This window comes from Lolium perenne, chromosome 7 (assembly GCF_019359855.2).
Source record: "Lolium perenne isolate Kyuss_39 chromosome 7, Kyuss_2.0, whole genome shotgun sequence".
Taxonomy (NCBI): Eukaryota; Viridiplantae; Streptophyta; class Magnoliopsida; order Poales; family Poaceae; genus Lolium; species Lolium perenne.
The window spans coordinates 9,717,417-9,788,184 of NC_067250.2; the positions used below are offsets into that span (position 1 = coordinate 9,717,417).

A 70,768-nucleotide genomic window follows, 5' to 3' on the forward strand; every position below is an offset into this window, starting at 1 on the left:
TTTTTGTCGGCTTGAAAGCCGATGCGCCAAGCTGGCTGCTCATTCCTGCTAAGTTTAGTTGGGAGGATTGAGCCAGCGCAACAGCGGTTTGGATTCTTTTCTTTTCCTCCGCTATCACCAGCGATTCGGCCAGATTTGATCCGGCGGACGCGGTTTCAAGCGACACTTTGTAGTTTCTGACCACAGTTAAGGGTCCTTTGGGTGCCGGCATCTTCATCTTGAGATACGCGGTATGAGTTGAGGCCATGAATTTTGCCTGTGCCGGTCTCCCCAGCAGTGCATGGTAGGGGATGTCGAGATCAACCACCTCGAAGAGAACATTTTCATTGCGACAATTGTCACGCCCTCTGAACAGCACATCGACTCGGACCTTGCCCATTGGCGAACAGGACAATCCCGGAACGATGCCATGGAAAGTGGTGTGTGTTGGCTCCAGCATGTTTAGTGTTATGCCAAGCGTTTGCATGGTGTGCCGGTACATGATGTTTATGTTGCTCCCATTGTCCACCAGCACCTTGCTGACCCAGACCCGCGACGATGGCCCATGCACGATCGGGTCCACCACCAGAGAATATCCTCCCGGGTTCGGCATCACTTTCGGATGATCTTTAAACGACCAAGTCATTTCTTGATCTGACCACAGCATGTACTTTCGTACTTCCGGTATCACCGCGTTCACTTCCATGGAACGGCGATGCACACTTTGCCGGTCCATCGGCTCTGTTACGAACAAAACACATCACAAATCTGGGTCGTGGTAAACATTCCGGCCCAAAGGTGCCGGTGGTGGAACTTGGTTATTGCCCTGCGCCACCTGGTGCACTTCTTGCTGCTGCAGCCGGTTTGGCTCCGCGTAAACCGGTTGCGCGTTTGCACCGGTAAGCGGTGGTGGTGGCGGCAGCTTTTCGAAACCTTGGTCTCTCGCGCCTTTCATCATGCCCATCCACATCAACCTCTTGGTCCAAGAGCAATCTTTTGTCAGGTGGTTTGCCGGCCTTGCCGGATTCGGCGTGTGCCAACGACACAGTTGGTCCATAGCGGATTCCGTGGTGTATTTGTCATGATCTTGCCACGGTTTCTTCTCAACCCATTGTTTCTTCGGACCCGCCCAAGGCTGCGATCCGGTTTTCTGTCTTTGGCTTCCGCCGGCGCCGGAATTATCCTGCACCGCGGCCACTTGTTGCATCCCATACCTCCGATCCGGAAAGTCTTCCCTCCTTTTGTTGTGGTGGTTGTTCCGGTACTGATCCTGGCGTGGCTGGCTCCTTTGCACCGGTTCAGCCTGGACCGCCGGTTGCATTGGATCTCCCAATGCGTAGCTCTCTGCCACTCGAATCATTTCTGCCAAAGTGGTTGGCATGTTTTTCTGTAGCTTTTGCCATAGCGGCGAGCCTCTCCGGCATCCATTGCAGAACCAGGCAATAGCTTGCACTTCTATCACTCCTTCGCAAGAGTTTCGGGTGGAGTTCCACCGGGTTAGATAATCCCGGTCCATTTCGTTTTCGCGCTGCTGGCACAAGGTGAGCTGCTGCGGCATCCAGTACGTGCTGCTGAAGTTACTCACGAAAGCTTCCTCAAAGTCAAGCCAACCATTTATGCTCCCCTTTGGCAAATTGTTAAGCCAAATACGTGCCGGTCCTACCAGGAAGGACGGTATGATTCTCACGGCCCAACGCCGGTTTCCTCCGCCAGTTGCGATTCCTCCACCTCCAGCGACGTATACCGCTGTCACATAGTCCACGAGCCAGTCTTCCAGCTTCGTGGTGCCGTCGTATATTTTTGTGTCATGTGGCGACTGAAAGTTGCGCACCGGTGGTTCTTCTCTCATGATCCGCGGGCCAAAGCATTTTGGACCCGGAGGACCCTCGGCCTCGATCATTTTGGAAAGATATACTCTGTCCAGTCTGTGTCTCGCATCCCAGTCTGGTAGGTACCTTTCTCCAACATGTTCCCCCAACGGGTTCCGGTAAGCTCTTTCCATTATGGAATCGGCTTCGTCGTATCGTTCCGGTACCACGGCTTTTCCTGGCCGGTACTTTGGCGGAGGCATTTCCTCCTCAGCATAAGCTGCTCTTACCGCTCGATAATTTTGCCCGGTTTCTCCTTTACTGGCATAAGCGTTTCCGGCGTAGCCATTTCCGGCATAGCCACGACCTGACCCTTGGATTTTTCTACCGGCATCGTGTTGCCCGGCTTGTTGTTTTCTGGCCAAAACCGGATCATACACAGTCATCTGCTGCGCGTTCTCATATTTTTCTCTTCTGTCAGGATGGGGGGACGATGCCTGCCCATGCAACTTGCTTCCGGCGTTTCTTGCCGAGCGAACCGATTTTGACGCTGCAGCTGCTTTGTTAACACGAGCAAGCTCAGCGTTTTGTGCCTCGATCATACCAAGTAACTCTCTTACTCGCTCTTGCTGTTTAGCCAAAGCCTCGCCTGAAAGCGATTCACACACTGTACTGCAGCCCTAGCAGCTTTTGTCGTTTTATCCGAACTGCTATATTTAGGTTTCTCTACGATGCTCAAAGATACCGACGCGCTCTTACCGGAAAGTACTTCCCGGCGCAAGTCCTGCTCTAGATTGCGACCCTTAAGCCGGTTTCCCGCTACTCTAGCAGGGTTCGCGCTAACAGAAGCAAAGCCATGGGCAGCGTTATACTCACGTAGGGTTATGTTGAGCTCTTGCTGGGCCTTGACGATGTTCGCTGCGCCGGAGAGCAGCTTCTGTCGCTGCGCCTCCAGTTCGGCTTGAGCTGCGGCGGGGTCGATGTTCTGCGCGATGGGGGTAGCCAACACGCTCATGGCCGCTTGGAGCGGGGTCGCTTCTGGTGGTGCAGTAGATGTTCCGGCGACTATCGCGTCGCGCTCGGTCGACGGTTTGGCCGTGCGCGTGGACTTGGTCTGCGCAGCGCCCTCCACAGCAGCTTCTTTGCCGGCGCCTCCTGCGCTAGCCATCAGCACCTCCACGCGGTTGAAGACCTTGGCGGATCCGGCGCTACCAGCACCGGCGAGGGGTACTGGAGCTCCCTCATGGTGACGAGGTAGATGTGGTGGCTGCCGAACTCCATGATGCGGCCGTTCTGCGGGTAGCGGCCGCCGTTGGCAAAGCAACCCGCGTTATTGTCGCTGAAGTCCAGCGAGCCGAGGCGATAGACGAGGCCAGAGACCACGCGCTCGCCGGAGACGGTGAGAAGGCCCGCCCGGATATGAACTCCAGCAAGCGCAGCTGCTGACCCCATGGTGGGCGCCAACTGTCATCGTGGTGCAACAACAGATGCCATAGGATGGCTTAAGTTGGGGCGAATGTGCGCTAGAGGATCCGAGGGAGGGTTTGGTTAACGGGGAAAAGAGATGGAAAGAAACCGGTATGTATTCCTTAACTTGACCCTTGGCCAAAGATAGAAGATGTACAGTACACGATCTCTAAGCAGTTGATCTCGTAATGGAACCTCCCGCGCAGGGGTGTGTCCCCCTCTCCTTATATAAGGGAGATGGTGGCTTACAAAGGAAGAAACCCTAATGGAATCTAGGATGAGCTAAGCTACTTTGGCCCAGCTGGCACCGGTTATGACTTTAATCAAGGAGCGATGACCTCCGCCGGTATCTTTTACGTCATCATCTGCTTTGGCGCCAGGGCTTCGTTTAAAGCTGATGTGCTTCGCTCATCCTTGTCTTCTAGCTTTTGAAGGAATCTTTGACCAAAGTGCCGACATGCTACAGTGACTTCTGGTATCGGCTTTCCGGTACCCCTTCTCCTGAGCTCCGGTATCTTCGTACTTAGCCACACAACCTCTTGGAGCTGGTACTTTGGTATACCCCTCTCGGGATACCGGTTTGTACCAACTCCGGTTAGCTGAACTTAACTTTAGATTCTAGATCACTCTGTGATCCGGTTTACCACTGCCATATTATGGCGAACTTGCCATACTCTTGGCCTACCGGGGCCATCCCCCCGACAAATTTGGAATGGAGAGAGTACAATAATTTATCTTATCAATGTCATGTAAAATTATTGCCGAGTTGTAGAAAGGAAACAAAAAAATCTTCTCTTGACTAAGAGATAATCTATTAGTAAGAAAGATAAGACTTTTTTATCTGCTCTATGAGATGTTTTATCTTAGTTATATATATATGCCCTTAATCACACAATAATTTTAGGAGCATCCAAACGCTTAATTGCTAGAATTTACACTGATAATTTCTTGTATAACATGTTCTCTTGTATCCTCTAAACTCTAAGATAACAGTTGTACATGACATAAAACTAACAAAAAAAATATAGTTATACATGTCAATGTAAGATTTTCTCTACCTACTTCTTAGTTTTCACGCGAAATCAGCCAAGACCTCTTTGATTCGAAAAGGACTATCTTAAAGTTTCATCTTCCTGCTTCTAGAAATCTTTTATGCCCTAGCTAAAGTGGTACACCACGAGTGTGTGCTCCTAGACATTTAAAAAAAATGCACATGACATTGTTCAATTTCCTTTATAGGAGCTTGGCTAAGAGTTCTTTCGAGAGTTTGGGAGGATTGACATTGTTATGAATGTTTAACGTTTGCTTAGATTTCCTTTCCAATGACTCCTTTGCATTGAATTTTTTTTTACTCCAAGCTCTCGAAATAATTCTTTGTTTTCATTGCCATTGTGGCACATATAAAAAAAACTTTCATACACATTTAGTCCAAAGGATTTGAGTAGGCATGACAATGTGATCCTATATACTCTTACAATTACGAGAATTCAAGGACGGCTCTAAGTTTTCTGTCTTATCTATGTGTTTATTTTCTTTATTATGTGCTTGCAATTTTTTTAAATAAAAAACTAGTTTAATTCCTTAGCACCGGTGTGGGGACATCTATATAGGAAAAATCTACTTATTATAAGACACAATATAGACAGTGGTAACTCTACACTCCTTCCGTCCTTTTAGATTTTCGGAAACCAGTTTTAGAGACAAACATAAATTTAGTTAGAGCCGGTATCTTTTAGATTTGACTGGTGGTTTCTTCTCTATAGTTTGTTGAACTTAGTGGTTAACAATCACCACCATCATCCTAGTTAAGGACACAATGACCACCATCCCATTCCATTCCAAGACAAGCCTGGTTGATCGATCTGATGAGGCATGCAACATTCATGTACCTAGCTAGCTCCATTCCACCACGCCTAATCTCTCTCTCGCTACCTTGACCGACCGACAGAGCGTACAGCGCGCGGCCGGTTCGTCGCCGGTCGAGGTCTGGTGTAGGCCGGGTGACCACCACGCACGCCACCGACGCCGTCACGGCCCGCGCATGAGGGCATCTCCAGCGGGCCGACACATTTCGGACGTCCGAAATGTCCGTTTGCGTCGGCCCGCGGACGCGTTGTGGGCTAGGGCGATCATTTGCGTCGGGGTTAGCTCCAGCGGTGCGGACGCATATTTTATCCCGGGACAGCGTCAAGGTCGCTAATGGCGTTTTACGTCCCATCGAGGACTGCCGCCGGCGATTAACTGTTCCCGTGCGGCGACGATCGTTCCCGCGCGCGCCCAATACATTGGCAAGTTTCGCCGGCGGTTCGCGCGCGCGGGAAACGCCCTGCGCGCCAACGCCGTTTCCCGCCCCCACCGTGGCTATATATGGTGGACACCGGCGGGGGCGACGGGCACACCTCAAACTACCATCCATCCATGGCCGACCACATGAATTGGGAGCACGTTGTTCACATGTGCCGCCAGCTCCACCCGGGGGAGGAGGAAGACGAGGTAGCCGCCGCCGGCGTTGAGGCGCAGCAGCTGGACCTGGAGGTGGTGGCGGCGGAGGCGGAGGTCGCGGAGGCGGAGGCGGAGGCGGCAGAGCGCGCGGAAGGGCGCCTCGCGGCGACCAGGGCGGAGATCGCCAACGCCATGGCCGAGCTCGCCGACGCCGTGGCCGAGCTCGCGGAGCGCGCGGCGGCCATCGCGGCCCTCCGGCCGACGCCGTCATCCACGACATCGCGGACGACGACGTCCCCGTGCCCATGCGCTTCGAGTGCGCCGGTGACCAGTGGTTACGCTCGCGTCCTTCGAGACCCTGCGGGGACGCCCGGCGCCGTCGAGCTTGGTCAAGGAGGAGGAAGCCAACGACTATGCGATGGCCATGGTCGGGGTTAATGTGCTCCGACCTGGACTCGCTCCAACAGAGGGCCCTTCTCCCGCGCGGTCGAGCAGAGAACCGGGAGTCGGAGGTCGCCATCGCCGCCAGGGACGAAGCTATGGCGGCGGCGGCTAGGCGCGCGCTCGTCGCCGACGTGGCGGCGATCCAGCGGCGGTCCAGCAGAGGAGGACGCGGCGGCGGCGACGGTCCAGCGGAGGCGGCGGCGGCGGTCCAGCGGCGACGGAGGAGGAGGCCCGGCGGCGGCGGCGGTCAGCGGCAGAGGAGGAGAGGAGGCCCGGCGACGGCGGGGCGGCGGCTACCAAGTTGGCCGTTGCGACGGTAACGGCCCTGTGGGACAGCTCCCTGGCCGAGGCCCTCGAACGCCGCAGGCGGCAGGACGAGATGTCCGTTCGCTGGCGTGCACGGCGCGCGGAGTGCAAGAAGCGCTCCCGCTTCGACGACGGCGCCGGCCCATCCGGCGGCGAGTAGTAGGGCGCGCGACTGCGAGTAACCGAGGCCGGTGTAGGCCGCGCGACGGCGAGTAGGTACGGCCGTTGTAGTTTTAGGTTAACTCGACTAACCATCTCTGTAAAGATGGTCCTTTTGGCCAATCAATAGTAATGAAAAAATCTTTTGCTTACCTAGTCACTGCCGATCGGGCCCGGATGTACCCAACGCGGATATTTTCCGCGACCACCGAGCGTCCGCCGCGACGCAAATCTGGCGCATATTTGGGCCAGGTTTGCGTCTCCGCGGACGGCCCGGTCACTTTGCGTCGCGGCGCTGGAACCCCAGACGCATTTCCGATCACGGCGGACGAAAACGGTCGCTGAGGGAGATGCCGTGACCCCGTCCGGTCCTATCCCTCCGTACGCTCAAACGTGTCCGGGCCCACCCGCCGCCCGCCGCCTCGCCGGCGGCGGCCACACCGCCGTACCCAGAGATCGCGCGAACCAGTAACCACCTCTCAAACCTCTCCTTAAACCCCGACACTCGCTAATCGCCCATCTACCGGCGGACCCAGCTGCCATTGCCACGGTAAAACGCCGCGCGTTTCGAAAGGGCAATGGAGATCCACGGCGGACCCCACGAACACGTCGCCGCCGGCCCCGCCGCGCCAGCCTTAACCCCTCTCTCTCCTGGCAGTGGCGCCACCACCACCTCGCACCTCTGCTTCGCTCTGCAGCGCTGCGCAGCGGCTGCCCCCCGAAAGCAACGACAGTCACGTCGCTATCGCCTATAGCCTCCACCGCGGCCACGACAAATACATTGCCAGCCCCCCTCCCTCCCTCCCCCCATCTACAACTGCCTGCTTGCCCATCAGACATGGAGAGGGGAGCGGCGGCGTCGTAGCTTCCTCACTCAGCCCGGGTCGGTTCTTGTTTCGGTAGCCAGCGCGGAGGTGGTGGCGGCAGGAGGAAAGTGGTCGCTTTTGCTGCTGCGCGCGGCCTCTCGGAATGGCGGCGAGGGCGCCGCCCTCCTCGTGGCGGCGGCGGTGGGCGACGGGGTTCATGATGGTGGTGGTTCTTGGTTCGGCGGCGGCGCCGCAAGGGGTTGAAGCAGGAGGCGACGGGGAGGCGCTGATGGCGCTCAAGGCCGGCTTCGGCAACGCCGCCAACGCGCTCGCCGACTGGGACGGCGGGCGCGACCACTGCGCCTGGCGGGGCGTCGCCTGCGACAACGCCTCCTTCGCCGTCTTCGCCCTGTGCGTTCTTCTTCCTCCTCCTCTTCTGCTGCTTCTTCTTTACTGCTCTGTTTTCTTGCCGTGCTCCTCGGGCATTGCGACGCGAATGGAAGGATTCTGCTTTGCTTTCTTTTCACTGCACCCTCTGTCCTTCCATGTTTTTCTCAACAAGCTTTTCGATCGAGCAGCGGCAGCACACTTCTTGTTACAGTTCTTGCTCCTTCCCTCCTCCCTTGCCGTGAATGCCTGCGCTTGAAAACATGTCGCCTGCTCAGTAAATGTGCTTTCTTGGGGGATCCTATGGTGTTCCTTGCATAGTAAAGAATCATCTGCTACCCTCTTTGTTTTGCTAGATGATTATTACTACTACTGACAAGCGTTCTTCTGTCGGATTAAATAAAAAAACAGGAACCTGTCAAATCTCAACCTGGGAGGGGAGATCTCGCCGGCGATAGGGGAGCTCAAGACCCTACAGTTCGTGTAAGTACTGCCGACCACTAGCGTACTACCGCTCCCCTTCCTTCGCATCCGCTGCTTGAGATTTTGTGCACTTGACGAGACATGAATCTTCCTCTCTTCTTTATAATATCCATCTGATTTGACCCTTCATACCATGATGTGACGCACTTCTTTACTATTTTACTTTCATTAACCCTATAGTAGTATATACTACTCCCCTGGATTGGATTTGCTTGCTTGCCGTAGTAGTTTATCTCCGCGCGCCCTAATGATTGATTTGCTTTGCTCTGTTCCAGGGATCTCAAGGGGAACAAGCTCACAGGCCAAATCCCGGATGAGATTGGGGACTGCGTCTCCTTAAAATATCTGTACGTCACCTAATCTGGGTCTTCTTTTATTCTTCCGCTCCAACCTTTTTGCTGTAGATACATGGTTCTTGTTTATATTTTATAATTGACCTATGCCTCTTCTTGTGCACTGCAGAGATTTGTCCTTCAACTCGCTGTATGGAGACATCCCCTTCTCCATCTCCAAGCTCAAGCAACTTGAGGATTTGTAAGCACTGCTTTATTGTTTGTTTCTCTTGCGTACCTTTTTAGCAGAGATATATGTCGATCACTTTTCCACCCATCTTTGGGATGTTTTTGGGTTATACCGAGGAATGAGACTCTACTTGACATTTATCTCTTTTTAGGATGTTTTGGCAGAAATGAAACAATTTTTGACTCTCTATAATTTATGGATTGCTGTCAAGTTCTTATGGTTTAGAGAATGCTTGAGTTATGATGCTTCTTCTTCTCTCTATTCTGGCTGCAGGATTTTGAAGAACAACCAGCTCACTGGACCCATCCCTTCTACATTGTCCCAAATTCCAAATCTCAAAACCTTGTGAGTTTGCTTTCTCCGTGACTCTACTTATTTTGGCATTCTTCCACAAACATGGTGATCTGCCTTCCTTTTTGTACCAACCTTTTTGTCTTGCGGTTAGCATACTACAGGAAAAATGTCTATTTTCGTGGCATTTCTCTGTCATGCTTCATGTAGTAGTATTTTTTGTAATGAAATGTGCAAATACTTTCTTGGAATAGGGATTTGGCGCAGAACCAGCTGACAGGCGACATCCCAAGGCTCATCTACTGGAATGAAGTTCTCCAATACCTGTAAGAACTAGACTATACCATGTTTGCTTACTCATTCACTCAGTAATAAAAAGTACTACCTCAGTAGTCTTATATCTGGGAATGGAGTGAGTAGATTACTAACATTTTTTGCTCTCTTGATCTTCAGAGGCTTGAGGGGTAATTCACTGACTGGAACCTTGTCACCTGACATGTGCCAGCTGACTGGCCTGTGGTATTTGTAAGTTCTATGCTTACATGGAGATGCAATGCCTCATATCATGCAAACTGATCTAAATCGACACTGATCTTTTGCTTCCGATTCTGCAGTGATGTAAGGGGCAACAATCTCACAGGAACAATTCCAGAGAATATTGGGAACTGCACTAGCTTTGAGATTCTGTATGTTTCTTCTTAAGACTTTATTGATACATGATTGGTGCTCATTTGTCTAGTTTTTTTTATGTGAACTTCATTTATGGAATACAGGGACATTTCGTATAACCAAATCTCTGGAGAAATACCTTACAATATAGGTTTCCTTCAAGTAGCCACACTGTAAGCCTTCCTGACTAAATCCAAGCAAATCATCTGTACTTTAGCTTATTTGTACTCCTGCGATATACTGTTCTATTCACGTCTGGACTTATGCTTAATGTTTCATTATTGTTCCATAGGTCACTTCAAGGAAATAGACTGACTGGGAAAATTCCAGAAGTGATTGGCCTCATGCAAGCTCTTGCTGTTCTGTGAGTAAACCGCAACACTTCACACCCTATAGTCTGTTAGCTCATGTAATATTGAATAATGACTTACCGTGTCCAATTCTTCTTTCTTAGTGATCTGAGCGAAAATGAACTAGTAGGGCCCATTCCTCCGATACTTGGCAACCTATCATACACTGGCAAACTGTTAGTATCATCAGCAAGACCTGTTCTTTCATCGAAACAACATTGTTTTCTTCTGTTAATATTTTCTGCCACCTTTTATCTTCAGATATTTACATGGCAATAAACTTACTGGAGAAGTACCACCAGAACTTGGGAACATGACTAAACTAAGCTACCTGTAAGTGATTTTTCTAATGTGGATAATAGTGTAATTCAGTTGGTCTGAAACTATATGAGATTCAGAACTTGTTCCATACAGGCAACTGGATGATAATGAATTAGTGGGCACAATTCCTGCTGAGCTTGGGAAACTGGAAGAGCTATTTGAATTGTAAGGATGGTTCTGTTTTACTGATTAATGTATGTTTCGATCTATGTAATTCTTGACGAATTGTATTTTTTTCTAGGAACCTTGCCAACAACAATCTTGAGGGCCCTATTCCTACGAACATCAGTTCATGCACTGCTCTAAACAAATTGTAAGTTAGCAAGCAAGTATCTATCTTGGTACTCAACTGGAGAGTTTTGCGCTTTGTGCTTAATTGTGTTTGTATCATCTTCAGCAATGTTTACGGCAATAGATTGAACGGCTCTATCCCTGCTGGTTTCCAAAATTTGGAGAGTTTGACTTACTTGTGAGTACCTGAACTTGTAGCGTTTTGCTTACATTTGTTTTACTTAATTCATGTTGCAGTATAATTCTGTTTGAGAAGAATCTCAAATGTTATTCTTCTTTTGAATATATAAATTGCAGGAATTTATCCTCGAACAATTTCAAAGGCCAGATCCCATCTGAACTTGGCCATATCGTCAACTTGGACACACTGTAAGGAGACTCATGCATCTATATTTCGTTACGTACTGCCATGAATTCTCTGATACTTGTCACGTTGTATCCACTTTATTTTGATGACTTTAATCTTGTTCCTTCATTTTGGCTTAGGGATCTTTCCTACAATGGATTTTCTGGACCAGTTCCTGCTACTATTGGTGATCTTGAGCATCTTCTTGAGTTGTATGCTCAGAACCAGCCTCTTATAATTCATGTTTCATCGCATATGATCATATTTCCTAATGTTCTAAATTCTGAATATAGGAATTTGAGCAAAAACCATCTTAGTGGATCTGTGCCTGCTGAGTTCGGGAACTTGAGAAGTGTCCAAGTAATGTAAGTGAACCCCCTTGTCATTTGTGTATTTGCGTTCTGTTGGTGGTAATCTTGTGATTATAATTTTCTGACCTAATTTTAACATTGATAGTGATATATCCAACAACGCCATGTCTGGTTATCTCCCTGAAGAACTAGGCCAACTTCAGAACCTTGATAGTCTGTGAGTTCTCTTTCGCCGTGCTATTATCATGAACTATGAACTTCGAAATCCCAAACCCAAGTATTTACCGTGCTTTGTTTTTATCATATGAAGGATTCTTAACAACAATAGTTTGGCTGGGGAGATACCTGCTCAGTTGGCTAACTGCTTCAGCTTAAATACCTTGTAAGTTTTAGCTCTGCCATGTAGTATTGGTGATTACTTAGCCTGCATTTAGTTTATGGATACTATAATTTTTCAGGAACTTGTCATACAACAACCTTTCTGGACATATCCCATCGGCTAGGAACTTCTCAAAATTTCCAATGGAAAGGTATTGAATACCCTTACTACCTTTGACGCCCTTCTGTTACTATCTTATAAATTGCTGATAGTAACCTATACCTAAATGCAGCTTCTTGGGCAATCCAATGCTGCGCATTCGCTGTAAAGACTCCAGTTGCAGCAATTCTAATGGACCAAAAGGTAGTAGTCAAGTCATAAGCTAATAGTTAGCTTTTCATTCCACTTGCTTTCAAACTCGTGTTTACATACTTCGTATTGCAGTGGTTCTTTCTCGGTGGGGGATTGCATGCATTGTCTTAGGCTTCATCGTATTACTCTGTGTTATGCTATTGGCAATATATAAAACAAATCGACCGCATCCACTTGTCAAAGCATGTGAGAAACCAGCGCAAGGTTTGTGTACATCTAAGCCAGTGAACTGTATTCTCTGCCAGAACAATATCTTTACAAATCACTAATCTCAGCTTTTCTTCACAATTTGCAGGGCCTCCAAAGATAGTACTCCTTCAAATGGACATGGCTATCCATACCTATGATGATATTATGAGGCTGACAGAGAATTTGAGTGAGAAATACATCATAGGCTATGGCGCTTCAAGTACTGTGTATAAGTGTGTGCTCAAGAGTGGCAAGGCCATTGCTGTCAAGCGGCTTTACAGTCAATATAACCATGGTGCCCGCGAGTTTGAGACAGAACTAGAGACAGTTGGTAGCATCCGGCACAGGAATCTTGTGAGCCTTCATGGCTTCTCCCTCTCTCCTCATGGAAACCTACTCTTCTATGACTACATGGAAAATGGTTCCTTGTGGGATCTTCTCCACGGTTAGGATTACTGACATCTGATTTACCCTGTTTCCTTTCATGCATTTATCGGTGTCACAAGCATTGTTCTAATGATCTATCATCTACTTCTGTTTCAGGTCCATCAAAGAAAGTGAAACTTGATTGGGACACACGTCTGAGGATCGCAGTTGGTGCTGCACAAGGCCTGGCCTATCTTCACCATGACTGCAACCCTCGCATAGTCCACAGGGATGTCAAGTCCTCTAACATCTTGCTCGATGAGCACTTTGAAGCACATCTCTCAGATTTCGGCATCGCAAAAACTGTCCCTGCTGCCAAGTCCCATGCGTCCACTTATGTGCTAGGAACCATTGGCTACATTGATCCAGAGTATGCCCGGACATCCAGGCTGAATGAGAAATCTGATGTATACAGCTTTGGTATCGTTCTTCTGGAGTTGCTCACGGGGCTGAAGGCTGTCGACAACGATTCCAACTTGCATCAGTTGGTAAGTCTCCCACAGACCCACACTGAAGTCCTCAGATCATGTTATTGTTGTCTTTTTATTGAATGATGCAAGTCACTCATAAGAATATGATGCGATTATCCTTATAGCGTACTATGAACTTTAGCATGATCTGCTGCCATGGTTTCTATGAATGACCCTCTCTGTCTACGTGTAGATACTCTCAAGAGCTGATGACAACACTGTCATGGAGGCAGTGGACTCGGAGGTGTCGGTGACATGCACGGACATGGGCCTCGTCCGGAAGGCCTTCCAGCTCGCCCTGCTGTGCACCAAGAGGCACCCCATCGACCGGCCAACCATGCACGAGGTCGCAAGGGTGCTGCTCTCGCTCATGCCAGCCCCTGCCGTGAAGCCTGTGACAGCCTCGAAAACAATCGACTACACCCGCTACCTGGCGACGACGCCCGACATGGACCATGGTGGTGCCGACATCGGCGACAACAGCTCCTCCGACGAGCAGTGGTTTGTTCGGTTCGGCGAGGTCATTTCCAAGCACACAATGTGATGACCAATCCTCGCCCCAAAATTTTCTCCTCCCCAAGGTAGAGAGAGCTGGAAGTAAGAAGCTAAGAAAGCATAGTAGCACAGTGCAGGAAAATAGGTGTAGGATCTCTGAAGTTGATGGATGTATGGACAGTGCCATTGTTCTTCACCTCCTTTTTTTTTCTTTTGCCTTTCTTCTTGGCATTGGGTGTTAGAAGTGTCTCGTCAGAACATAATCAAGATTTAGGGTTGCTGCGTGGAGGAGTTCTCGGGCATTCAAGAGTGGATCGGAATTGGTATCAGAGATGTCTCGTGATCGCCTTCATAGCCCCCAGAATTTATGTGCTGTGATGATGGCAAGAGATACAGTCAGGATCGAGATGAGTTCTTTGGATCCTGGGGGTGCATTGAATTGAACCATGCGAAGCATCATGCCCTGCTGCATCCACAGGATTGTGCAGTGTAAATGCTGCTGCCCTGATTTTTTGTTTACGGTATTTATGAGTTTGCTCCGCTGCCTCTCTACTGTGACTGTACGGTGGTGGTTGCTTTCTCTGAATCTCTGATCTGTGTAGCTGCTGATGTGTATTTATGCCTGTTCCCCTGTCCTGCTTGTTTGTCAGATACTAGCAGCTGGCAGTGCCATCATGCATATCTCCTTCTCTCCTTGAGTTGTTCCGGCGAACTTTCGCACTCAATTCGTGGAGGAGGCAATATATCCTCAAAATAGAGGAAATTATAGCTTCACCATCACTTCCTACTTTATCGGAAATTCAATTCGGCTCCCGGGTGCGTATGCTCCCTATACCAAAAAATTATATTTCGAGTTGTTGGAATTTTTTGACAAAAAATTCTACATGTACATCTCCATAATATATGTGCATTCGTCAAGTTTCACGAAAAATCAATATTTTTTGTGGTCTATGTAAAAAAGAGAAATTTTATCTTGTAAAAAGCATTATTTTTAGGACTAAGTTTTCTCTTTTTTACACACGTCACATGGCAAGTCCATTTTTTATGAAACAACTTTGTGAGCGCGTAGCACGTGAAGATACACGTGCGAATTTTTCGTTTCAATTTGTTTGAAATTCAAAATTTGTGTAAGATGAAATTCAAAATAGAGGGAGCATATGCTCCCATGTTCCAAAACACTACTCTCAAATGTGTTACACAAACCATCACTTTGACGATTTTTTTTGCAGTTTCCACTAGGTGGTGATCTAATCTATTGCAATGTGCCCCGCGTTAAAATGCTTCAACTGATGTAAAATAAATTCTACAACCTTTGAAAAATCATTAAAATGGTTTGCATCCAAATATGATTTTTTATGTATGCACACTAGGAATTTTATATGAAGCGTCAATGGTTGCTAAAAAATATCCTATGTAATTTTATAAATCAATTAGTAGTGACAAATTAAACAAATCATAGGAAAATAATTTTTCATCCAAAAGTCATGATTTTTCTATCAATTCCTTAGAGTATAACTTATGTATGAAAAAAATTATGAATAGGTAAATCACACCCTATAAAGCATCTACGAAAAAAATCATAATTTGTGTAAGTACAATTATTTTCCTACGATTTGTTTACTGGGATATAAGTATTTGTGTTAAAATATAAGTAGAAAAACGTTTTAAAGTAAAAAAAAAAAGTTGATGATACATATCGAATGTAGTCTATAACATTCTAGAGTGCATCGAAAAAAAATTTAGAATAAGTTTTTTAAGGACATTTTAAGTTATTAAAGTTTTTGTACTCCCTTTGATTCATATTATTTGACAGTAATATAGACGTATCTAGGCGCATTTTAGTTATAGATACAACCATTTTAGCATCAAGTAATATGGATCGGAGGTAGTACATTTATTCAGGCGTCGACATGCAAGGCCCAACCCGTCAACCGGGCTAATTGGTTGATTAGATGACTAAGTGGAAAACCACACAAAAAAAAGGTGCATGTGTGGAGTAGGACATGGTGGAGTCTGCAATGACTCAAATATCTCCATTTTTCTTTCATAGGAGCTCAGGATGCCTGCCATCTTCTGTAAGATGGGAGTAGTGTAAAATCTGAATAATCTGTAGAGAAAATATACTGTAACAGGTTTGCAGCAGATAGTGTGTGCACAGTAGGTTTCTGTTGCTGTGTCAATCGTTTGTGCCTTGCATACATAGCCAGCCAGGGCGTCTCTCCCTCCTTCGTCAGCTAGTCAATGGCAGCCGTGTTCTGCAGCTGAAAGCACACGTCCTCTCACGCTGCTGACGGAGACTTGCCATGCCATGGCAGCCGCTGCAGCGGCTGCTCTGGGTCTGGTGTCGAACTGAAGCATGAAAAAGCCTCTGAACGACTGTCGAAACGCTGCGTGCCGCTCCCATGCAGCTGATAGCGCGCGCACGGTAGCTGCTTGGGCACCACCACCGGCATCTTCTTCTCCCAAACACGAACAGTCGGACACTGTATGGTGTGCAGTCTCCCTCCCACCAAGGCAAGCTCGCCTGCGTAGACATCCGACGCGTGCCCGTGAGCAGCTCTCGGCCGTGCCGTCCGATCGATCGGCTCCGGTATACGAGGTATTTGGAAGCGACGACGCCATGCATGCCGCCGGCAGGCAGCTCCTGTGCCGTCAGGTACATTACGACGCTTTATTCCTGGGCTCGTGACGGGACAGACCGATGCGCGATGTGAGGTTACATGGTGTCTTCTCGTCTCCGCTCCCGGGACCCCGCCGGCCGGCCTGCTCCAACCGAGCTTGACCGCTCGCTGCCTTGAGCAAAGTACTGTGCCGGCACTGCTCGATTAAGCTCTGAAGAACCTGCAGAGATTCCTGCTGCTGCCAATTATAAGTAGCAACAAGATTCCTGTGATGAATCGGCCAAAAAAAAAGTACTATACGTATATTTTGGCTTCTTTGGAAAAAACGGAGGCAGCACATGGACATTTCCCAAACCATAATAAGAGAAAGAAGGAATGGAGACACCAAGCGAACGACTTTCCAGATGATTGCGCTGTTGTTCGTTTACAACTTCAGAACCACGGCAGATACACCACCACCAGGTCGGGTCAGCCGCTTTCCCCCCACAACACCCACTACGAGCGATGGCTGGGTTTCTCTACCCAAGCTGTACAAAATGGGATCTCCGGCACGGCCACAAGCAGATATGCAATTATGTTAAGCTGTTCATCCGACAGGCAAGACGGGGAAAATTGTCTGGTCTCAGGGATCAACCAAACTATCTGACGCCGGAGATCGCCGGGTGCCTTAATGTTAAATAATGTATGGCTTCATCTTATTTGATGAAGAAAAGGAGGATGAGCCCACCCCCTGTGAGTCCTACTGTCCAAAAGAGACGCCTAGCCTACAACAAGATGGAGAAGGACACTGTCAACAAACCAAACTGAATTGCATGTTTTCGATATCATAATGATGCAAGATCGATATACTAGCAGTACGATTAGCAATCACACTCTTGTGCTTACAAAGAAGAAATCATATTGCTGGGAATAAACTCGAAGCAGCATGCTGATCGCCAGAAGCGGTGAGGGAGAGCATACAAAGGAAAATGAGAGAAACATGGTTACCTTTGTGCAGGTGCAGAAATGAGATTCTGAATCAGCCTTTGTCAAACAGAACGGTATAAATATTCTTCTTGACTAAGTAGGTCTGAAAAGGTATAGAAAATGGTATGTTGACATGTTGTCAAGCAATTTGGTAAAATTAAATTGGGAAGCGACAATTTACTGGTTAAAATATAACTTACCAGAGCTAACAACGAATGGCACCAATCATGTTCTCTTTGCAATCCTTGCAATAAAAGGTGATATTTCAGCACTTTGAATTAACATGAAAGGGCATTGCAAACAACAAAATGAAACGGAAACGAGCGACTAACCTTGGTGGTGATGTAATTTGGACGTTCAACTGCCTGACGGTCCATGGCACGGCGGCCTTCGGCGGTTAAAGAAAGCTGCCCAAATAATTTGCGTAAATATCAGATTGAAGTAATTTGAAGGCAATTCATGTTTGTGCTATCAGTACAAACCTTGTTAAAGAGCTCAGATAATGGAGCCTGCTTGCTCTTTCGGCATGTTGACAAGTTGAATTCCTAGGATTGTCAACCATAAAACATGGATATTCTGATAAATAGATACCTCGAGAAAAAACAGAGAAAAGAATATTGCAAGAAAGCTACCTTAGGCACTGTAGGATTTCTTTTGGCATTTTGAAATAAACCAGTATCTCCTTTGCTTTGTAATATCTGTTTAAAGGAGGAAAGTAGGAGAATCATTGACTGCAGCTGTTGTCTGAACAAACTATAAAAATGCTGCAGCATCCTATATTTATTATGTATGTATCTGTCTGATAAAAATCAACTAACACCAAGAAAATGGAATTATCATCAAAATATCTGTTCAATAGCCAATACGATGCTCCAAATTAGCTCACATATGAGCATAGAGCTGTTCAGGGCAGATACCTTTTTATCCAATCGCTGAGCTTTAAATTTAAACGTGCCATCTCTGGAATCTTCTGGTTTTCTATCGATGCTGTTAACAGACAACAAAGAAACAGCAATTATTGCTTCAACAGAGCAAAAGAAATTGGCACATGACCTCATCGTAGGCAATATATATGACTTCGCAATATAATATCACATAGGTAACTGGTAATGTAACTGGAACCAAAGAAACATAAGAAGCAAGCTTACTTGTGGAGATTAATTGCACGGTTAGGCGCACACGCTGGCATGTTTGGTGGAACAGTGGCATGTTGTACATTCGCATGCTGATGGGCCCGAAATGGTTGCACGACCTGCTTGAAGAGAAGTGTTGAATGTTGAGCAGCGGCGACATATACACATATAAAGAAAGAGAGAAATACGTCATGGTGCTAATTTAGCATCCCTCCAACTTAATCTGGAAATGCACATCACACTGATTCTGCTACCAAGAGGAAATTAAGATAAGCTGAACAGCTTTAGCCACAAAAGGCTTTGTAAAATACTGAACAAGCAACAAGGACAAAAAGGCAAAGGTAAGTACATGCCATGATGTATGGCTGCACTGAATCATTGATATACCAAATTTATATACCCGGCAAATCCTTACAGTTTATCTGTTTCTGGGGGTAAAGAAACATCAGTGGAACCGCTCCTGAAGTGTTGGACTACCAGACCAGCCACAAAGGAAATGTTACTGGAAAGTATATCTCCAGTTTCCCACGAAGAGTATATTCACAGACTCATGAATTTTTTTCTTAAACTATAAGAAATAAAATGCGCTGAATTCTTCCATGATCGGGAAATTTTCTCAGGGAATATGCGGGTTCCCTGAAACCCTGAAGTGTGTCAGTACATATTACTGGCAGGATTCTGTAGTGTTTGCTACTCTTTTTGAGTGGCAACGACATATACTCATATAAAGAAAGAGACAAATACATCATGGTGCAAATTTAGCATCCCTCCACCGTAATGTGAAAGTTCCTGTTCTAATACATTACACTGATTCTACTGCCAAGAGGAAAATTAAGATAAACTGAACAGCTTTAGCCACAAAACTAGAGGCAGAATACTGAACAAGCAACAAGGACAAAAAAAAAAAAGCAAGCGTAATTACACACTATGATGTTTGCTGCACTGAATAGTTGAACATGAGTATCAGATTTATATACCCTGCAAATCGTTCCATTTTCTCTGTTTCTGGGGGTAAGAAAACATCAGAAGAACTACTCCTGAAGTGTCAGACTACTAGAAAGGAAATGTTACTGGAAAGTATGTCTCCAGTTTCCCACTAAAAGTATATTCAGACCATGATTGTTTTTCTATATAATATAAGAAATAAAATGCGTCCAATTCTCCCATAATTGGGAAATTTTCCCAAGGAATATGAGGGTCCTCTAAGACCCTTAAATGTGTCAGTACATACTAACTTGCAGAATTTTGTAGGGTTTGCTACTCTTTGTGTGAGTTTCTGACTGGTATTCTTCAGAAATATGTCACAAATTTGAATAATTCTGTGCTAATTAGATTAATATGACTGCTTAGCATGAATGCATATATATTCAATAGTTCAGAAACCCACCTTTCTGGTCAATGCTGGTTGCGTCGTAGGAGCAGGTTGCAAATCCCGTTTATTTAACTGCTTTGAGTTAGTTGGCCTGAAAATTCCAGGTAAAGGTGTGAAAATTATCATAGCAGAAGTATCTTATGTTCAAACATCAAAACAGAATAGCAAGTAAAGTGACTTTACACTGCTCTTAGAATCCTTGACCTCTCTGCTCTTAGCCTAGTTGCCAACTCAGGTTCTCTCGGCACTGTAATCTTCAGTTTAGGTAGACCAGTGGCACGATCAGAGCTACTCTTCATAACATTCTGCTGCACCAATGATAGTGACATCAAGCAAAATTTGAGGCCCACATTATTCATACCACACGGAAGTAAGTGCAGTCGTCATCTTTTTAGCATAACAGCAAAATCTTCACTGGACAGTATACAGGAGAGTGCAACAACCATTGGGCTATGGCTATTTGCACCCCATGGATTATTATATTTTCAGAAGGAAAATTAAGTAAGCTACTGAAAAGAAACAATAAAGTTGCTTGAGAGAAATAGAAACATATTACACCTAGAAAATTATCCAGGATTTACAGGATAAATGAACGGTACAAGCATGAAGCATCTTTTATACATCAACATAACTGCATGCTTTGGGGATGCTTTTACCTTTTCATGAGCCTTGTGGATTAATTCATGTTGACTTGTAGGAACAACCTGCACCAGCATTAAAAATATAGCATCAGTAAAAGAAGAGACATGGTTATGCAGCAAAAGTAATGCAAACTAACACCTCCTGTTATCAAGAACATCTCGTCTAAAGATAAAAAAGCAAAAGTTCAATTATGAAGACCAGAGGCACAATGTCTGCACATAAGCCCCCAGGCATATACTAGACAAGCTTTCCTGCTACAGACTTTAACAGCAATACTAGAGATGCCATTTATCGATAACATATGTATAAAAGGATTTTCTGTTCAAGTCATGGATTATTTTAGATTTCTTCTTTAACGATTTTTTGAAAAAAAAGTCCTGTGACTTTTGGTACTTCCAGTAACAAAGCAAACAGTGGTTCATCCTGGATTCAGCGGGGAACTTAAATGTCAGTTTCTGTTCAAGCAACCAAAAGTCTTTTCCCTGCGCCAATACTGAAGCTCCCAAGTACAGAAAAAATGACAACCACTTGCAGAGGGTAAAGACTGGGAAGAGGCTGTTGGCAAACTTAAGCTGACAGGTCAAGCAAAATGACACTGCCACTTCGTTGAGAAAACCACAGGATTGTTTGTTGTGCCAGTTACTTTATTCATGCTAAATGCATAAGAAAAAACTGCACTTGCCAATCCCGATTCGACATTAAAAGTATATTGATTCTTTACCAATAAACAAAGACTTTTTACTGTAAATACTACATATTTGATTCAAGATGGAAAATTCGTCCGCCCGGTTTTATTAATTTACAAATTCTTCCTCAGCTACTTCAAAAAATGAAATTGGCTGATATCATGACTATTAGGTGCTGAATCGAATAAGCATTCCAAACTAGTTCATACGAAATACGATCATGTTCTCTCAAAAGTAAGAAGGAACTCAAGTGTCCCCAGACTAAAACATGGGCTCGAAAGTCGAAACAAAACCCAAAATTCCCCAGAAAACATAGCAAATTCATGTTCCCCCAAAGGAAGTAGAAACGTACCTTGTTGAGATGGCCTTTTTCTAATTTCTGCCTTTTACCAGCTTGGTTAGTGCAATCGTTTGAGCTCATGGTACTTCCCTCGCTTCTCACTCCAACTGACTTTTTACTCCTGAAAACAAAGGAAATTTAAAAGTTTTCATGGTGTTCGCAACAAACAAAACATCATTTGTCTACTTTATATTCTTTAAAATGAATTAAGTATAAAGGATAAGAAAAGTAGAGGTGACAATGGTCAAGAAAAAAAAAGTGAGAAAGACAACACTAAAAAAGAGCTTGGAGCCTGAGAAGTAAGACCGCTTGTTACTGCAGCAATGTTTGAACAAACATGTTGGTATAACTGTTATGGCCAGTGGTATTAAATCAAGAATACAGTTGAATAAGAACACATGAGAAGCACAAACGTATAAATATTGCAAGTGTAACAGGATAAATTTAAAGCAAGAAACCCAGCAGATGGCCCATAGAAATAACTTTTGTAGTCAACCCCAGGAAAAGAAATCAGAATATCAGTTAGCAGAAGGCACCGCAGTACATACGGCATGACATTCTTCACTTCAAGCTGCCTGTTTTGCCTAGCTAATTGACTGGCTGTAGGCTTCATCAGTGTGGACCCCTTGGAGAAATTCCCCTTCACAATACTTCGAGTGGCAGGTTTTCTTTCATTTTTTGATATTCCATAGCATGGTATCCGTCCTATTTTGCATAAATTACACCAAGTCAATTACTTTTCATTAAAGAATGGGTCAAAAGACAGAACCATGTCAGGCTAAATTACAGAACGATGAACAACATATTGATCAGCTTACTGGACATGCAGTGCTCGCTATTGACAGTAATACATATAGAGATGAACGAAGAAATAGAAGGCAAACACTCCATCCCAATATACATAGATGTAGGTGACAACTGAATGATCAAGAAAATCAATAGATACGAGCATTTAGCTGACTAGTACCTTCATTTGGCACATGTGATTGATACATACTTTGGTCAGCTGCACCGGAACATCCTTGCGACAGCTTAGAGCAATGTGCAGCATCTATATCTGCAACTGCAATGCTTCTTAGGTTCGGCAAACCAAGATCTTCGGCCAGCATCATAGCAATTAAAGCTATTCAAACAGAAGACAAAATATTAGTGATATTATTCAGGCAATGTAACACAGTACCAAATTAGATAGAGAAGTATTGAAGAGCCAAATGTGCTCATAGTAAAGCAAGTAAATAATATTTATGTGTAGATCAACAAATATATTTAGTAGTTGCACATGTCCCATTTTTTCATAATTCGGTGAAGTCTCCCTTACCAAGCACTATCGGTAGTTTTATCCTTCTGCTCAGTTTTTCATATTAAAACTATAGAAGTAACCAAAAACATCTTCAACTTAACACGCAACGTAAAGCTTTGGACGAAGATGCATCAACTCCCACACCGCTCTTTATGCGCCACATAAATCCGAGTGGTCCACATACACGAGGAAAGCAATAGAAGAAAAATATCTCTGCCATCATATACAAGTTTTATCAAGGTGATTGCACCATAGCACAGAAACAATGGGTGCAACTTACTAAAGCTAAGTGTAGTTGCAAGCTGCAAATGTTCACCTAGATGTGGATATCTGTAGACTATACAGAACTCATAAAATGTTCACCTAGATGTGGATATCTGTAGACTATACAGAACTCATAATTCCCATTGGACATGGAACGGCAGACAACCCAATGAGCTTCAGGTAACCAACTTTTCTTCTGAGGTTATAAAACGGGAGCATAAGAGATTATACGTGATATGACCACATCTACATGCACATTATGTTTCCCTTCTCCAATATTTCACATCGTCAGGCTTGCTTGAATGAGGAGGAATCGATATCACATTTATTTTTCTCACAGAACGATATGAGGTTAATATATCGTTGTGGCTGGTAGTGTCCACATATCTTGCTACAAACATAAAAGCCATGAAAGCCATTGCTCGCTGTCAGCATACATCTGAAGTAGTAACATCGCTAACCCGAATATTTGCCATGATGCAGCATCGCAAGAGCCCTATGATTCCTAGAGTTCCAGAATGCCATAAAGCATATGCTGGTCTGAAAGTGTCATCTTATTCGCAGCATAATAATTGCCCCCGGACCCCAGCGCTCGGAAATTGACAATAAATGCCTGTCCCTAGAACAAGCATCACAGGTTTCCCGAAATGGCGACGCAAGGGAGAGCGGGGAATCCGCGGCTCCTTGAGAATTAGAGTAATCACGAAGATCCTGCGAGATGGCCCACTTTCCTAATCCACCGAATTCCTCTAGCATAGACACGCACAAAGCGTGGAGGATCGATTAGCACATTGCGAGCGCGGACGGAATTAGCGTAGACACACAAATTCCTCTACCGCTCCCGCTCGACCGGGGCCCCTTTCTCGGATGAATAATCGTCCCTCACGCGCGCGGGCGGGGAAAGGAAAACAGAATAGTAGTACAGTACGAAATTAGCAGTAATGTGGAAGCGAGGGAGGGGTGGATGGGGTGGACGGGCGGGCGGGTACGTACGGGAGGGCGGGTAGCTGGGCGCGGCGGCGAACCACATCTCGGCGGCGGCGGCCTCGACGGGCGCCTCCTCCTGCGCGAGGTCGAACCACCTGGGCGCGTCGTACTCGTAGTCCAGGTCGACCTCGAACCAGCGCACCTCCATGACCATGAGCCCGTCCCGGGCCCCCTCGTCGTACCCCGCGTCGCCGTCTCCGTCGCCGTCCTCGACGGAGTAGGCGTCGCGCATCTCCTCGTCGTCGCTGTCCATGGCGCGGGTTGCGGTCGTGCCGAGCGGGGGCCTGGCCGGCGAGGGTGGGGCCCGCGGCGGCGGGAGGGTGGATCGGGCGGCGGCGTAGCCGTTGGGCGTGTAAAGGTGGCCGGAGCGGAGGAGGATGGGGGCGAGGAAATTTGAAATGCGGGGTCCGACGGGGGAGGAGGGCCTGACCTGACCTGACCTCGGCCTCTGCCCGATTTGACCTCCTCGCGCGCGTGGTTCCCGGAGACACCCCTGCTCTTTCCAGATTTCGCTTCGTGCGAGAATGAAACGAAGCTAGCGCAGCACCGCAAGATGGCGCTGCGGCAGGGAAGTGTTTAGTGGTTTTGGTAGGGGTGTGTTTGCAAAGTTGGCAACGTTGGTCTTTGGAACTTTTGGGAGGGAGGCGGGGCCCACGTGATGAGCGCAGGCCGTGACCGTCTCCGGGCCGTGGCCGGCGGACCAGCACGGCACGGAGTCGTCGCCTCGTTGCGCGCCGCGAAGAAAGAAGAAAACAAAAGCCAGGCCATCAAATTTACTGTATTTTGCTCCAGCTCGAGACGCGACAACTGGACCAGCGTTCCGTAGCAGCGTGCACGAAGGAGGGCAGAAGCGTACTTTCCCCGGTGGCGCGTCCGTCCCGGCCTTGCCTCGGGAGCCGCGCCCGCGCGCGGAAGGCATCCGATGCGATGCGAGCAGCGCTTGTCAGGGGTTCCGCTTCCATTCCCGTTCCCGGCTCGGCTGACGGCTGTCCTCGTATCGTATCCCAGTGTGGGCAACTGCACATCGAGATACGCGTGACCGAAGAAACCAACGACAGGCAGGAAGGCAGGCACGTACGTACGTATGGGGTTCAAAATGTTGTGGGCGCTACCGAGATCACCATAGTAGTATAGGAAAGGGGACGCCGGGCTTGGACTTTGGCGACGGCCAGCCACCGGCTTTTGGCACTTGCCGGTCACGCCGGACCTGCCTTTGGCTATCAGCCAAGACGCCGTGCATGGCGGAAGCTGTGGGGAACGTGCGTGCATGGCGTATCGGGGGACTTGTAGTGTACCTAGTTTTTTTTATTGGAAAAACAGTTCAAAACAAACCTTCAACTTGTAGGCATTCCCGATCCTCCAAAATCTTGTAAGGCCCCGTTTGAATCAAACGAATTTCACGTGACGGAATTCATATACGAAAGTTTCCTAGAATAGCATTTGAAACACAGGAATTAGGCGTAGGGAAGTTTGCTATGTCCTCATTCTCACAGGAAAACCACGGGAATCAAAACATTGGCTCACAGCTCTCTTTTTTTTTCTTTCCTTTGCATCAATCGAGGTAAATGAACATTGGCTGGGCGTTGGTACCAGGCTGACAGGCTATCAGATAAGCTAACGATTGAGCATATTACTAGTTAGGTTATCTCCAACGGGGCGACGCATTTCATACGCCTAAACGGACGCGTCGCATCGCGTCTGTTTACGTCAGCTGAAATGGTCGAAATTGTCCGTGCGTCCGTTTGCGGCAGGGTGGCTACAGCGGAACGACGCATAATTTTTTTTCCATTCATAAAATCATAGTTTACATTAATTAAAATACATAAAAGGCCATAAAGGCGTGGTAAATCTAGGTACTGCCTACTAGTCGTCGTCGCTGACGAGGTCGATGAACTCCGGTGTCGGCCATGGAAACTGGTACGCCGGCGGTGGAGGAGGTAGGGCAGGCTGCGGCAACTGCGCCAGGCCGTCGCCTGCGCAGGCGCAGGAGGCTGTGGTGAAGGTGGCCAGAGATCCCAGGGCGGAGCAGCAGCCGGAGCGCGGTCAGTCGAACGCGTCAGCGTGGCCGGAGGAGTCACCGACCTACCCTGCATCAGTGTGGTCGCTGGAGCTGGATTGCGAGCCCGTCCCACAAAGCGAGCTCGTTGAGCTCGTCGAGCTCGCTGTTGGCCAGTGTCATGGCAATGGCCTCCTCCTCGGTAATATCTGGCGGCTGGGTCTCCGGATCTCACGCCGGCCCACCGTCGCCGTGGTCGTACTCTGCGCGCTCCACCTGCTCGTCCTCGCCCAAGTCCTCGTCCTCGTGATCGTTCCCATCCTCCTAGTCGTTCTCCTCTTCTTCCGCGGCGATCTCGCGGTCGAAGTACTCGACGTCCCCAAGGTAGCCAGCGCGGCAGCGCACGTCGAACTCCCACGTTCCGAACGAGATCCAGTTGTAAGAGTTGAGCGCGTACGTCGGATCTTCTTGGAGATCCGGCGGCAAGATCGCTCGGCGGCGGCGCACCTCGTCCCGGCGCTCTCGGCCCTCGCGCGGCACTGGGGGTACCGGCACACGCCTGGAGTTGAGGTACCAGCCTCTTCCAGGCAGGTTTGCGTCCGGCCATGGCACCGGCCGATTTTCCTCCGAAAGGCGGCACGCGAAGTCGATGCAGATGTACCGCCCGATCCGTGGCTTCTTGCCGGACTGCGAGCCGCTAGCCTCGTGGTCGTTCTTGGTCTTGCGGAACGGCCAGCATTTCTTCCCCATGGCGTCGGTGGGGTGAATTGTATTGGCTTTAGCAATAGTGTGGTCGGGGAAATGGGCGCCGACAGCGTCCCTTTAAGAGGCTCGGAAGCCATCTCGCCTTCAATGTCCTGCCACTGCGACGCCGCCCAGCTGCGCAAGCTCGCGGAAACCAAGGTGCGCCATTAACGTGGCCCTGGAAAGACTGCAGCGCGCGACCCGTAAGTAATGCCGCGGAAGACGAAGCAGTCGTGCCCCTGCCAGGCGGACCCGTGCGAGGGCCGGGCAGACGACCGCTGCGTCCATGCAGCGTCCGCGGAGACGCAAACCTGACGCATATTTGGGCCACCTTTGTGTCGCCGCAGACGGCCCTGTCTCTATGCGTCGCCCCACTGGAGGTGGTACCACACGCATTTCCAGGCGGAGCGGACGCAAACGGACGCTGAGCGACCGTTTGGAGATGCCCTTAGTGAAGCAAATTCTTTATACGGAAGCTCGATTCCTATGTCTTACCTTTTCCTGTGTTTCAAACAACCCACTTGAGAATATCCTTAACCCCTGAATTTGGCGACGGAGATGCCGGACACCAGCACGGCTCTACGCAGAAAACAAGGCATGGATCACCGTCCATGCCGCGGCCGCCGTCTTGCAGCCGAGGAGCTGGCTCGCGATCTCCTCGGTCATGGAGGAGAGGAGCACGCCAAGGACCTTCTGGTCCTGAGTCCACCACATAGCATATGTGGGGTTGTCAACCTGCCGAGCAGCGTCGCCGGTGCCCTCGGTGGTGGTCTTGGCTGGCGCCGCCACCGTGCCGTCGAGGTAACCATGGAGCGAGGCCCCGGAGAGGTTGGTGAGGGTGAGAACACGCCACAGAGCAAAGTTGTTGCGATCGAGACGAAGGCCGACGGTGGGAACCGTGGGAGCAGCCGTCAGGACGGGTGGAGAGACGACCAGGCCGATGACGGAGAGCTGCATCGCTGCGCCATAGGATCCCATCGGAGAGGGCGGCGGCGATGAGATCGCGTTCGGGAGAGAGAGACCCGTGCGGCGGCTGTAGGCTCTGATACCAAGATAAAAACGTAAGTTTAGGGTTTCGTGGATAGAGCAACGTGCTCCCCACCTCTTCTATTTATATACTTGACATGATTACAATACAAGGTACATACGATACAAATACACATGTATGTGGACCGATCTTTTAAGGGTGTGTTCGGTTCCAGAATCTGGAGGAATGGGATGGAACCGTTCCGCACCTGGAGCCTGTTCTCGTGTTCGGTTCGACAAAGGAACGGAACCAACTGGTTCCCCGAAAGAGAATATTCCTCAAATATGCGGAACGGCCTCGTCCGGCCGAATCGGCGGAATCGCGAGGAACGGCTCGCTAATGCCGAAACTAATCCCTCTCTCTCCTCTCTCTCTCTCCTGTGGTTCTTCTCCAAGGTCAACACCGAGCAGCGCGGCGGCCAGGACAGGGTCGGAGCAGCGCGGCGGCCGGCGGGGGGCTAGCGGCGCGGCGGTGGCCGGCGAGCGCAGGCGGTGGCGCGACGGCCATGCGAGGTGGCTCCTCTCCCACACTCCTCCAAGCGCGGCGGCCGGCGGGGCGGGGCGGCGCGGCGACGGCGTGGTGGCTAACGGCGAACGAGAAGCGGCGCGGCGGCCGACGAGCAGAGCAGGCGCGGTGGCCGACGAGCAGAGCAGGCGCGGCGGCGGCCGACGAGCAGAGCAGGCACGGCGGCGGCTGGAATCCGGCGGCAGCTCGTAGTCTCATAGAGGCGACGGCTCGAACGCACGGCGGTAGGGAATTAGGCTAGACGGCAGCTTGAATTCGGCCTCTTTTCTCCTCCGATTTTGCAAAGCGAGGTTGTCCTTCTCTGTTTAGCTGCTGTGATTTAGAGAAAACGGTCAATTAGGGGTAGAATCTAGCCAAATCTAGCCATTTCATCCCACCTTTTTATTTCCAACCGAACAGAAAATGGAACCGTTCCGTTCCTCGATTTTGTCCGAACCGAACATGGGGTCGGAACCGTCCCATGACCTCGGAATGGAACCATTCCGTTCCGTCCCCTCAGGTTCCAGAACCGAACATACCCTAAGGCCTCGTTTGGCAGCCCGGGTTCTAGGTGGATTCACGTGTATTTTACCAGCCTAGCCCGTTACCCAGAAATACTCGCTACAGCCCATTTGGCAGCCCGGTATAGAGGCGTGTAAGCCCGAGAAAACTCGCACAAACACGTCGGGTGGACGGGTTTCCAAGACGCGAGGAGGGTGACGCGTTTCTTACACGCGCGGCGGCGGCGGCTGCAGCAAAACCACTGTCGCGGCGGAGCTTCACCGACGGCGCGGTCGATCTCGCCGCCGCCAGATCTCGCCGCCGCCAGATCTCGCCACCGCTTCCTCCCGCCACCACCTCCTCGACACGAAGACCTCTTCGGTCGCCAGATCCCGCCGCCTCCTCGCCGTCGCCCCCAACGGAACCTCCAACCGCCGTATCCTCGCGCCGTCAGCTCGGCCACCAGCTGCTCCGTTGAACTGGCGTTCACTCCGGTATGTTCCCCCTCCATTACGATAGCTGTGTACTGGGTTTAACTGAATAGTTGCGTCATGGATGCACAAATCTTTGATTTGGTCCGGTTATTTAATGCCGATAGACATGCACAACGATGATGCGCCATGGACGCCATGAATTTGCAGTTGTATGCAGTAGTATTCGATGCAATACACTGTTGAAAGTAGAGATTATTCCCCAGTCTTCTGAATAAATCACAACAGCATTTCTTGGATGTTTAATATACTTCTGTAGATTACAACCGTTTCTTGGATGCTACATTATCACTATTCCAGGTTGTTGATTAGTTTCTGACGCTAAAGAAAATAGCTAGCTACTTGATCCTATAGACCTGAAACAGAAAAATGAAGTTATACTCCATAATTGTTTGCAGGTTGAGTTAGCTAGATGCGTAGATAGATTTGATAGCGGGTTAACAACGGAAGATCTTAGACAGTTCTGGGTGCTTAGGTTGTTCGATCAGGTTACAAAATATTCCTATATATGCTTGTTGATTGCTTGTGCTGTTGTGCTTGTGCGTATATACGCATACTGATTGTGCACACCGCATCCATTAACTAACTAGATCATACTCTGAAACACGATATTCCTGCTCGGTCGCTAGCTGCGGCGCTGCCGCAAGAAACTCACATATGATTCATATCCTGATTTTGAGGGGCGGATACAGTTCAAGGGCGGCAGCAGGCAGCCGGTAGCAAGAAACTCACATATGATTCATATCCTGATTATATGCCTCTGTTTAGTAACCATTTATGCCTCTGTTTATGCAGTAACATATGCAGTTTACTAACAGTTTATACCTTTTTTCAGGAACCCAAGCCTTATTGGATTTCAATCGAAGAGGAGGAGGGTCCACCAAGCTGGGACCCCGTGCCTGACCCTTGGAGCTGTTTACCTCATCCTAGCAAAGGTAAAAGCAATTCCTTGTTTCTGCATGTTTTTTTGTTGATCTTGTAGTACATGTTTTTCTTCATTGATAGAATGGATCTACAGAGCATAGAGCGTATTAGAAAGAGGAAAGCCGATGATGAAGATGAGTTGCTGTTCTTTATTATTCCAGCACTGTATGTGCATCTTAGTAATAAAGTGGAAAAAACTATACGCCATCCCTCCTTCCTATATGGCAAGCGAAAAGTCAGCGAAATCCTTAGTGGCCATATTAAGGACTGTTTGGTGGCTTTTAGAATGGAACCTCACATCTTTATATGGCTGGCAAACTATCTTAGAGATGAAGGATTGCTATCAGATACTAGGATCAAGGTTGAAGAGAAGCTTGCCTTCTTTCTTTATATGATCTCACATAATGCTTCTTACGAGGATTTACAACTAAAGTTTAAGCATAGTGGATGGTCATTCAGCAAGTACATCAAGCAATTCTTTGATATAATTCCCGTTTTGACAAGACGATTTGTGAGGCCACGGATCATTGACGAACCTCATCCAAAGATTACTATGGACACTCGTTTCTTTCCGTATTTCCAGGTTACAATTCTTTTTTGACCCATCTAGGCTCCAACTCATCTCTTATACATCTAGGTTTCAGTTTTTTTTACTTGACACTTATTCATACTTCAATGCAGAACTGTTTAGGAGCCATAGATGGTTCTCATGTGCCCATCACTATGTTTTCTAGCCGTCAAGCTCCATGGAGAAATAGGAAAGGATCCCTTAGCCAGAATGTGATGATAGGATGTGATTTTGACTTGAACGTAACAACTATTTCATGTGGCTGGGAAGGATCAGCAACAGACGCTAGAGTACTTAGCTCTGCCATACTGAAAGGATTCAATGTACCAGAAGGAAAATTTTATTTGGTTGATGGTGGATATGCGAACACCCAAAAATTTCTTGCACCCTACCGGCGTACGCGGTATCACTTGAAAGAGTTCGGACATGGTCATCGTCGCCCACAAAATTACAAAGAGCTTTTTAATCACCGCCATGCTATCCTGAGGAACCATGTAGAAAGAGACTGGGGGATTTTGAAGAAACGGTTCCCTATTCTTCATGTTGGGACCTTCCATCCAATAAGAAACCAAATAAAGATACCAGCAGCTGCTGCGGTCTTTCACAACATAATCAGAATGCATGGTGGAGATGATGCTTTGCTTGATGACCTACCTGATAACATAGATCCGGCTGACTATGTGATACTACCTAACGGTGATGAAAACCATGAAGACATCAATGAACAAGAGAACTACATCCTAGGGAATAATTTGAGAGATCAAATAGCTATGCAGATGTGGAACGATTACCAACTTGAGTAGCTAATGTTATTTGCTGTGTAGTCTTTTATCATGTAATAATGAGTACGTTTGGGATATTTTCATCATGTAATTGGTTGTGTTGTCTTTTATCATGTAATAATGAGTTTGTTTGGGATATTTTCATCACGTCATAAGGATTTTGTTTGGATCTTTCAATATATAATTATAATTCTGTTTGGTTATAGATATGTCTCCAAATGGATCTCCACTGTATCCAAAGGGTTCTCCAAAATATAACTTGCAGCATGCAAAGAAAAGTATGAAAAGGTCTGGAAAAAAGGCTTCTCCAATAGGTAAATAATTTGGTATCACTCTCAGATATTTTGGTGTTGTTTTACTGCCATTTCATGATCTTCTCTTTCGGCAAAACAATGTTATTGTTAGTTAGGCCTTCTCTCATCTTTGTGCATATATTTCTTACCATCTGTAGTCTGTAATATTTCTTGCATGCATTTTCCAATACGCAATAATGTTATTGTGTTCTGCAGTTGACAAATCGAGAGCATCATGGAATCCGGCATTGGAGAAGTCTCTTGTGGAACTGCTACATGAGCACAATACCACCTATCATAGAAGTCAAAATGGATGGACAACTGAAACTTGGAACCTGATGGTTTCAGCTTTCCATGAAAGACACCCCCATGTGAAATTCACAAAGTCTCAGGTTCAAGACAAGGAAAAGGATCTAAAGAGGGATTACAGGATTTTAAAGGAGGCTCGTAAACAGAGCGGTGTTGGCTGGAATGAAGCAAAAGGCATGCTACAAGCTGATCCTCATCTCTGGGTAAACTTGGCGACTTCTTTGGGCGACAGGATCAAGAAGTTCAAGCGCAAAGCTTTTCCTCTTTATGATTCCCTTGGGGAACTCTATAATGGTAAGTGTGATTGTGTTTCCTTCTAAAACTGCTAGTGTTTGCTTATATAGGATAACTGTTATATAGTGCAAGTGTTTGCTTATACAACTATTTACTACAGGGCAATTAGCTGAAGGCAAACTTTGCTTCACATCTACTGCCGGGCCATCGATGGAGATCGAAGATGTAGAAAGTGATGATGACTATGAGGTACATGGGGATAAATGCTACGATGAAGACTTGCAGATCATTGATGATGAGAAAATGGAGAGGAACACGCCACATGTTGCTGCTGTCGAGAGGAACAAGTCACATGTTGCTGCTGTCGAGAGGAACAAGTCACAGGTAACTGCTGTCGAGAGGAACAACTCACATGTAGCTTTTGTTGAGAGGAACAAGTCACGTGTAGCTGCTGTCGAGAGGAACATGTCACATGTAGATGCTGTCGAGAGGAACATGTCACATGTAGATGCTGTCGAGAGAAACATGTCACAAGTAGCTGCTGTCGAGAGGAACACGTCACAAGTAGCTGTTGTCGAGAGGAACAAGTCAAAAGTTGGTGGCTCGAGAGTGAATCGTAAGAATAGCCCAAAGAAGAGGAGCACAGATGGTTTAGTAGGAGTGATGGAGAGATTAGTGCAAATCAAAGAAAAGGAAGCCATAAAAGAAGTTGCACAAGAATTCACAATTACAAGATGCATGGAAGCCTTGAAAACCTTGGAAGGTGTCACACCGGATGAGAAAATTACAGCACTGGAGGTCTTTGAAAATGCTCACAACCGTGAGTTTTTTGTCAATCTCGTAGATGACAAAGATGGCACAGCTATTCTATGGTTTCGCAGACAGTTGGCTAGGTTAACTTGAGGTAAGATCATTGCTCTCGTCTCTAATTTTCTGTAACACTTCTCATCCTGAATGCTATGGTTCATAGATACATCTTTCAAATGCTATCCTACTGTGCTGAATTATTTCTCCTGTTTTCAAATGCTATGTTTTCTCATGTTTTCAAATGCTATGTTTGCGCAAACACATAAGCCCAGCAATTTTTTGGATAGGATTCAGTGCCTGTTAGTTTTGGAAAGTTGACAGTGTGCTATCTTGCCTTCTGGTTCATGATTTTGTTATTTCCTGTAGATTTTCTCTTTTACCGTCTGACATGTCCTGGGTCTGGTCTAAAAAAAGTCAGTATTTCATCGATTTTTGGCAACCTGAAATCAACCGTCACTCACAGGCTCACAATGAATTGGCTGCAATGCCGCATCAAATACTTTACAGGCTAGTTGCTACTTGATAGTTGCTACAAGCTGTGCCTAAACTATCCAGAGAGTCCATGTTGCTTTCAGTTTCAGGAAATTGAAAATGAAATCCTATTGGTCTATTGGAGTGGCTAACGGTAGGCTGTAAACAATGCGCTTGCAGCCAAAGACGTCGCTTTGCCCTAAGTATTTTTTTAACTAACTTCACAGATCTGTCACATGTTTATTAATGAATGTTCAATGTCCTTTCAGGTATTGTTCTTATCTATCCCACCTATGGAAGATTGTCTTGAGAAGGGAGAAAAATCCTCATCTATGTATCACTCTTGCTTTTGATGGGAGGAGATGTACTGTTTTTTGATGCAGTGTACTTAAAGCGGCGGAAGCTTGTTTTAACTGTTGGTCGCATGTTTAGCCTGTTTCATTGTGTTAGGGCCTTGTTGCTGGATGTACAGTTTGCACTGGTATCATGTGTTCGGGAATCTTATTTCGCAAAAATTAACTTCAGCGCTCCTGCATGCTTCAGGACACAAGTTTACAAGGGATTGTTGTTAATGTACTCTGATCAAGAAGTTGTACTCCCTTGCTTGAAGTGCTACCTAAAAACTAATGCTAGAACTTTGGTTACTTGTGCCGAGCTGTTGATGAACAAAATGGCATAAAGTTTTGCTTTTTATTACTTCACTCTGCAACGTGTCATTTGCTACAGGTTAGTTTCCAATTGCAACCAAATCAAAACCTATGTGCCAAACGATGGGGTTGGGTGGAGTGTATTGTGGTGTACAGAGTATAGGGTGGGGGAAGGGGATTTGGTGAACGGAGTGTATTCACCCAATACACTTGCAAAAACACTCTCAAAAACTCTAGGATACACTCTTGCCAAACAAGGCCTAACAGAATTAATATACTAGCAATCATACAAAGGAAAAAATCGGGGGTTCTGATACAAAGAGAAGAAAACATGAGCGAGAATCTGCTTATTTTCTCCCCAATTCGTATGGAACGCCCCATTCTATCGTAAAGTTTTACTGCAATCTTGGTTAGCAGTTCTTGTGCTCTAGATCGAAAGCGGCACTGTAGTGTACGTAGGATCCTTTTATTGTTGATCACAAAACAGTATACATGGGCGTGCGTAGGAAGAGTACAAGCACATGAGTCTCCTACGCCACGGAGTGTTCACTCCTCACGCAAAATACGCAATGGCACCAGGACGGCGGAGCTTCATTGAAACAAAACCGGGCCATGGCCCGCCCAGCTCAATTGAAAACACTGCAGAATGAGAGATAAATTAGCCCATGAAAGAAAGAAAAAATATGCTTTCCTTTAGGCTGGCTCGCCCAAGAATCTGGTCGAAGCTCCGCTACTTACTAGTAGGCACGCACGCCGCGTCCTAGCTAGCTGCGTCGTCTACGTGACACTGTTACACCCGGCGGGCAGCTAGCATACGTACGTACGTACTCGGTTAGCAGGACGCAGTATTGATTGGATTTGTATCGTTGCAGAGACCCACGGATACGCAGTTAGGGCATCTCCAGCGGCGCGACGCATTTTAATGTCCGCGAGCGTCCGTTTGTGTCGCGCTGCGGACGAAAAAATGATCGTTTATCTGTTTGCGTCTGGGGTCTGCTCCAGCGGGGCGACGCATTTAAATTTTTTTTTCCTTTCTTCCCTCTTCTCCATTTAAACATAGTTTAACATTTTAAAACATGATTTTACACAAACTAACACATAGTTAGGCACATGGTTTACACAAACTAACACATAGTTTAAACCATGGTTGACACAAATATAAAATTTAAAAAAATAGAAGCCAGTTGTGTTGATTTCCGTATGTTCGCTGCCAAGGAAGAACATTCGAGGGCACACCTGAAAGAACATCTCTTATATTATGTTTTGTGTGTTTGATGTCAATGTATGTGATACACTAATGTTTGTTTAAATGGTACAGGGATTATATAGATACTTTTGTATGCGTGTTGGATGTGGTCAGTTCTGCCAAAATGAAGCAGCAAAAAGATCGTCAGGCCGGATAATCCGGGCCGGATATTTCCAGAATATCCGGCCCCCAGTTTTTCAGCTAAGGACTTGAGGAAGAGCAGCTCAGTATAGAGGCCGGACATTTGCCCGGATTTGTCCCAAGGCCGGATTATCCGGGACGGATATTTCCAAAATATCCGGCCCCCTCGAAATAGGCTAAGGACCAGAAGAAAAGCAGCTCGGTATAGGGGCCGGACATTTGCCCGGATATTTGCCCGGATTTGTCCCAGGGCCGGATTATCCGGGCCGGATATTTCCCAAATATCCGGCCCCCTCGAAATCGGCTAAGGACCAGAAGAAAAGCAGCTCTGGACAGGGGCCGGATATTTACCCGGTTTTGTCCCTGAGGCCGGATTTTCGGGGGGGGGGGGCGGATTATCCGGCCCTTACTTAGACCGAATTATCCGGCCCCCCAGAAGGCTCAACGGTTGGATTTGGAGAGGGGTATTTATACCCCCCTTCTTCTACCTTGCTCCTTGCTCAATCATTGCACAAGAAATCTGCCAAGCCTCACCTCCATTAGAGTCACCTCAAGAACACAAGATTTGCAAGATCTCCTTCCTCCCCCAACCAAATCTCTTGATCTTTGGAGATTCGAAGGAGAAGACGCCGATCTACATCCTCACCGAAGTGTTTCTCATTTCCCCCTCTCTTGTTTGAGGGATCTCATGCTAGTGTTCTTATTTGGTTCCCTAGTTGATTTGTGTTGATGTGTTGTTGTTGATTGTTGTATTGTTACAGATTTGGGAGCCTCCAATTCAGTTGTGGATGTGTGCCCCAAGAACCTTGTAAAGGCCCGGTTTCCGCCTCGAGGAAATCCCTTAGTGGAAGTGGGCTACGCCTTCGTGGCGTTGCTCACCGGAGATCTGAGTGAAGCCTTCGTGGCTGTTGGTTTGGCTTTCGTAGCAACCACACTCCTCCAAACGTAGACGTACCTTCTTGCAAAGGAAGAGAACTAGGGAATCATCTCCGTGTCATCGCGTGCTCCACTCTCGGTTACCTCTATCATATTCTATCTCTTATATTGCTTAGCTATATCTTGGTTAGTTGATTGCCTTGTCATATAGGTAAATTCACTTAGTTGCATATCTAGAGAATTTACCTTTGTGTCAAGCCTAAATTGAAAAAGAACTAAAAATTGGTTAGCACCTATTCAACCCCCCCCCCCCCCTCTAGGTGCGGCATACGATCCTTTCAATTGGTATCAGAGCCTCGGCTCTTATTTCGGGCTTAACCGCCTAAGAGTATGCCGGACGATGGACCTACGGAAGGGGAGGCTAGGACGGTCACCATGGATGATATCAATTCGTTGAGGTCATTCATGGATGCTCAAATGGAAAGCATGAGAAAAATGATTTCCGAGCTTTTGACTCCTCCCCGTCCCGTGGCTCCCACCATAGAGGTTAATGTCACGGATGCGGTTGTAGAGGGTGATACTTCGGTATTACCCTCCGCTACCACACCCATGGATGGTGATAACTTAAACACTATCAAACCCCCCATTGCATCTCCCAAGGGAACTAGTGGAAGTGAGAGCTACAATCGAGTACCTCCACCTTTTCTATCTCCCGATATACCGGTTCCCCATCCTCATATAAACATCCGGGGCGACCCACCTAAGTTTTCCGTTAATGATTGCGATACTTGGCAATTTGAGTTTAGCTCTCATGTTCGCAGTGCCTCCAATGAGCTTTGGAGAATCATCGTGGAAGGCTTCAAGCCTTACAACCCCGACAAGTTGACTAGAAGAGAAGCGGTTGATAGTCAACTCAACAACACCGCCTTGCACATGATTCAAACTGCCGTGGGGACAAAGGAGTTGTCTCGTGTTCGGCATTTCACCACCGCCAAGGATGCTTGGGATGGTTTGGCCGCGAGTTGCATTGGAAGTGAGAGCACAAGAAGGAACAAGTATAATGCTCTTCGGAATAAAGCCGAAGGATTCATGAGGCTACCGGATGAAGATCATGAAGACATGTATGGAAGACTTCTCACCGTTGCCGGCTCCTTCCGGAATGTTGGAGCCACTCACATTAATGACTCTTGGATCAAGGAGAAGTACATTGAGTGCATGATGCCGTTTGAGCCTATTGATGTCAAGACTCTTGTCGGAAGAGAATGCTATGCCTCTCTCACCTCTCAACAAGCCGTGCACGAGATGCAAGCTCTCAAGGTGCTTGAGCAAAACTCTCATGATTCCCGCAATCGTGCCATTGGGATGACAAAAGGGTCCAACCTTGCCTTGGTGGTCAACCCCGTGCAAGAAGTGATTCCTCAAGAATCTTATAGGGCATCTTGGAGCATGACCTATCCGGAAGACTTGGAACACCACTACCATAACCACATGGCGTTCCATGCAAACACCTTTTGGATTGATCCTTCCAAGGCCAAGGAGGACAACATCAAGAGAAACAACTCAAGGGGTCCCTCAAGCTCGGGCCCAAGAACAAGATCTTGCTACAATTGCAATGACAAGCGTCATTTCATTGCCAAATGTCCCTATGAGAATAGGGAGACTCATGGTGGAAGGCTCATCCCCAAGGACAAGAGCAAAGACTCAAAGGACAAATATTCAAAGCCCCCCAACAAGAAATTCTATAACAAGAACAAGAAGGGCAAAATGCCCTCAAGGATTGTGCTAGTGGCTAATGAAGAATACTCTTCCGATGAGATTGAAAGTGCTAGTGATGATGAAGAGGAAAGCTCAAGAGAAGTGGCCGCCATTGTCACCACCAACATTCCCTCTTCCTCTCTCTTTGATTCACCCAATGAGAACACTCAACGCAAGAATGCACATTGCTTCATGGCAAGGTCCACCTTGGACACATCTATTGTGCTATCAACTCAAGAAGAGTATACCTCCGGAGATGAAGATGTTGATGATGAAGAAGATGCAACCTCAAATGGATTGGTTGCCCTTGCCTCCCTCTCTACTAACTCTTCATCAACAAGTGAATCTCCCAATGAGGTCATTCATGTGGAGGAAGAAAGTTGCCTCATGGCTAAATCTTCCGAGGTATCATCTCCCAACCCCTCTACGCCTAACATTTCTAATGATCTAGGGGTTGACCCCGCTAGTCTAAAAGTGAAACAAGAAATGCTAGAGTTTGATGATTTCATTAGTAACCTAAAAGGTAACACTAAGAAGCATGTTTCAAGTCTCATGGTTCGTATAGCTCAACTAAATGATACTCTTGAGAAAAAGTGCCAAATAGAGAGAGAAGACTCTCTAGAAATACATGCTCTTAAAAATGCTCTTGAGGAATGTCAAGAAACTATAGCATCTCTTGAAGAGAGACTAGAAAATCTTGAAGAACCTCAAGATAAACTCAACAAGCTCACTAAAGCTAGAGATCTTGCTAGAGCTAAGACTAAAGTGCTTATAAAGGAAAATGCCAAATTTGGTGTTGATCATGAGAAACTTGTGAAGGATCTAGATGAACTAGACAAGGCTCACAAAGCCTTGAAGAGTGAATACTCTCTCCTCTCCGAGTCTTATGAGCAACTTCAAATTAGGCTTGCTTCATATGACATACCTAGTACCTCTACTCCTTCATGTGATCATGCAAATATTATTGAGGAAAATGCTAGGTTGAAAGATGAACTTGCTAAGGCCTCCTCTCCCCAAAGTAAACTTTCCTTGGATGATCTTTTGAGTAAGCAAAGGTCAAACAATGGGAAGGAGGGACTTGGTTTTAATACCAAGGCTAAGAATGCTAACAAGAAAAAGGCCAAACCCGCACATGAGAAAGCTAATGGTGAAACCCGAAAGGGCAAAACCATTAATGATGATGGTGCGGGAATAGATAACCCTCACTATGTTCTTTTTAAAGATTATTATGGTGATGTTTATGCTAAATATGTTGGTCCATATGATGGTTATGTTGCTTGGTCTATTTGGGTCCCAAAGACCCTTGTTGCTAACAAAAGAGGACCCATTGAAAAATGGGTACCTAAATCCAAGAATTGATCTCATGTAGGACTATGCGTGGAGGTTCAAAATGGGTACTTGATAGTGGATGTACAAGTCATATGACCGGCGGCAAGAACCTCGTCAAGGAGTTGAGGCCCAACATAAATCATATCACCGTCTCCTTTGGCGATAATTCTACATCCGAGGTATTGGGTTTTGGCAAGGTTGTGGTTGCACACAACATTAATCTTGTGGATGTCATGCTTGTCAAAACCCTTGGTTACAATTTGCTTTCTGTTTCCGCCCTTGGCAAGATGGGTTTCGCCGTCTTTATTGATAATGATATTGTGGTCCTCTTGTGGAGCAAGACTCTAAAAGTCGCATTCGTTGGGTATCGCGAACACAACTTGTATGTGGTGGACTTTTCGGGGACCACCACGACAAGTGCGATGTGCCTATTCGGAAAGGCGGACGTGGGTTGGTTGTGGCATCGCCGCCTAGCCCATGTCAACATGAGAACTTTGCAAAGTCTTCACAAGGGGAACCATATTGTGGGACTAATGGAAAATGTGTCTTTTGCCAAAGATCGTGTGTGTAGGGCTTGTGTTGAAGGCAAAATGCATGACTCTCCGCATCCAAGCAAGACCATCATCTCTTCCAAGAGGATCTTGGAGCTCCTTCATGTGGATCTCTTTGGTCCCGTTACTCATGCAAGTCTTGGTGCGAAGAAACATTGCTTGGTGATTGTCGATGACTACTCAAGATACACTTGGGTCTACTTTCTCAAGACGAAAGATGAGACTCAACAAATATTCATTGACTTTGCTACCGAGGTGCAACGCCAACACAACCTCCTCATTATGGCAATAAGAAGTGACAACGGCTCCGAGTTCAAGAACTACACACTCAATGATTTTCTTAGTGATGAGGGGATTCGTCATCAATATTCCGCTGCTTACACCCCTCAACAAAATGGTGTTGCGGAGAGGAAGAACCGGACTCTTATGGATATGGCAAGGTCTATGATGGCGGAGTATAAATCCCGCTATAACTTTTGGGCCGAAGCCATCTCCACCGCTTGTCACTCCTCTAACCGGCTCTATCTCCGCAAGGGCTTGAACAAGACTCCATATGAAATACTCACCGGGAACAAGCCTAATATCTCATACTTCAAGGTGTTCGGGTGTAAGTGTTTCTACAAAATCAAAGGGGTTTGTTTATCTAAATTTGCTCCTAAAGCTTTGGAGGGTATATTTGTTGGTTACGGTGCCGAGTCTCACACTTATAGAATCTTTGATATAGCCTCCGGGATTATCATTGAATCTTGTAGTGTGAGGTTCGAAGAAAATGATGGCTCCCAAGTGGGGCAAGTTGATGTTTGTGCAGGTGATGAAATACCTCAAGATACCATAGTAAGAATGGGTGTGGGATTTTTCCGCCCCGTTGAGGGACACGGTGTGGCGTCTCGGGACGGACTATGCTCTACCACGGTGGAGCCCTCATCTTCTCAACATCAACAAACCCCATCAAGTGAAGCAAATGATGCACCAACCCAAGAACAAGAACAAAACTCTCCCTCTTGTGTGCAAGATCAAGGACAAGATCAAGGACAAGATCAAGGTCAAGATCAACCAAGAATTCATGATGGCTCCGACAAGTATTCATTGGATAATTGCTCCACACCAAATGATGTCCAAGATCAAGCACATGAGGTTGAGCACTCTCAAGAAATTGAAGTTGCTCAAGTTGAAGGTCAAGACGGGGACCCAAAAGATCAAGTTGATCAAGTGATACCTCCAAGGCCAAGAAGAACCAAGGAGGAGATCGAGGCCCGTCGTCTAGCAAGAAGAGAAAGGAACCTTGAGCTTCGTGATCACACTCATGATAAGGTTCTTGGTGATATAAGGGCAAAGGTTTCCACAAGAAGGCAATTGGCTAACTTTAGCAATCATCATGCTTATATCTCCTTAGTGGAACCCAAGAAAGTATTTGAAGCCCTTGAAGATTCGGATTGGTTGGAAGCTATGCACGAAGAACTCAACAACTTCAAGCGCAACAAAGTGTGGACCTTAGTAGAGAAGCCAAAGGGATGCCGCAATGTTATTGGCACCAAATGGATATTCAAGAACAAGCAAGATGAGTTTGGAAATGTTGTGAGGAACAAGGCAAGATTGGTGGCTCAAGGGTTCTCTCAAGTTGAGGGAATTGACTTTGGAGAAACCTATGCTCCCGTGGCTCGCCTTGAGTCCATCCGTATCCTTCTTGCTTATGCATCGCATCATAACTTTAAGTTACAACAAATGGATGTGAAAAGTGCATTTCTTAATGGTCCTTTGCATGAAGAGGTTTATGTTAAGCAACCCCCGGGGTTCGAGGATCTCAACTTCCCTAACCATGTCTACAAGCTTGATAAAGCTCTTTATGGTCTCAAACAAGCTCCTAGGGCTTAGTATGAGCACCTTAAAGAATTATTGGTAGACCGTGGGTTTGATGTTGGGCTAATCGATCCCACTCTTTTTACTAAGAGGGTCAATGGGGAGCTTTTCGTTTGCCAATTATATGTTGATGATATTATCTTTGGCTCTACTAACAAAGCTTTCAATGATGAATTCTCAAAGCTTATGACCAATAGGTTTGAGATGTCTATGATGGGAGAGATGAAGTTCTTCCTTGGTTTTGAGATCAAGCAACTGAGAGGAGGAACCTTCATCAACCAAGCAAAATATCTCCAAGACATGCTCAAGAGGTTCAAGATGACCGAGACGAAAGGTGTTGCCACTCCTATGGTTACCAAATGTCATCTTGCACTTGATCCCAATGGTAAAGAGGTGGATCAAAAGGTATATCGCTCCATGATTGGATCCTTGCTTTACCTTTGTGCATCTAGACCGGACATAGTGTTGAGTGTTGGTGTGTGTGCAAGGTATCAAGCTTCTCCTAAGGAGAGCCACATGATAGCTCTCAAGAGAATCTTTCGATATTTGGTTGATACCCCAAGATATGGTATTTGGTACCCCAAAGGCTCAAGTTTTATTCTCAATGGGTACACCGATGCGGATTGGGCGGGAGACAAGGATGATAGGAAATCAATCTCCGGGGCTTGCCAATTTCTTGGTAGGTCCTTGGTGTGTTGGTCATCTAAGAAGCAAAATTGTATATCTCTCTCCACCGCCAAAGCCGAATATGTTGTCGCCACAAGTGGATGCACTCAATTGTTATGGATGAGGCAAACTTTAAAGGAATACGGTGTCATTTGTGACAAAGTGCCTCTATTATGTGACAATGAAAGTGCCATCAAGATTGCTTATAATCCGGTGCAACATTCAAGAACGAAGCATATTGAGATCCGGAATCATTTCATTAGGGATCATGTTGCCCGTGGTGATATTGAGCTTATCTATGTTCCTACCAAAGATCAACTTGCCGATATATTCACGAAGCCTCTTGATGAAGCAAGGTTCACTTATTTGAGGAATGAGCTAAATATCATTGATTCAAGGAGTATAGCTTGACCATCTTGCAAACACACCTTCGTCTCAAAACTTTATTTGGTTTAGATGTGGGCATGGAAATAGGGGGAGTGCGGTTTAAATTATTGAGCTATCCCTCCCCCCATAATGCCAACATTAAGAAATCATTCTCTTTATATCATATGTTGATATGTGAGCTTCAATGATGAGTAGTGGCTTGGACCCAAGATATATCTTCGCGGTGCCATGCCACAACACTCATATATGGTGGCCTAGGCCACCACACTCTTCTTTGTGAAGAGTTGGAGTTATTTGGATCTTATCGCCTTTTATTTGACAACTCCATGTTCTTATGGGAAATCACTCTAGTTTGGCCTTATTTGCTCATATCTTGCAAACTTGAGTGATCATGTACCATCAACAGTTTGTATCTTCTAAACCTAAGCCTACTCTCTCCTATAAGCCACTTCGATCTTGCTCATTTGTCATGTTTGGTAAAAACTTGGAGTTTGAGGATTTTCGGTCGGATGATCTAGGTTGCCCCATCTTATTGGTAAATATGCTTCCTATATGTGACGCGATACATTATTGCATCACATATGAGTTTATGCAAATAACCAACTAAAGATAGGCAGGATTTCAGGCGTTCTGGAAATTCCAGAAAACCGGATAATCCGGCCCCTTGGCGACCCGGAAAATCCGGCCCGGCCGGATTATCCGCCCTAAACTAGGGCCGGATTATCCGGCCTGGGCAGATCATGAAAGGGCTGAGGACGAGGCCACGGGGGGGCAAACGGTTCACACCACCCCCCACGCGCCTCTCTCTCCTCTCTCTCCTCTCAAGGTCGCCGGAACTCCTCCTCCTCGCTGGAGACGCTCCGTCCGCTCCCTCTCGGAGTTTTTGGGTGCATCGGGTGCCTCTCCTCCCTAGCTACCTTCTCCTCCAAGCGGTTTCCACAATGGATGTGGGTATGATTCACAATCTCTAACCCTAGATGTTGTGTTTTATATGTGCTATTTTCTTGGTGGAATTGGTGTCTAGTTGTTCCAAATCATGTGTAGTATACTCCTCTTGCATGCTATGAGGCCGATCTGGTCGTAGACAAGTTTTTGATTGCAAAATCTACTAGTTTCGCAGGGCCGGATTATCCGGCCCCCGTGAAGACCGGATTATCCGGTCAGGCCGGATTATCCGCCCCCCGGGGACACCGGATTATCCGGCCTGGAGCTTCATCGCCGCTGCAGTTTTGATTCAATCTCTCTTGTCTAGACTTGTACCAACTTATAGTATGCTTGTAGAGTACATTGTTGTACCATACATGACTTATGACCGTTATCTTCTCTTTGCTATCCATCTTTGCTGTTCACAGGTAGTGGTTCTCGGGGTCGGAGACGCCCAAGGCGTGACCGGTCGAGTGATGAGTTTGCACAGAATGCCCCTCGCAAGTCCACCGCATCAAGACAAAAGAACAAGGAACAAAGGCAGAACTACAAGACTATGGACATTGTCTCTTATGCAGCACTCCGTATGAAGAACTGGTATGAAGAACTCCCAAGGGATGAAGAGACAGAGGGCAGGAAATTCTGGTGCATGCAGCAGGAGTTCATCTATAAGGATATCTATGAGCCCATGAAGAAAGTGCGACCCATGCAAGCAATCAATGTGGAGCTTCTGGCTGAAAATAATCATTTTGCGGATGCCATCTGGGTGACTGGTAGGATGGGCTTACAGGATTTGATGAAGATTCAATGTGACTATAGTCCAGAGTTGGTGAAGCAGTTCTTTGCTACTTTGGCCATCAGGAAAGATGCGGAGCACACTATGGAATGGATGTCTGGCTCCACTCACTGTCATGCAACCCTGCGCCAGTTTGCCTCTATTCTTGGGCTTCCTGAAGGAGGAGGCCGTACTCTCCATGGTCCTCAGAAGACGGATAAGAATGTGCTGTTTGATCTCTATACCTCTTCTGGAGTAGTTGGTTCTACCACGGGGCTGCTTCCCATCTATGGTCAGTTGCTCCGTTTCTTTCGAGCCACCATTGCTCCAAGTGGTGGAAACAATGATGCACTCCGGGGAGCTCTTGTGGATCTTATGCATCTCAGTCTTAAGTGTGCTCGTGATCCTGATGAGGAACGTGACTACTCTCTTGATATCATGGACTTCATCTTTCATGAGATTCATGATGCTATGGTCTCCCGGACCACCATACCTTATGCACCATATATCCAGCTCCTCATCAACAACTCCGTGTCTATGGATGAAGACTTGAGCCGTTTTCCATTGGTGAAGCACACTGTCAAGAAAGCCTACAAGCTTAAGTCGGCTCCTCGTGCTGCACCCGCTCCTGACTCCTTTATGGGAGATGCTCGTTCTAGTGGTTTTGCTCCTGCTCGCCATGCTGATCTTCCTGCCATGAAGAAACAGGTGAAGAAGCTCAGTTGGTTTCAGCGTCACATTCTATGCATGAACATTGAGATCCATAAGGAGAACTATGCAGCCAGTCGTGAACGTTCTGAGATTCAGCATACTCAGGCGGTCATTCTTCATAAGCTCAGTGGTGAGCAAGGTCCTCCACCTCAGCCTCCAGTACACCCAGGTTACAGTGGGTGGTATTCTTCACAGGTTCCCTGGAATGATCTTGAGGACTGCATTCAGAGGGCCAACTACACTCGCAACTCTCCGGAGGCCCCGGACACTGATGAAGAAGAAGAAGGAGAAGAAGAAGCGGCGTACCAGTCCGATGATGAAGATGGCTCCGAGTGATCTCCTTGGGGCGAGTAGCATCGCGCTTGTCCCCTTTTTGGCGTCTCGATGCCAAAGGGGGAGAAGTGTTCTATTAGGAACTCTCTCGGGGATTTGCATGGTTTGGGCACAAGCATATGCGTTTATCACTCTTTTATTGCTTGTGTTCCCTCTTATTTGAACTCTTGGTTTGCTTGTGTTCCGTTTAAAACTATGTGCTATGTGGTGTGAGACATTGTTATGGTTTTCGGATTTCTATATGTTGAGATCAAGGCTTTTATATTATGTGTGATACTATATCTCCATATTATATATCTACACATGGGTATGATTTCTAGCATCCTATCTCAACTTCATATATGTCTATGTCTCTTGTTAGAGCTCATGATTGGATACCTCTTGTGTTGAGGCACTTCGCTCCTATGTGTTGTGTATTTGTATTCAAATGCAAATCACTTATATGCACTCATGTAGGGGGAGTGCCTCTATGTTTTGCCATCATGCTTGTCTCTATAGTGATTCTCTTGCAAATCCGTATATTGTCATCAAACACCAAAAAGGGGGAGATTGAAAGAACATCTCTCATATTATGTTTTGTGTGTTTGATGTCAATGTATGTGATACACTAATGTTTGTTTAAGTGGTACAGGGATTATATAGATACTTTTGTATGCGTGTTGGATGTGGTCAGTTCTGCCAAAATGAAGCAGCAAAAAGATCATCAGGCCGGATAATCCGGGCCGGATATTTCCAGAATATCCGGCCCCCAGTTTTTCAGCTAAGGACTTGAGGAAGAGCAGCTCAGTATAGGGGCCGGACATTTGCCCGGATATTTGCCCGGATTTGTCCCAAGGCCGGATTATCCGGGCCGGATATTTCCAAAATATCCGGCCCCCTCGAAATCGGCTAAGGACCAGAAGAAAAGCAGCTCGGTATAGGGGCCGGACATTTGCCCGGATATTTGCCCGGATTTATCCCAGGGCCGGATTATCCGGGCCGGATATTTCCCAAATATCCGGCCCCCTCGAAATCGGCTAAGGACCAGAAGAAAAGCAGCTCTGGACAGGGGCCGGATATTTACCCGATTTTGTCCCTGAGGCCGGATTTTCCGGGGGGCCGGATTATCCGGCCCCCCAGAAGGCTCAACGGCTGGATTTGGAGAGGGGTATTTATACCCCCTTCTTCTACCTTGCTCCTTGCTCAATCATTGCACAAGAAATCTGCCAAGCCTCACCTCCATTAGAGCCACCTCAAGAACACAAGATTTGCAAGATCTCCTTCCTCCCCCAACCAAATCTCTTGATCTTTGGAGATTCGAAGGAGAAGACACCGATCTACATCCTCACCGAAGCTTTTCTCATTTCCCCCTCTCTTGTTTGAGGGATCTCATGCTAGTGTTCCTATTTGGTTCCCTAGTTGATTTGTGTTGATGTGTTGTTGTTGATTGTTGTATTGTTACAGATTTGGGAGCCTCCAATTCAGTTGTGGATGTGTGCCCCAAGAACCTTGTAAAGGCCCGGTTTCCGCCTCGAGGAAATCCCTTAGTGGAAGTGGGCTAGGCCTTCGTGGCGTTGCTCACCGGAGATCTGAGTGAAGCCTTCGTGGCTGTTGGTTTGGCTTTCGTAGCAACCACACTCCTCCAAACGTAGACGTACCTTCTTGCAAAGGAAGGGAACTACGGGAATCATCTCCGTGTCATCGCGTGCTCCACTCTCGGTTACCTCTATCCTATTCTATCTCTTATATTGCTTAGCTATATCTTGCTTAGTTGATTGCCTTGTCATATAGGTAAATTCACTTAGTTGCATATCTAGAGAATTTACCTTTGTGTCAAGCCTAAATTGAAAAAGAACTAAAAATTGGTTAGCACATATTCACCCCCCCTCTAGGTGCGGCATACGATCCTTTCAACACCCAATCACCCAAACTGGAAAATCCAGCGGGAGGAGACGGTGCCCTTGTTGGTTCTACCGAGAAAGAACAGACAGAGACCTTCACTACTGGCTTCGTCTGGCCTATAGCCAGATTCGCTGCAAAGAAAGAACACTCGACGTTCTAACTATCGGTGTCGGAGCCGGAGTCATCGGTGTGGTACTGCATGCGGCAGGCTGTGTCGTCGAACACCTTGACGATCATCTCGCCGTCCCCCTCGTAGAGGAAGGTGAGCTGGCAGCCGGGCTCGAGGTCGAGGTCACGGGCGAACTTGTCCCACCCCGTGTGCAGGTACATCTTGCCCTGCCCGTCGAACAGGACCTCCACGGTCCAGCGGCAGAAGTTGCAGCTGGCCTCTGAAAGGATCGTATGCCGCACCTAGAGGGGGGGGGTGAATAGGTGCTAACCAATTTTTAGTTCTTTTTCAATTTAGGCTTGACACAAATGGTAAATTCTCTAGATATGCAACTAAGTGAATTTACCTATATGACAAGGCTACCAACTAAGCAAGATAACTAAGCAATAGAGAGAGAATAGGATAGAGGTAACCGAGAGTGGAGCACGCGATGACACGGAGATGATTCCCGTAGTTCCCTTCCTTTGCAAGAAGGTACGTCTACGTTTGGAGGAGTGTGGTTGCTACGAAAGCCAAACCAACAGCCACGAAGGCTTCACTCAGATCTCCGGTGAGCAACGCCACGAAGGCCTAGCCCACTTCCACTAAGGGATTTCCTCGAGGCGGAAACCGGGCCTTTACAAGGTTCTTGGGGCACACATCCACAACCAAATTGGAGGCTCCCAAATCTGTTACAACACAACAATCAACAACAATACATCAACACGAATCAACTAGGGAACCAAATAGGAACACTAGCATGAGATCCCTCAAACAAGAGAGGGGGAAATGAAGAACGCTTCGGTGAGGATGTAGATCGGTGTCTTCTCCTTCGAATCTCCAAAGATCAAGAGATTTGGTTGGGGGAGGAAGGAGATCTTGCAAATCTTGACTTTCTTTGAGTTGGCTCTAATGGAGGTGGCTTGGCAGAATTCTTGTGCAATGATTGAGCAAAGAGGCAAGGAGGAAGAAGGGGGGTATTTATACCCCCACTCAAAATGGAGCCGTTGCAGTTTCGGGGGCCGGATAATCCGGCCTAAGTAAGGGCCGGATAATCCGCCCCCGGATAATCCGGTCTTCGGGGCAAAAGAGTGACAATGTCCGGCCAAATGTCCGGCCTCCTTCCGCAGTTGATTTTCTTCCAGTCCTTAGCGAAAAACGGGGCCGGATATTTCCAAAATATCCGGCCCGGATAATCCGGCCCTGGTACAATACCGGGACATTATCCGGCCAAATGTCCGGCCCCCTTCCGCAGCCAAAATTCCTGAAACACTTAGCCAAAAACAGGGGGCCGGATATTTCGACAATATCCGGCCCGGATTATCCGGCCTGGCCAAACTTTTTCGAAACCTTTTTGACACACGATCAAATCCAACACACATGAATAAATATCTATGTAATCCCTGTACCACTTAAACAAACATTAGTGTATCATATATATTGACATCAAACACACAAAACATAATGTGAGAGATGTTCTTTCAATCTCCCCCTTTTTGGTGTTTGATGACAATATACGGATTTGCAAAAGAATCATTATAGAGACAAGCATGATGGCAAAACATAGAGGCACTCCCCTACATGTGTGCATATAAGTAATTTGCATTTGAATACAAATACACAACACATAGAAGTATGGTGCCTCAACACAAGAGATATCCAACATGAGCTCTAACAAAAGACATTGACACATATGAAGTTGAGATAGGATGAAGGAAGTCATACCCATGTGTAGATATATAATACGGAGATATAGCATCACACATAATGAAATATCCTTGATCTCAACAAATAGAAATCCGAAAACCATAACAATGTCTCACACCACATAGCACATAGTTTTGAACGGCACACAAATAAACCAAATAGTTCAAATAAGCGGGAACACAAGCAATATAAGAATGATAAACGCCTATGCTTGTGCCCAAACCATGCAAATCCCCGAGAATCCTAATAGAACACTTCTCCCCCTTTGGCATCGAGACGCCAAAAGGGGACAAGCGCGATGCTACACGTCCCATGGGAATCACTCGGAGGCATAATCATCATCGGACTCTTGCACCTCTTCTTCTTCTTCTTCCTCTTCATCAGTGTCAGGAGCATCCGGAGAGCGACGGGAGGTGTTGGACCTTTGAAGGCAATCATCAAGATCACTCCATGGAACCTGTGCAGAGTGCCATCTAGTGTAACCCGGGTGAGCTGGAGGCTGAGGTGGGGGACCTTGATCACCACTGAGCTTGTGTAGAATAACCGCCTGAGTATGCTTAATCTCAGAACGCTCACGGCTAGCTGCATAGTTCTCCTTATGGATCTCAATGTTCATGCAAAGGATGTGACGCTGAAACCAACTAAGCCGGGTCACTTGCTTCCTCATAGCCGGGACATCGGGATGACGACCAGGAGCAACACCACTAGAACGAGCATCACCCATGAAAGAGTCAGGTGCGAGAACAGCAGAAGAGACCGGCTTGAGCTTGTAGGCCTTCTTGACATGGTGCTTCACCAACGGATACCCACCCAAATCTTCACTCACAGAGACACGTAGTTGTTGATGAGAAGCTGGATGTAGGGTGCATAAGGTATGGTGGTCCGGGAGACCATGGCATCACGGATCTCATGGAAGATAAAGTCCATGATATCAAGAGTGTAGTCCCTCACTTCATCACCATCACGAGCACACTTATAGCTGAGGTGCATAAGATCTACAAGAACTCCCCGGATAGCATCATTGTTACCACCACTTGGGCAAATGGTTGCCCGAAAGAACCGGCTAACCGATCGTATATGAGAAGCAGCCCCTTTGTATAACCAATCCTTCCCTCTGAGGTATAGAGATTTGCAAGTGCATTCTTATCTGCCTGTTGTGGTCCATGAAGACGACGACCCTCATCAATAGGGACTCCAAGAATACTGGCAAAGCGGCGCAGAGTGGCACTGCAGTGTGTGGAGCCAGACATCCATTCCATAGTGCGTTCCTCATCAGTCTTGATTGCCAAAGTGGCAAAGAATTGCTTCACCAACTCTGGGCTATAGTCACATTGAATCTTCATGATATCTTTCAAGCCCATTCTTCCAACAACCCAGATAGCATCTTCAAAGTGATCGTTTTCAGCTAGAATGTCCACATCAATGGCTTGCATGGGTCTCAGATTCTTCATTGGCTCATAGATGTCCTTGTAGATGTACATTTGCTCCATGCACCAATATCTCCCTGCCCTCTATCTCTTCATCCCTTGGCACATCTTCATACCAGTTCTTCAAGCGGATAGCGGAATAAGAAACTGGATCCATGGCCTTGTAGTTCTCCCTCACTTCCTTGTTCTTCCTTCTTGAAGTGACCGACTTGCGAGGAGCATTGGGTGCAAACTCGTCACTAGATCGATCATGCCTCTGGCGTCTCCGACCACCCCGAGAAGCACCACCGAGAGAAGCAAAGACGGGTAGCAAAGAGAAGGTAATGCTCATAAGTCATGTAAGATATAGTAAAATACTCGAGAAGCATGCTATAAGTTGGTACAAGTCTAGACATGATAGATTGAAGCAAAACTGCAGCGGCGATGAAGCTCCAGGCCGGATAATCCGGTGCCCTGGGGGCGGATAATCCGGCCCGGCCGGATAATCCGGCCTGCTCGGGGGGCGGATAATCCGGCCATGCGAGATGTGCAGATTTCCAATCAAAAACATGTCTAACACTAGATCGGCCTCATAGCATGCAAAAGGAGTACACTACTCATGGTTTGGAACAACTAGACACCAATTCCACCAAGAAAATAGCACATATAAAACACAACATCTAGGGTTAGAGATTGTGAATCATACCCACATCCATTGTGGAAACCGCTTGGAGGAGAAGGTAGCTAGGGAGGAGATGCACCCAATCCACCCAAGAACTCCGAGAGGGGGCGGATGGAGCGTCTCCCGGCGAGGAGGAGGAGATCCGGCGGCCTTGAGAGGAGAAAGAGGAGAGAGGCGCGAGGGGGATGGTTTGAACCGTTTTGCCCCCTGTGCCCTCGACTCAACCCTTTCAAGATCTGCCCAGGCCGGATAATCCGGCCCTAGCTTAGGGCGGATAATCCGGCCGGGCCGGATATTCCGGGGTGTCCTGGGGCCGGATTATCCTGTTGCAGAAAATTCCGTAATCACCGGGAATCCGGCTCATCTTTCGTTGGTTATTTGCAAGTCCCATATATGATGTAATAAAGTATCACATCACATATAAGGTACAAATTTGCCAATAAGATGGAGCACCCTAGATCATCCGACCGAAAAACCCTCAAACTCCAAGTTTTTACCAAACATGACAAATGAGCAAGATGGAAATGGCTTATAGGGGAGAGTAGGCTTAGGTTTTAGAAGATACAAACTGTTAATGGTACATGGTCACTCAAGTTTGCAAGATATGAGCAAATAAGGCCAAACTAGAGTGATTTCCCATAAGAACATGGAGATGTCAATAAAATCCAATGAAAAACCAAACAACTCCAACTCCTCACAAAGAAGAGTGTGGTGGCCTAGGCCACCATATATGAGTGTTATGGTATGGCACCGCGAAGATATATCTTGGGTCCAAACCAATACTCATCATTTAAGCTCACATATCAAAATATGATATAACGAGAATGAAATCTTTAATGTTGGCATTATGGGGGAGGGATAGCTCAATAATTTAAACCGCACTCCCCTATTTCCATGCCCACATCTAAACCAAATAAAGTTTTGAGACGAAGGTGTGTTTGCAAGATGGTCAAGCTATACTCCTTGAATCAATGATATTTAGCTCATTCCTCAAATAAGTGAACCTTGCTTCATCAAGAGGCTTTGTGAATATATCGGCAAGTTGATCCTTGGTAGGAACATAGATAAGCTCAATATCACCCCGGCAACATGATCCCTAATGAAATGATTCCGGATCTCAATATGCTTCGTTCTTGAATGTTGCACCGGATTATAGGCAATCTTGATAGCACTTTCATTGTCACATAATAGAGGCACTTTGTCACAAATGACACCGTATTCCTTTAAAGTTTGCCTCATCCATAACAATTGAGTGCATCCACTTGCGGCGGCAACATATTCGGCTTCGGCGGTGGAGAGAGATATGCAATTTTGCTTCTTAGAAGACCAACACACCAAGGATCTACCAAGGAATTGGCAAGCCCCGGAAGTTGATTTCCTATCATCCTTGTCACCCGCCCAATCCGCATCGGTATATCCATTGAGAATAAAACTTGAGCCTTTGGGGTACCAAATACCATATCTTGGGGTATCAACCAAATATCGAAAGATTCTTTTGAGAGCCATCATGTGGCTCTCCTTAGGAGAAGCTTGATACCTTGCACACACACCAACACTCAACACTATGTCCGGTCTAGATGCGCAAAGGTAAAGCAAGGATCCAATCATGGAGCGATATACCTTTTGATCCACTTCTTTACCATTGGGATCAAGTGCAAGATGACATTTGGTAACCATAGGAGTGGCCACACCCTTCAACTCGGTCATCTTGAACCTCTTGAGCATGTCTTGAAGATATTTTGCTTGGTTGATGAAGGTTCCTTCTCTCAATTGCTTGATCTCAAAACCAAGGAAAAACTTCATCTCTCCCATCATAGACATCTCGAACCTATTGGTCATAAGCTTTGAGAATTCATCATTGAAAGCTTTGTTAGTAGAGCCAAAGATAATATCATCAACATATAATTGGCAAACGAAAAGCTCCCCATTGACCCTCTTAGTAAAAAGAGTGGGGTCGATTAGCCCAACATCAAACCCACGGTCTACCAACAATTCCTTAAGGTGCTCATACCAAGCTCTAGGAGCTTGCTTGAGACCATAAAGTGCTTTATCAAGCTTGTAGACATGGTTAGGAAAGTTGAGATCCTCGAACCCCGGGGTTGCTTAACATACACCTCTTCATGCAAAGGACCATTAAGAAAAGCACTTTTCACATCCATTTGTTGAAGCTTAAAGTTATGATGCGATGCATAAGCAAGAAGGATACGGATGGACTCAAGACGAGCCACGGGAGCATAGGTCTCTCCAAAGTCAATTCCTTCAACTTGAGAGAAACCTTGAGCCACCAATCTTGCCTTGTTCCTCACAATATTTCCAAACTCATCTTGCTTGTTCTTGAAAATCCATTTAGTGCCTATAACATTGCGGCACTCCTTTGGCTTCTCTACTAAGGTCCACACTTTGTTGCGCTTGAAGTTGTTGAGTTCCTCATGCATAGCTTCCACCCAATCCGAATCTTCAAGAGCTTCAAACACTTTCTTGGGTTCCACTACGGAGATATAGGCATGATGATTGCTAAAGTTAGCCAATTGCCTTCTTGTGGAGACTTTTGCTCGAACATCACCGAGGACCTTATCATGAGTGTGTCCACGAATTTCAAGGGTCCTATCTCTTCTTGCTAAACGACGGGCCTCGATCTCCTCCTTGGTTCTTCTTGGCCTTGGAGGTGTCACTTGATCATCTTGACCATTTGGGTCCCCGTCTTGACCTTCAACATGAGCTTCCTCAATTATTTGAGGTTGCTCATCCTCATGTGCTTGATCTTGAATGTTGAAAGGATACTCATCGGATCCATCATGAACCCGTGGTTGATCTTGACCTTGATCTTGTTCTTGATCTTGTCCTTGATCTTGCACACTAGGGGAGGGTTTTGTTCTTGTTCTTGGGTTGGTGCATCATTTGCTTCACTTGATGGGGTTTGTTGATGTTGAGAAGATGAGGGCTCCACCGAGGTAGAGCATAGTCCTTCCCGAGACGCCACACCGTGTCCCTCAATGGGGCGGAAAAATCCCACACCCATTCTTACTATGGCATCTTGAGGTATTTCATCACCTGCACAAACATCAACTTGCCCCACTTGGGAGCCATCATTTTCTTCGAACTTCACACTACAAGATTCAATGATAATCCCGGAGGATACATCAAAGATTCTATAAGTGTGAGATTCGGCACCGTAACCAACAAATATACCCTCCAAAGCTTTAGGAGCAAATTTAGACAAACGAACTCCTTTGATTTGGTAGAAACACTTACACCCGAACACCTTGAAGTATGAGATATTAGGCTTGTTCCGGTGAGTATTTCATATGGAGTCTTGTTCAAGCCCTTGCGGAGATAGAGCCGGTTGGAGGAGTGACATGCGGTGGAGATGGCTTCTGCCCAAAAGTTATAGCGGGATTTATACTCCGCCATCATAGACCTTGCCATATCCATAAGAGTCCGGTTCTTCCTCTCGCAACACCATTTTGTTGAGGGGTGTAAGCAGCGGAATATTGATGACGAATCCCCTCATCACTAAGAAAATCATTGAGTGTGTAGTTCTTGAACTCGGAGCCGTTGTCACTTCTTATTGCCATAATGAGGAGGTTGTGTTGGCGTTGCACCTCGGTAGCAAAGTCAATGAATATTTGTTGAGTCTCATCTTTCGTCTTGAGAAAGTAGACCCAAGTGTATCTTGAGTAGTCATCGACAATCACCAAGCAATGTTTCTTCGCACCAAGACTTGCATGAGTAACGGGACCAAAGAGGTCCACATGAAGGAGCTCCAAGATCCTCTTGGAAGAGATGATGGTCTTGCTTGGATGCGAAGAGTCATGCATTTTGCCTTCAACACAAGCCCTACAAACACGATCTTTGGCAAAAGACACATTTTCCATTAGTCCCACAATATGGTTCCCCTTGTGAAGACTTTGCAAAGTTCTCATGTTGACATGGGCTAGGCGGCGATGCCACAACCAACCCACGTCCGCCTTTCCGAATAGGCACATCGCACTTGACGTGGTGGTCCCCGAAAAGTCCACCACATACAAGTTGTGTTCGCGATACCCAACGAATGCGACTTTTAGAGTCTTGCTCCACAAGAGGACCACAATATCATTATCAATAAAGACGGCGAAACCCATCTTGCCAAGGGCGGAAACGGAAAGCAAATTGTAACCAAGGGTTTTGACAAGCATGACATCCACAAGAGTAATGTTGTGTGCAACCACAACCTTGCCAAAACCCAATACCTCGGATGTAGAATTATCGCCAAAGGAGACGGTGATATCATTTATGTTAGGCCTCAACTCCTTGACGAGGTTCTTGCCGCCGGTCATATGACTTGTACATCCACTATCAAGTACCCATTTTGAACCTCCTGCATAGTCCTACATGAGATCAATTCTTGGATTTAGGTACCCATTTTTCAATGGGTCCTCTTTTGTTAGCAACAAGGGTCTTTGGGACCCAAATAGACCAAGCAACATAACCATCATATGGACCAACATACTTAGCATAAACATCACCATAATAATCTTTAAAGAGAACATAGTGAGGATTATCTATTCCCGCACCATCATCATTAATGGTGTTGCCCTTTCGGGGTTCACCATTAGCTTTCTCATGTGCGGGCTTGGTCTTTTTCTTGCTTGCCTTTTTAGCCTTGGAATTAAAACCAAGTCCCTCCTTCCCATTGTTTGATCTTTGCTTACTCAAAAGATCATCCAACGAAAGTTTACTTTGGGGAGAGGAGGTCCTAGCAAGTTCATCTTTCAACCTAGCATTTTCCTCAATAACATTTGCATGATCACATGAAGGAGTAGAGGAGCTAGGCACATCATATGAGGCAAGCCTAATTTGAAGTTGCTCATAAGACTTGGATAAGAGAGTGTATTCACTCTTCAAAGCTTTGTGAGCTTTGTCTAGTTCATCTAGACCTTTCACAAGTTTCTCATGATCAACCTCAAATTGAGCCTTTTCCTTTTTAAGCACTTTAGACTTAGCCCTAGCAAGATCTCTAGCTTTTGTGAGCTTGTTAATTTTATCTTGAGGCTCTTCAAGAGTTTCTAGCCTCTCCTCAAGAGAGGCTATAGTTTCTTGACTTTCCTCAAGAGCATTTTTAAGAGCATGGATTTCAAGAGAGTCTTCTCTCTCTATTTGACCCTTTTTCTCAAGCAAATCACCTTGTTGAGCTATACGAACCATGAGGCTAGAAACATGCTTCTTAGTGTTACCTTGTAGGTTAAGAATGAAATCATCAAACTCTAGCATTTCTTGTTTCACTTTTAGACTATCATCATCAACCCCTAGATCACTAGATAAGTTAGGCATAGAGGGGTTAGGGGATGATACCTCGGAGGATTTAGCCATAAGGCAACTTTCTTCCTCCACATGAATGACCTCATTGGGGGATTCACTTGGTGATGAAGAGTTAGTGGAGAGGGAGGCAAGAGCGACCAATCCATTAGAGGTTGCATCTTCTTCATCATCAACATCATCATCTCCGGAGGTATACTCTTCTTGAGTTGATAGCACAATAGGTGTGTCCAAGGAGGACCTTGCCATGAAGCAATGTGCATTCTTGATATGAGGGTTCTCATTGGGAGATTCAAAGAGAGATGAAGAGGGGGTGTTGGTGGTGGCGATGGCGGCCAATTCCTTTGAGCTTTCTTCATCTTCATCACCACTAGAACTTTCAACTTCATCGGTAGAATATTCTTCCCTTGTTACTAGCACAACTCTTGAGGGCCTCTTGCCCTTCTTGGTCTTGTTGTTGTAGAACTTCTTGTTGAGGGGCTTTGAATATTTGCCCTTTGAATCTTTGCTCTTGTCCTTGGGAATGAGCCTCCCATTATGAAGCTCTCTATTTTCATAGGGGCATTCGGCAATGAAGTGGCGCTTGTCATCACAATTGTAGCATGATCTTGTCTTTGGGCCAAAGCTAGTGAACCCACTTTTGTTGTTCCTCTTGATGTTGTCTTCCTTGGCCTTGGAGGGATCAATCCAAAACGACTTTGCATGGAAGGCCATGTGGTCATGGTAGTGGCATTGCAAAACTTACTGATAGGTCATACTCCAAGATGCTCTATAAGATTCTTGAGGAACCACTTCTTCAACGGAGTTGACCACCAAGGCAAGGTTGGAACCTTTTGCCATTCCAATAGCACGATTGCGAGAGTCATGAGAGGTTTCCTCAAGCACCTTGAGAGCTTGCAACTCGTGCACAACTTGTTGAGAGGTGAGAGAGGAATAGCATTCCCTTCCCACAAGGGTCTTGACATCAATGGGTACAAATGGCATCATGCATTCAATGTACTTCTCCTTGATCCAAGAATCATTGATGTGGGTGGCACCAACAAGCCGGAAGGCATCGGCAACGGTGAGAAGTCTTCCATACATATCTTCATGATCTTCATCCGGAGCCTCATGAACCCTTCGGCTTTATTCTTGAGAGCATTATACTTGTTCCTTCTTGTGCTCTCACTTCCAATGCAACTCGAGGTCAAACCATCCCAAGCTTCCTTGGCGGTGGTGTAGTTCCCGACACGATGCAATTCCTTTGTCCCCACACTAGTTTGAATCATGTGCAAGGCGGTGACGTTGAGTTGACTATCAACCGCTTCTCTTCTAGTCAACTTGTCGGGGTTGTATGGCTTGAAGCCCTCCATGATGATTCTCCATAATTCATTGGAGGCACTACAAACATGAGAGCGGAACTCAAATCGCCAAGTATCGAAATTTTCAATAGAAAACTTAGGTGGGTCGCCCCTAATATTCAAATGAGGCATGGGAACCGGTATGTCGGGTGATTGGAAAGGTGGAGGTACTCGATTGTAGCTCTCACTTCCATTGGTTCCCCTAGGAGATGCAATGGGAGACTTATTAGAGTTTAAGTTATCACCTTCCACGGGTTTGGTAGATGAGGGTAAGTCCGAAGCCTCTCCCTCATGTAACACACCCGTGTCTTTTACCTCTACACTAGGAGCCTTGGGAAGGGCCGGAGCCAAAAGCTCGGCAATCATCTTTTTCATGCTTTCCATTTGGGCTTCCACGGAGGACTTCAACGAATTGAAGTCTTCCACGGAGACCATCTTGGCGGCCCCTTCCGAGGACTCCTCGTCCGGCATACTCTTAGGCGGTTAAGCCCGAAATAAGAGCCGAGGCTCTGATACCAATTGAAAGGATCGTATGCCGCACCTAGAGGGGGTGAATAGGTGCTAACCAATTTTTAGTTCTTTTTCAATTTAGGCTTGACACAAATGGTAAATTCTCTAGATATGCAACTAAGTGAATTTACCTATATGACAAGGCTACCAACTAAGCAAGATAACTAAGCAATAGAGAGAGAATAGGATAGAGGTAACCGAGAGTGGAGCACGCGATGACACGGAGATGATTCCCGTAGTTCCCTTCCTTTGCAAGAAGGTACGTCTACGTTTGGAGGAGTGTGGTTGCTACGAAAGCCAAACCAACAGCCACGAAGGCTTCACTCGGATCTCCGGTGAGCAACGCCACGAAGGCCTAGCCCACTTCCACTAAGGGATTTCCTCGAGGCGGAAACCGGGCCTTTACAAGGTTCTTGGGGCACACATCCACAACCAAATTGGAGGCTCCCAAATCTGTTACAACACAACAATCAACAACAATACATCAACACGAATCAACTAGGGAACCAAATAGGAACACTAGCATGAGATCCCTCAAACAAGAGAGGGGGAAATGAAGAACGCTTCGGTGAGGATGTAGATCGGTGTCTTCTCCTTCGAATCTCCAAAGATCAAGAGATTTGGTTGGGGGAGGAAGGAGATCTTGCAAATCTTGACTTTCTTTGAGTTGGCTCTAATGGAGGTGGCTTGGCAGAATTCTTGTGCAATGATTGAGCAAAGAGGCAAGGAGGAAGAAGGGGGGTATTTATACCCCCACTCAAAATGGAGCCGTTGCAGTTTCCGGGGGGCCGGATAATCCGGCCTAAGTAAGGGCCGGATAATCCGCCCCCCCCGGATAATCCGGTCTTCGGGGCAAAAGAGTGACAATGTCCGGCCAAATGTCCGGCCTCCTTCCAGAGTTGATTTTCTTCCAGTCCTTAGCGAAAAACGGGGGGCCGGATATTTCCAAAATATCCGGCCCGGATAATCCGGCCCTGGTACAATACGGGACATTATCCGGCCAAATGTCCGGCCCCCTTCCGTAGCCAAAATTCCTGAAACACTTAGCCAAAAACGGGGGCCGGATATTTCGACAATATCCGGCCCGGATTATCCGGCCTGGCCAAACTTTTTCTCAAACCTTTTTGACACACGATCAAATCCAACACACATGAATAAATATCTATGTAATCCCTGTACCACTTAAACAAACATTAGTGTATCATATATATTGACATCAAACACACAAAACATAATGTGAGAGATGTTCTTTCAGCCTCCCGTAGCTGCAAGTGCGCCGGCTCGACGCCGCTCGGCGAACTTATCCGGTAGCCGCTTGATGGCGAGTGGGTCGTCGTCGATGCGGAGGAGGAACTCGAAGCAGCGCTCCTCCTGCGAGGACGAGGAGGGCGCAGGCGACGGCGAGCGTGGGGCCGTAGCTGCTCCACCACGGCGGCCCCTGCCCCGGCCACGGGGCGCCGAGGCCGCGGCCTCGACCGCCTCGCCGGCCAACAGGACCGGCCATGGACTTCCTCGCGGGCTTGGCTGCGTCGCAGGAACACCTAGGCGGCGCTACGGTCGAGCTTTGTGGCGGCTAGCTAGGATTTCTTTGGAGGAGTGGATGAGGAAGAAGAACGCGCGCCCCCTTTATATAGGCCGGCGGCATGCGGTGGCCGCGGGACGCGTGGCTTCACCATTAACCTGGTTGGCGGAGGTGGGCGGCCGCTCGGCAGCCGAGGCATCGTCGCCATTAGTGGCGCAGTGTGCCGAAGCGATGCAGCGACGCAGCTTTGCAGTCGCTGGCGCGTTTGAGAAGACGCATCGACGCAGTCGTCGCCGCAGACGGGTCACCAAACGATGCGGCAGCGACTTTGCGATCGGCCGGGCGCGTTTGAGAAGACGCATCGACGCAGGTCGCCGCCAGCGGGCCACCAACGTCCGCCGACACGAAGCGGACGTTTACGCGTCGCCGAGACGCAAACCTGACGCATATTTGAGCCAGGTTTGCGTCTCGCGACGGCTCGGCCACTTTGTCGCCGCCAACATGCCCCAGACGTATTTCCGATCACGGCGGACGAAAACGGTCGCTCACGTCCGTTTGCGTCGCGCCGCTGGAGATGCCCTTACGGCGTGCTCGTACGCGCTGGTAGAGAGGAGTAGGACCGATCGCTGACAGCGGCGCCGGCGGCGTAAATGTGTCTGCCGCGGCGCGCCAGTCCGATCGATCGTCAGCGGTTGCCGCCGCCGTGCTCCCGCGGGTTTAATGGGCTGGATACGCCGTACGCGCACGCCGGCGGCCTGCAGTGCGCATGTGCCGGTAGAACTCCGACGAAGCACTGCGGCGTGATGGTAAGTTGGTTGTCATCATGGGCTCATGGCAATGGGCGGCCCCGGTTCTGGTGTGGCTTCCGGCGTGTGTACGAGTTCTTGGTCTATCTGCGGCGGCGGAAGGGCGCGCGCCGTTGGAGGTTTTAGACAAGTTCGTTCGAAACATGGCATGCCGTGATGTGCTGCGAATGATGTCTGCGACGATCCTATCCGTATCCGTTGGTGGTTTTGTGCACGTTCAAGTCAAAGCCGCGGCGTGTCTTGTCTCTCACTCTTTCTTGTCCTTTCCAAAAAAAAAAAAACATTTTCCGGCATGGAATTTCCTGCACAATTCCTATAGGCGCCCGAAGAGAAATCTGAGCGGCTCCGCTTCGTCTTGTGTTTCCACAAACGGCCCGCAAGCATTTCTATAAGCCTTGTTGTGGCCCACCGTCTACGCTGGCTAAACTGGGCTAGTCCTCGCGGGCTATTGCTGCGTAGCGGACGGAGGCCCTCTCTCTTCCGTGCCTTCACGGCGCCGCAGCTCCATCTTTTTTTTCTTCTCTTTTCGTGACTCCAACGAACCTTAACCTTGATTCTGTCTCCTTTTCTGAGTATAGTAAATGTGCACGTGCAATGCACGTGTAAGATTATGAATTTGTTTGCTCAACCTTAGCAGTCAAATAAATTAAACTAACTAACCAAGAGGTCTAATACTATGCCAATATAACAAATTATCACTCAGGTACAATAACATACTTATACATATTTCAGTAAACATTGCTCAAAATCCAAGTAAATTCACAATATTCAAATAATTATGTCCCAATGTGCTTGTCCAAATCGACTTTTGGGGTGTTGCCTTCACATTCTTTTTTGTTGTATGTAAGCAACCAACACAACGTTCTGTAAGTTGTATCTGTCCTGCAAGTGCATCATATATGCTTATATCATGAAGAGATCACATTTACGGTCTACATGAATACTTGATTACAAGAATCGGTGTTTTTTTCGTAGTATTACAATCAATTTAACAGCAAAAAAAACACTAAAGTTAGAAAATTATCTGAGCATTTTGCAGACTGGTGATACAGTTACCATGTGCCACCACCAGACTACCCTACCCAGAACACCTTTAGCCAACGCATCTTAAAAATAGTAATGACTTCTTCACATACCGGTCGGTTGGGCGCAGAAAATTCCGTATGATAATGTGCATCTTCATTTGTGTTTTGAATATTCGGAATCTCTGCTTCTCTAACCTTTGTCACCGGGGAAACTTAACAGTGTGAAAACGTATCAGCATAGCAGGGACTAACCTTGTGTTGTTCGATAAGCTTCAGAGCATGTTTATCAGCTTTCCGATACTCGTGTCCTGGCAGCATAAGATTGGACCTTGTTGCATTCTATATAGAGAAGGCCATAAGTTAGCAGTTCAATACAATAAATAACATCGAAAACTATATGGATGACAATGATTCGGTCTCTCAGATACAAATAATCCAAGTGAAAAGAATTTGACACCCAAACAGCCACCAAGCACTGAAGCAAGCAACTGATAAAGCACTAATATTCATTCTCATATTCATATTAAACAATAGATAAAGCCCTGATTAAACAATTTATCAAGAACTGGTTTAAATGTTTGATAACTCCCTGAATAAAACATTGAACAACCAGATGAATATTTACAACCATCCAATACCGCTGCTTATGTACATACTATCAACTCTCGTAACTGGATTTTTTTTGTTTCCCCACTCCACCTACAGCTCATGTCCAACCAACCAACGTTAGATTCTCCATTCTAGAATACAATTTGACCTTGCTGAGGCTGCTGTCCAACCAACCAACGTTAGATTCTCCATTCTAGAATACAATTTATTTTCTCTGGACATTTTATTAGAGATGTCCTTTACATATTCAGTCTCCTAAACATTTTTCATAATCTGCAGGTACAATTTTTTTAATGCAAAATAAACTGACTGGGATACCGTAATTGATGCTATGTTAGGCCCAAGTTAGAAATGTACTAAATAATAGCGCGCGCACATCCAAGATGGCAGGAGGAATTAACTTCAGATTCATCCTTTTGCGAAGCCTTTCCCCGCACAATTAATAAAAGAGAAGAAATACATGTTAGATTGAGAACCGAAGATATGTGAGTGAAACCATGGCCTTTGGTGAACTTGGAAGATGATAACAGCCAGTAGAGGGGGATAATTCTGTCCTTTTGAACCTACTAATTATTATGTGAAATACTTACTACCCATGACTGAAAAATAGCTAATTTGTGAGAAGACCTTCTGAGCAACACAAAAGTAATACTATGCTTGTGGCAGACCTTGTAACTCAGAGTAGACCTTGTAATTCTGGTACTGTATCTGCTCAACATAACTGTTGTAGAAAGCAATGATAACGCAAATAAAAGGTCAATGGTCTAGAAGATGCATAATATTGATAATTTGCTTATTGATACTCAAAAACGTTATATCAAGATTATAGTAGCACATCAATGATGTGACATGTTTCAGAAGTTCCTATTCAAATATCACCCCCAACTGAAAATAAAAGAGTACCATATATTCTTTGCTGAAAACCAATAATACAATATGAGCAACTCCGCCAACAAATATGATAGACTAATGAAAGCGAGAAACCTAAATATACATGAGAGCGAGTTGTAAGTGGCAATTGTCCCTCTAAAATGAATTTAAAAGTCTTCTTCTTCATGAAAATATTATTATCGGTACAAAGTTGAGCCCGTGTTGTGGGTAGGATAAAAATATGGATTATATATTTCTAATTCACATGCTAAGCTGTGAAACATCGGGAATCCAACAAACTAATGCACAACATGGACATATGCTGCTTCCCAACACAAGTAGTGGATAACAATATTATGCAGTATATACATGCATATCGGATAACAATATTAACCGGTATTTACATGCAAAATGGTTTTTGTGCTCTCTTGTACTCTTGTAGAGGATTTGCCCAATATCATAAATCTAAGAATATCCAAAAAAAAAAATATGGCATTCACTATAGTTTCAAACTTCTGAAACATGAAAGACCACTCATATGTCTATTGCCTTCCAAAAATTTGAGCTGAACCAGTTATTTGTAAAATGTGCTTGGGCCTAATTAAGGGGAGTATGAACAAAACAGAAACTATTTAGCATCTAATTTACAGGGGTTGACACATTGTTTAGAGATTACCATAAACTGCCCTCAATTCGCTTTACCATCTTATGGACAGCCGAAAATACCGTGGTATATGTAGGTTCTGTAAGACCTGTAACTATATGTAGCCGGGATAGACTATGTGTGTCCTTCCTGCAAAAAAACCCAGTATATGCGCTCAGATAAGAGGCGATGGAGTTGTGTATTGAACGAATGATGAAACATAACTTTGATACTTTATGCAAGAAATAATTTATTTCAAAAATAGAAATACTTTATGCAAGAAAAGATTGTGATGACTTATTTATTTGTATTGCTCACATTAGGGTAGAGCCATGAAAACTGGATATAACACTGAGAGGGGTTCAAACCAATGAATGATGCTACTGATTTAGATACATGACAATAATTAATAGCCTGACTTCTCTATTTCAAAATCACTGTTCGGTCTAAACAAAGTACAATCTATGTCCATATAAACATGAGAAGGATCGAACAAAAAATAGTTTGTCAATTGCTGCAGCTAACAATTCTCGATGCATGACCCAACTGCGAAAAAGTAGCTGTTACAGCAAATTGCCGCAACTACATGAAAAAGTAGCTGTTAATCAGCCAATTTCCCCATCATTTATCCTCAAACTGAATCAAGGTGCACCAGCTTGATTAGCAAGTTAAAATTGTCATGTGTGCTGTGCAAAATGCATAGATCAATTCATGCCAACAGCTGTTAATTAAAAATATCAGTAGCGGCTAGTGTAGAACTTACTCTGAATTCTCTGAAAGGGCAATCTAAAAAATTCATATCTGGTCCGGAAACCAGGCTAAGTTGTTAGCAGAAACGCTGTCATCCTTCTTTCAGATCCCTGCCGCAGAACCATCGTCTAAGTAGTCAGGGACGGTGGTAGCCTGGCCGTTGAGGAGCGCGTGGATCTCTTATTCTCTTATGCGCGGGAAACACATCCGTGGAACCTGGCAGGACCGGCGGCACAAGGAAGAACGCTTGGGTCGATCGACGATGACTGCCGCCTCGACTCCCCGGCGATTCCCCGGCGTTGAGGGCGGCCTCGATTCTCCAGCAATTCCCAGTCGTTGAGGGCGCGGATTCGATTCTCCAGCATCGAGGGCGCACCCCTCCCGTCGAAGGCCGGCTCGCGCGGCGGTGGCGACCCAATCGGAGGCGGGCCAACGTGGCAGCGACGGCGGACAGGTAAGCGCAGCAGGCTCCTGTCCTGTGTTGGGCAGTGATGGCGACGGTTCCCAAAAAGAAAAGGGTCGCCCCCTCGCTCGTTCGTGCGTGAGAGGTTCCAGTCCTCCTGGGCAGTCCGCCAGGGATTGTCCGCCCGTGTTTGTATCGTTGGATAGGTGATGTACGGCTATGATTAGTTGGATCACCACCCTCTCTCTCTTTTTATATTAGTGGAGATGGAGATGGAGATAATCTTGTCCTTAAGAGCAAGAACAATAGTATAGCCAGCTGACGGCTATAACAATTTGTCACATCATCTATAGTCAGCTTATAGCTAGCATGTACAATAGTAAGCTATAAAAGTGTACTACTTTTACAATACATGGCCCACGTTTTATTCTCACATAGTGCCTACTAGAGCTGGCTATTAGATAAGAGTCCACTTCTCTTCTCTCTCATAATCTCTCTCCTCCAACTAAGCAAACTTATAATATTTTATCTCTTATAGCCAGCTGATTGTACCTTATTGTACTTGCTCTAACACCACTAACCACGGTAGCTTTACCCGAGGAGAAAAGCGGCTAAAGCGCGGGCAGAATCAGAGAACTAGTCCATATGCCACTACCAAGCGCCTTTAGGTTCTTGATGTTGTCAAATACTTTCTCCGTTCCTATTTAATCGACCCGGAGGAGAGAAAGCTAATGAACAAATAATGTATTGATTGAAGTTAATTAAATCCGGACAGAGGTAGTAAGAGATAAAAGAGAAAGAAGAAGAAGTATTACCTTTGTTCATAAAGTGGTGTCGAAAATATCTGTCTAAACTGATAAAATCTTCGACATTCTTTTATGAAGGCATGAGTAGAAGAAAAAAAACACTACCAAGCTAGGTGATACTTTCTGCACACATACGAGAAGAATTTCCAACCCGGACCTTGAGCCTTTTAGCGCCTAATTTTCTTCACAGTGACCATTGTTCTTCTTCGATCGTGTGTGCCTGCTTAGGATAGTTTGCCACTCGGTAGGCAGCTCTGAGAAGGTGGAGCCTCGAGGGTGTGCTCCCCTAGCCAGTAGCCACAAGCGTGCACGTCCAGGTGGGACTGTGGGAGCCTCAGGCGTATACCGGAGACAAGCGCCGAAGCCACAGGTCGACGTCGCGTGACCGGTCGTACCGTGTGCGCCATCCCGGCCACGGCCGCAGCGCGCACGGACGACGGAGGAGTCCTCCCCGGCCGGGGCCACGCCAGCCAGCTACGTTCCAAGATCTCTCTCTGGCCGGCGACAACAGCCTCAGACCGGCAAAGGACAAACACATACACTGCTGCCACTGTCCTGAGAGGATTTCGGTCCGTCCACTTGTCCGTGCGCGCAGCGGCCCCGTACGTCCGATCGGTTGCAGAGGGCAAGACCAGCGGAAGGAGAAGCCAACTAGTGCTACTCGTTCGAGCTGACACTTCCTTCGTTAGCAGCAGCCGAGCCGAACTAGCCAGACCACCCACTAACACACTGTTTAATGCACAGCTAATTTACCTAAAAAGAAACGTTAGTGTATCCTGAGAGTGATGCCGCTTCCATAATCCAGTGGGCACCACCTCTCTTCTCTCCGACAGGATGAGCTTGCCAACCACAAAAATAGGCGCCGGAGATGTCCATGGCCGTGACCCGTGCAGGCCTCGTTCGGTTTGAGTGGAAATAATCCACTAGTGAAATTAATCCGCCGAGGAATCGGGTGAACCCCATCTCCACACCCAGATCCCTGCAGGTATTAAAACTTGGCACACAATGTAGCACCTGCCCGTTTTTGTCGTTCGGTTGGTAGGAAAGGGGAACACATCTCGCCGACTCTTGATCGACCAGGCTACTCTCGCCGACTCGCCGCCGTGACCGCGACGCATCCAGGGCACTGAGCGCTTGTCCTCCTCTTCCTCTACGGCGTGCCCTTTCAGGAGAGCGCCAACACCACCAGTGGTGGCCGATGCGTCCCTCACGATGCGGCGGCGGCTGGGGCCGGAGACAGAGAAGATGACGACGGCGGCAGCGGTTCTGGCCGACGCAGGTCGATTACTTCGGCTGGGTGAGCGAGTGAATGATGGAAATCATGATGGGCAACATGGCTAAGCTCGGTGTGGATGGCAGCCATGGGAACGCGGAGAACGCCGGCGACCGCGTGAACCGAATGCCAATCACGTTCTAGCTTTGCAGCGCGGGCTGCCACCGGATGCAGGGGAAGGATGGGCTGCTGCGGGACCGGTCGATGCTGGAGACTAGGCTCCAGCGCGGCAGATCTCACCGACGGAGGCGCCGTCGGAGCTGACGCCGACCAAGGTCGCCGCCCAGTCCGCCCGGGCCAGCGTTGTGTCTGTGACCTCTCGGGATTTCATCCACGGGTGGAGGCACGCATGTTTTAACCCCCGTGTAATTGACTGATTTGACGGGTTTCGGGCCTGGTATTGAACCCGGCCGGGTATAACCGAACGAAAAAAATTGGTTGGGTGGAGAATTAATCCCCGTCGCGTTGACCCCCGGGAAACCTGGCCAATACACTTGGGGAAGGGCATAACCGAACGAGGCCGCATGGGGACACGGCCGGCATGCGGACAACAACCCAATCCTATCGTGTAAGGGCATCTCCAGCCAGTGACGGACGCAGGATAAAAAAAAAATTTTGCACCATCCCCAATTGTGATTTTTTTTGTAAAATAAGTGATATATAAGATAAATCGGTTGTCAATATTGTAGTTTAATACATATATCAAATGTGCATGATTACAATACAAATAGTTTAAAATATGAAAAGAGTCTTACATGATAGAATATAGTATGAATAGAAAATTACATCGAAAAATACACTTTAAACATTCGCCGTAACCACCACTAGGAAAAATATCAATTTGAGAAGCATGTAAACTATATAATAAACCTTTGGCATCTAGATACCATCCGAGGAATATGTCTCAGCTACATAGGGAACAAAAATATAGTGTTTGAGATACATATCCCGATTATATAGAAAAAACCACACTGAACATAGTTTTAAAAATACAAAACAAAGAAAAAAGATAAATAATAAGATAAATATGTGAGGAACGTGCCGAAAAATTATAGAAACCAATTATATAATCATATATATAGAAGAACAAATCTGGATCCAAACTAGGGAGCAACTAAAAGCTACCTAACCATACCTCATTGAAGTGATGAAGGCCGGTACAAAAAAGCTATCACGATTTGAACTACAGCTCAGCGGCAGAGAACCTCTGTCCCATGGTAGACGACCTGGGATCGAATCCTTCAACTTTGATTTTTAATTTCCTTTAGCGCTAGCGCTGAGTAAATGGACCAGCGTGCCAAATTGGGCTACTCAGATGATGGGTAGTCAAAAAAGGCGCGATGCATTTCGGACGCCCAAAAGTGGTCGCGAGCGTCCGTTTGCGTCGCCCCCGCGAACATATTTTATCCGCTCGTCCGTTTGTGTCTGCGTGTGCTCCCACCGGGGCGGCCCATTTTTTTGAATTGCAACATAGTACAAACATTGAAAGTAGTACATAAAAATGCATAAAAACTATACAAAGTAGATCTATAGGCCTAGACTACTTGCTTCCTGATGGACCGGCACCGTCGTTGCGTCGCTCTATCGTCTGCTTCTCCGCCGCCTCCCGCGCGGCCGCTACGGCTCGGTGCGCCGCCGCGTCCTCTTGCAGGCACTGCTCCAGCCTCGCGTTGGCGGCCTCGTCCTTGAGCGTCTCGAAAGACTCGACGAGGGCCCGCTGCTCCGCCGCCTTCTCCTCCGGCGTCGGCGCATCAGGGTCATCGGAGGACCAAGATATCTTCGAGTCGGAGTCCTCGGCTGCAGCGGCAGCCGCCAGCCTGCACTGTTCTAACTCGGCGTCCAACGCCGCGTGGCCCGTGATACGTCCATTTTGCATCACTATTTTATATCATAATTTACTGTTATTCATTGATATATTTCATATTTAGAGATGATACTTATGTTATTTCACCTATTTTGCATGTTTCATGATTATTGGAGAATCATTCACCGGAGTCTGGATTCTGCTGGAAAAAGCACCGTCCGAATGCAATATTTCTGGAGATCAACAATTGACTGAAATTAACCGAAGATCTTATTTTTCCAGAAGATTGAGCTAGCCAAAAGGAGGAGCCGAGGACCCCATGGCCCCCCATAGGCCGGCGCGGGCCCTAGCCTGGCCGCGCCGCTGACACGCGTACAGCACGCGACCGTTGGGAACCCCAAGTGGAAGGTGTGATGCGTACAGCAGTAAGTTTCCCTCAGTTAGAAACCAAGGTTTATCGAACCAGTAGGAGTCAAGAAGCACGTTGAAGGTTGATGGCGGCGAGATGTAGTGCGGCGCAACACCAGGGATTCCGGCGCCAACGTGGAACCTGCACAACACAAACCAAGTACTTTGCCCCAACGAAACAGTGAGGTTGTCAATCTCACGGCTTGCTGTAACAAAGGATTAGATGTATAGTGTGGATGATGATTGTTTGCAGAAAACAGTAGAACAAGTATTGCAGTAGATTGTATTTCAGTAAAGAGAATTAGACCGGGGTCCACAGTTCACTAGAGGTGTCTCTCCCATAAGATAAATAGCATGTTGGGTGAACAAATTACAGTTGGGCAATTGACAAATAAAGAGGGTATGACCATGCACATACATATTATGATGAGTATAGTGAGATTTAATTGGGCATTACGACAAAGTACATAGACCGCTATCCAGCATGCATCTATGCCTAAAAAGTCCACCTTCAGGTTATCATCCGAACCCCTTCCAGTATTAAGTTGCTAACAACAGACAATTGCATTAAGTATTGCGCGTAATGTAATCAATAACTACATCCTCGGACATAGCATCAATGTTTTATCCCTAGTGGCAACAGCACATCCATAACCTTAGAGGTTTCTGTCACTCCCCCAGATTCACGGAGACATGAACCCACTATCGAGCATAAATACCCCCTCTTGGAGTTACTAGCATCAACTTGGCCAGAGCATCTACTAATAACGGAGAGCATGCACGATCATAAACAATACATAGATATAAATTGATAATCAACATAACATGGTATTCTCTATTCATCGGATCCCAACAAACACAACATATAGAATTACAGATAGATGATCTTGATCATGTTCGGCAGCTCACAAGACCCGACAATTAAGCACAATGAGGAGAAGACAACCATCTAGCTACTGCTATGGACCCATAGTCCAGGGGTAGACTACTCACACATCACTTCGGAGGCGACCATGGCGGCGTAGAGTCCTCCGGGAGATGATTCCCCTCTCCAGCAGGGTGCCGGA

At 46.7% G+C, this 70,768-nt stretch overlaps 3 protein-coding genes across 6 annotated transcripts; 2 read left to right on the forward strand and 1 right to left on the reverse strand.

Moving 5' to 3' along the window:
- Positions 1-7,396: 7,396 nt before the first annotated feature.
- LOC127311479 (LRR receptor-like serine/threonine-protein kinase SIK1) lies at positions 7,397-13,982 on the forward strand. The gene is made up of 26 exons (XM_051341910.2): positions 7,397-7,822; positions 8,210-8,281; positions 8,557-8,628; positions 8,744-8,815; positions 9,077-9,148; positions 9,349-9,420; positions 9,548-9,619; positions 9,709-9,780; positions 9,868-9,936; positions 10,056-10,127; positions 10,218-10,289; positions 10,375-10,446; positions 10,528-10,599; positions 10,676-10,747; positions 10,832-10,903; positions 11,023-11,094; positions 11,212-11,283; positions 11,365-11,436; positions 11,528-11,599; positions 11,693-11,764; positions 11,841-11,912; positions 11,994-12,064; positions 12,146-12,277; positions 12,369-12,707; positions 12,806-13,176; positions 13,352-13,982. The coding sequence occupies exons 1-26, from the start codon at positions 7,575-7,577 to the stop codon at positions 13,700-13,702; spliced, it is 2,949 nt and encodes a 982-aa protein (XP_051197870.1). The 5' UTR covers positions 7,397-7,574; the 3' UTR covers positions 13,703-13,982.
- A 2,668-nt stretch (positions 13,983-16,650) lies between these two features.
- LOC127311478 (protein TPX2) lies at positions 16,651-24,420 on the reverse strand. Of its 3 annotated transcripts, none has more exons than XM_051341909.2 (15): positions 23,971-24,420; positions 22,381-22,536; positions 21,962-22,118; positions 21,426-21,534; positions 20,402-20,449; positions 19,929-20,053; positions 19,761-19,836; positions 18,389-18,492; positions 18,158-18,227; positions 17,873-17,938; positions 17,723-17,785; positions 17,573-17,647; positions 17,441-17,474; positions 17,262-17,343; positions 16,651-17,038 (listed from the first exon to the last, which is right to left on the reverse strand). In XM_051341909.2, the coding sequence occupies exons 1-13, from the start codon at positions 24,215-24,217 to the stop codon at positions 17,466-17,468; spliced, it is 1,305 nt and encodes a 434-aa protein (XP_051197869.1). In that variant the 5' UTR covers positions 24,218-24,420; the 3' UTR covers positions 16,651-17,038; positions 17,262-17,343; positions 17,441-17,465. The 3 variants fall into 3 exon arrangements, with proteins under 3 accessions (XP_051197869.1, XP_051197867.1, XP_051197868.1); XM_051341907.2 differs by having other exon boundaries at positions 17,441-17,484; XM_051341908.2 differs by having other exon boundaries at positions 17,441-17,484; positions 19,929-20,050; positions 23,971-24,397.
- A 4,368-nt stretch (positions 24,421-28,788) lies between these two features.
- Positions 28,789-34,265, forward strand: LOC127311477 (uncharacterized). Of its 2 annotated transcripts, XM_051341904.2 has the most exons (6): positions 28,819-29,230; positions 30,063-30,162; positions 31,708-31,815; positions 32,011-32,397; positions 32,498-33,241; positions 33,885-34,265. In XM_051341904.2, exons 3-5 carry the CDS (start codon positions 31,710-31,712, stop codon positions 33,238-33,240), a joined length of 1,236 nt encoding a protein of 411 aa, XP_051197864.1. In that variant the 5' UTR covers positions 28,819-29,230; positions 30,063-30,162; positions 31,708-31,709; the 3' UTR covers position 33,241; positions 33,885-34,265. The 2 variants fall into 2 exon arrangements, with proteins under 2 accessions (XP_051197866.1, XP_051197864.1); XM_051341906.2 differs by lacking the exons at positions 31,708-31,815; positions 32,011-32,397; positions 32,498-33,241; positions 33,885-34,265 and adding exons at positions 30,233-30,734; positions 30,833-31,665 and having other exon boundaries at positions 28,789-29,230.
- The last annotated feature ends 36,503 nt before the right edge of the window (positions 34,266-70,768 follow it).

Bases quoted from the DNA above. Each gene is read 5' to 3' on its own strand.
- LOC127311479 (XM_051341910.2), top strand. From the start codon at position 7,575: ATGGCGGCGAGGGCGCCGCCCTCCTCGTGGCGGCGGCGGTGGGCGACG. The intron at 9,149-9,348 runs GTGAGTTTGCTT...TTCTTGGAATAG, and splicing joins ATTCCAAATCTCAAAACCTT to GGATTTGGCGCAGAACCAGC. The intron at 10,290-10,374 runs GTTAGTATCATC...TTTTATCTTCAG, and splicing joins CTATCATACACTGGCAAACT to ATATTTACATGGCAATAAAC.
- LOC127311478 (XM_051341907.2), bottom strand. From the start codon at position 24,217: ATGGACAGCGACGACGAGGAGATGCGCGACGCCTACTCCGTCGAGGAC. The intron at 22,537-23,970 runs GTACGTACCCGC...CTGTTTGAATAG, and splicing joins GCCCAGCTACCCGCCCTCCC to CTTTAATTGCTATGATGCTG. The intron at 17,786-17,872 runs GTAGCTTTCTTG...TGACAATCCTAG, and splicing joins GAAATCCTACAGTGCCTAAG to GAATTCAACTTGTCAACATG.
- LOC127311477 (XM_051341904.2), top strand. From the start codon at position 31,710: ATGTCTCCAAATGGATCTCCACTGTATCCAAAGGGTTCTCCAAAATAT. The intron at 31,816-32,010 runs GTAAATAATTTG...TGTGTTCTGCAG, and splicing joins AAAAAAGGCTTCTCCAATAG to TTGACAAATCGAGAGCATCA. The intron at 32,398-32,497 runs GTAAGTGTGATT...TATTTACTACAG, and splicing joins CCTTGGGGAACTCTATAATG to GGCAATTAGCTGAAGGCAAA.